At 36.3% G+C, this 71,903-nt stretch overlaps 4 protein-coding genes across 8 annotated transcripts; 2 read left to right on the top strand and 2 right to left on the bottom strand.

Moving 5' to 3' along the window:
• Positions 1-4,076: 4,076 nt before the first annotated feature.
• On the bottom strand, positions 4,077-12,007 carry LOC104883737 (3-oxoacyl-[acyl-carrier-protein] synthase I, chloroplastic). Of its 3 annotated transcripts, XM_010668292.4 has the most exons (8): positions 11,378-12,003; positions 9,178-9,609; positions 7,748-7,921; positions 7,166-7,279; positions 6,948-7,049; positions 5,601-5,667; positions 4,470-4,584; positions 4,077-4,241 (listed from the first exon to the last, which is right to left on the bottom strand). In XM_010668292.4, the coding sequence occupies exons 1-7, from the start codon at positions 11,837-11,839 to the stop codon at positions 4,517-4,519; spliced, it is 1,419 nt and encodes a 472-aa protein (XP_010666594.1). In that variant the 5' UTR covers positions 11,840-12,003; the 3' UTR covers positions 4,077-4,241; positions 4,470-4,516. The 3 variants fall into 3 exon arrangements, with proteins under 3 accessions (XP_010666594.1, XP_010666593.1, XP_048493816.1); XM_010668291.4 differs by having other exon boundaries at positions 4,077-4,584; positions 11,378-12,002; XM_048637859.2 differs by lacking the exons at positions 4,077-4,241; positions 4,470-4,584 and adding an exon at positions 4,596-5,027 and having other exon boundaries at positions 11,378-12,007.
• A 13,663-nt stretch (positions 12,008-25,670) lies between these two features.
• LOC104883736 (high mobility group B protein 14) lies at positions 25,671-33,057 on the top strand. 3 transcript variants are annotated; one of them, XM_048637858.2, is made up of 6 exons: positions 25,671-25,898; positions 26,002-26,166; positions 30,770-30,827; positions 30,933-30,977; positions 32,538-32,618; positions 32,728-33,057. In XM_048637858.2, exons 1-6 carry the CDS (start codon positions 25,813-25,815, stop codon positions 32,779-32,781), a joined length of 489 nt encoding a protein of 162 aa, XP_048493815.1. In that variant the 5' UTR covers positions 25,671-25,812; the 3' UTR covers positions 32,782-33,057. The 3 variants fall into 3 exon arrangements, with proteins under 3 accessions (XP_048493815.1, XP_010666592.1, XP_010666591.1); XM_010668289.4 differs by having other exon boundaries at positions 25,677-25,898; positions 25,993-26,166; XM_010668290.4 differs by lacking the exon at positions 26,002-26,166 and having other exon boundaries at positions 25,672-25,898.
• Positions 33,058-34,402: 1,345 nt separating this feature from the next.
• On the bottom strand, positions 34,403-37,238 carry LOC104883735 (hypothetical protein). The gene is made up of 9 exons (XM_010668288.4): positions 36,895-37,238; positions 36,574-36,639; positions 36,407-36,481; positions 36,075-36,137; positions 35,746-35,805; positions 35,550-35,639; positions 35,190-35,297; positions 34,953-35,075; positions 34,403-34,807 (listed from the first exon to the last, which is right to left on the bottom strand). Exons 1-9 carry the CDS (start codon positions 37,111-37,113, stop codon positions 34,673-34,675), a joined length of 939 nt encoding a protein of 312 aa, XP_010666590.2. The 5' UTR covers positions 37,114-37,238; the 3' UTR covers positions 34,403-34,672.
• Positions 37,239-52,620: 15,382 nt separating this feature from the next.
• Positions 52,621-57,936, top strand: LOC130589863 (cation/H(+) antiporter 15-like). Its single transcript, XM_057391480.1, has 3 exons — positions 52,621-52,827; positions 55,382-56,404; positions 56,677-57,936. The coding sequence occupies exons 1-3, from the start codon at positions 52,621-52,623 to the stop codon at positions 57,934-57,936; spliced, it is 2,490 nt and encodes an 829-aa protein (XP_057247463.1).
• The last annotated feature ends 13,967 nt before the right edge of the window (positions 57,937-71,903 follow it).

Genomic DNA, 71,903 nt, shown 5'->3' with positions numbered 1-71,903 from the left:
ACTAGCATGTTGTCAGACCCACATTATGTAAATCAGCACATGAATGAGTTTATTTCTCCTGCTTCGTCTCCCCACATACCATCCACATTCCATCTTGACACTCTACATCAAAATGATGTTGATTTTTTGGGAAACGAGGAGGAGCATGTGGATTCTGATAGGGATGAGGATGATGATGCAAGAGAATTAGCTGACAAGGCAATAAAGGCTGGTGTTCCTTCACAAGATTGGCTTAGAGTTGACGAAGTTGATCAAAGGTTAATAGATTCATGGATGACTTGGAATGTCACTGGTTCATTAACTGTGGCTTCTGAATTTGAGATAGGACAAGAGTTCGCCTCATTGCAGCAATTAAAGAATTTTGTGAAAGCATGGTCGATCTCTAGAAACCAGATGTTTCGGGTGTTAGAGTCAGAGCCCACAAAGTATGTCATTGAATGTGCTAGAAAGGAAGTGTGTCACTGTCCATGGAGGTTGCGTGCAATCATGACTAAGTCGTTCTCATTCAAAATTGTACGATATGTTGGTCCACATGCAAGCAATTGTTTAGGAGACATAACATGTGGAGACCATCCTCTCATTTCATCAGATTCCGGTATATATATTTTTTTCTTATTAGGTCGATGGCGCAGTCCATCTTTCCCGGCCCCACTGATCGCAGCGTTCTCACCCTCCAGGACCAGCATCGGAGTGAGGATGTCTGGAGGGGAGTAGCGGACACGGTACTATCGTGTCGGTTGCATCATCACAGTCTCTATCTTGACTGGGAGTTCACGATAGGGTTCTTCGGTATGTGGAGCGGGCTGGTTTTCTCGGCATACATCGTTTGGTAGGGGGAGGTTTGGAGATTGATAGACCACTTCTGACGGCATTAGTGGAGCGATGGAGGCAGGAGACCCATACATTTCATTTGACTGTTGGGGAGGCGACGATTACTTTGGAGGATGTCGCTGTTATCCTTGGACTTAGAGTGCACGGGGCACCTGTTACTGGTCGAAGCGAGGGTAACTGGGCTGCATTAGTTTTGAGTTGTTAGGGATTTGGCCCAACACACCGGAGAACGAGCCCAAAGTTCTCCAGGGTTCGTCTTTGAGATTGACATGGCTTCGGCAACATTTTTTCAGTTGCCGAATGATGCTGATGAGGTGACTGTACAGCGATTTGCCCGGGCTTACATTCTTGCATTGATGGGGTCCATTCTTTTTGCCGACAAGAGTGGAGATGCAGTCCAGGTTCTTTATCTCCCACTTTTAGCTGATCTCGACGTAGCAGGGACATATAGTTGGGGTAGTGCGACCCTTGCATACCTGTATCGGCAGCTATGTCGAGCATCACATAGGGGTGCGAGGGAGTTAGGTGGCCCTGTGTTGTTGTTACAGATTTGGGCATGGGAGCACATACACATTGGCAGACCTCGGATTTCGAGGGTACGGGACCCACCTCCACAGTTTGACGAGGCCGTTCCTATTTTAGGCTCCCAGCATGTTTCGGGGATTGACCCCTTAGCTGTCAGGTAATATTCAATGTCTCACATTTGTTAACATTCTTTAGTTTCATTTTTCTCATGGATAATAACGTATATTTCTTTTCAGTTGGCTTCGAGTACACATCAGTAGGTCCCACACAGCAGGTGGGCTTCCTTACTACAGGGATGCACTTGACCATCAGACGGACGAGCAGGTACATAGGCTCGTACTTGCCTAACTTATATACATTGGTAGACTCTTCTTTTGCCTAATATTTGTAAGATTCTATTTTTTGTAGATGACTTGGCAGCCATATACTGATGCGAGACTGGCGTTGTTACCTGCTATATGTCGAGCTGATCGACATGTATGGCGCACAATGGCCCCACTTATCTGTTTCGACAATTGTAGAGTTCCATTTCCCTGGTCGAGTTATGCGCCAGTTTGGATTCGAGCAGACGATTCCCGCACCTTCTGATACGAGCACAACCCTTCATGCCATAGATCGGAGGTCGAAGAACAAGAACTATCCGCTCAGACATCGACCTTACATTGCACATTGGGATGAGCGCGAGGGACACATAGTTCAGGGCACTCCTTTTAGTGGTCGTACTCATGCCTTTGACGAGTATATGATATGGTTTCGTCGCATCACGAGGTTACGCCTGACGAATCCATCGAGGCGACCACCTTCTACACATTATCAGCCTGCGTCTGCAGATATAGTACTGGTAAGTTCACTGATTTTTAGTTGCACTTTTATTTATTTATACAACTATATAATATGTATTTTTTCTTTCTATTCAGGCACATACTTTATCTGATATTGCTCATAGGTGCGGTACTGTGCTAGAGGCTTCTGAGTCATTGCCTCCAGATATGGTGCGTGAGTTGTATGCGCAGACATTGCAGACTATGAGGGGACTGTGTGTTGATGCTGTTGGCCGAGCTGGACATGGCCACATCGTACAGGGCGTGCCTACTTCTGCTGGATATACATCGACTTCTACATCTTCTACGTCTGCTGCCCATATATCTACCACGTCAGCTTTGCTTTCACCTCCAGTCACTCAGAGGGCCTATCGACGACGTTCTGACACTACTCCCCCTTCTCTTGATGCCATTGCAGAGACTCATGAAAGCACACCTAGCTCATCTACACCTTCACAAAAGAAGAAGAGAGGGTTTTAGAAGTTTCATTTATTGTTTATGTAGTTAGTTAACATTATTTTCTCACTCTAACTTGTAACTAAAATTTTTTTACATACATTTGAATGTGTATGAACTTGGTGATGAGTGATCAATGTGTGGCTTATATTTGGTGTTGTTGAATGGAATTTGGTGCTGGAATTGCAGGTTGGATAATGTTGAAATTGGAGGTTGGATAATTGTTTGGAATTGCTGGAATTAAAGGTTGGATAATGTTGAAATTGGAGGTTGGATAATTGTTTGGAATTGCTGGAATTGCAGGTTGGATAATGTTGAAATTGGAGGTTGGATAATTGTTTGGAATTGCTGGAATCGCAGGTTGGATGTTTGTTTGGGATTGCTGGAATTTTTTTGGCTTTCTGGCAGTTGGCCAGTTATGTGGAAACAATGCAGTGAGGTGTGTAGTGGGTACAAAATCGCTACTCCGAGTAGCGGTTTTAATGAATGAACCGCTACCTGGAGTAGCGGTTTACCCGAGGGAGGAAACCGCTACTCAGAGTAGCGGTTCACTCATTAAAACCGCTACTGTGAGTAGCGGTTTATGTGAATGAACCGCTACTCGGAGTAGCGGTTTTGTTTGAAGTAAACCGCTACTCCGAGTAGCGGTTTACCTCCGTTAAAACAAAAAAAAAACTTTTTTTCGCGTGCCGTCCTACGTGGACGGTACGCAGGGAAATAAAATTTTTTGTGGCACATTTTGGGAATTAATCCCCTTTTTGGCATTATTGAAGGAAAAAATTTAATTCAAGAAAACAAAAAGAAAAGAGAAGAAAGAAAAAAAAAGATACTTCAAGAAGGTTGATTCTATGACTTATCTTTGATTCCTCTTTCTGTTCCAAAGAGTCGGAATGATGGTAATTCTGCCATCACTTTAAAGAGCAATTTTAACCATGTTGGATGGCATCATGACAACAATCTCAGAGTTGAGACTTTGATTTTAGGACACTTTGATGAGTTTGATCATTCTCTATTTTGCTTATAACAAATATTTGTTGCACTTAGTAACTCATTCCTATTTTCTTTCTTGGAAAAAGTTTCTTTATTGGGCAAAAATTAGATTCTATAGCCTCCATGGTTCTTGCTTAAGATAATGATAGATATGTGATTTTAGATAGGCTGGGTTGTGATAAATTTGAAATTTTAAGTGTTAAACGCCAAGTGTTGTAGAGAAATTTTATATTCTATTTTTTATTAGAATTCAGCTCAAGTTTCCAGGAAACTGACCAAACTTTAAAAATGGTAAGGAAGGCGTGGAGTGAGTATAACCAAATATTCTAATAATGCGCAACTTATGGCTAGTTTTGTCAAAAAAAGAAAATAAGGTTGTGAAGATTAAATGAGCTAAATCCTCAAGATGGTTACTACAAAAGTCAGAAACAAGTAATTTTCAAACACAAATCAAAGAGTAAACTAGCCTTTCTATCAAAACTAGACATTCAAATTTCAAATATAATCATCTAATCTACCGATGAACAAATGACTCGTAATCATACAACCAATTCGTCCAGTACAGACTAGAGGACATATGATGACATTACCACACTCTTCTGCTAGCCACAAAATCCTCTGCACAACATATAACCGAATAAAGCCGCTGATCACTACACTAGCTTAAAAGTTGAAAGAAATAAGACCAAAAGTGAAAGAGTTACTAGTTTTCTATGCTACGATTTCAACTGACTGTTATTTTTTGGGAAATTGCGATTGCGTCTGCAACCCCTGCTTCCTTTTGACTCATTTAATGGGTAAAGAAGAATGGGAAGAATACAATTATTCAAAAGTTACAAAGCATACATTGTAAGAAACTCCTTGCTGTCCATGAAACCTCATTAAGCCGATAATCAAGGCTTGAAGGCAGAGAAAACCACAACTGAATTGTGACCACCAAACCCGAAAGAATTTGAAATAGCTGCAAGACATGACATGAGTTAATTAGCCTTAATATGTAATAGTAACCGAGCAGGAGAGATGATCACTTGTCAGAAAAAAAGCTAAAAATTAGTTTTAAGCTCCGTTTGTCCAGAAATTATAGTGTGACTTTGCTTAGAAACAGCGTTACCTAAAAGATAGTACTCCCTCAGTCAAACTATTAGTTCCACTTTGACCATGATGTTATTATGTAAAAGTCATTGGCTTTTAATGTTGATTTTCAAAATATTAACATTTTATAAACTTTTCGCATAGATAGCTAAATATATTAATGGTATAATCTGTGCATTGACGATCTTAAAAGTCAAAGTGAGGCAACTTAAAAATAAGAGGGAATAACATCATAATAATTAAGTTTTCCAATATGCCTTCCCCAATCAAGCATCAAAATATCTGGCTGGAAAACTTGGCTGGTCCAGAATTCTGTTGTCCATGTACATGAAAAGCGATAAAGGTAAGAGTAGACAAAGGTTAGTACCACCTCCGTTTTTCAATAGTTGCATCATATTGACTTTGACACTATTCACATACTCTACTTTGACTCTTTTATCATGTATCCATAAAGAAAAACATAGTCACGTGGATCTTGTTACATTAGTCTCAAAATGTATCTTCGTAAAATCAGCTAGTTACAATTTTGACATTAGAGATCTTAATTCTCAAAGTTTTTGAGCATTTCCGAATGTGTCAAGTCCTTAAAAGAGTACAACTATTAAAATACGAAGGAAGTATGTGATATGCAATTTTATCTTGCAGTCGTCAATTCAATTGTCTAGTACATGATATCAAAAATAAACTAAACTTTGTAAAGCAGGGCAAGACTCCCGTCAATATACCACCTCACTTTGATTTCACATTGGCTGGGGTAATATAACTCATAAAGTTATACATCCACAACCATATTAAAATCTTAATGTTGAGGCCTTAAGGGGAAGGGACAATGTGCCTACAGTTTCCAGAAACAAGGAATATTCAAGAAAAAGCCGAAAATCTTACCAACATTCACTTCGTGTTGTTGCTTTTTATTTGGAACTGTATTAAACTCAACTGATGGCTCCGGATCCTGCAGTAATATGTTTAAGATAGTTATAGATTGCTTTATTGGCAACATATATAGGCACTAGAAAGGGAAACAAGAAATATGTTTGGTCAATAATGATGACTAGATCTAGTCTCTTTCCTTTACTATGAAGTATGAACAAAGACATAAAATAATAGTGTATTTAGTCAATAAATTTTATATATGTGCAGTGAACTGATATAAGGGGGAAGGGTATTTTAGGACTAGCTTTACAAGTTAGTTATTAGTAGCTTAATAGAGATAGGCATTTAGCATTTAGTTAGGGAAGAAATGACAGAGAGAGAAAATTCGAGAGAAGGAAATCATGTTGGATATTGGTGAAAGTTTCTTTAAGTTTTAATAGATTTGATGGGAGAGATTCAAGCCCCCCTTTAATGTTTGCAAACCATCTTCAGTTTATGTAATTTCCAATCTTTGAATTGAAGTCCATTTAATGTGTCCAAGCTATGACAGCTCATAGCAATATGCCAATACGACAAATTCTTACAATCAAAAGTTTCAAATTACCTCTTCTTTTTCGATTGCCCAAATTACCTTTGTAGTGTTAGAAAAGATTATGGAAAGAATCCTTAGTCTGAACATAATAAGCTAAGATCTAAGTCCTTGCACCAAAGGCAAATTGTGAACGCAATACGTGAATGGTAATTGATGAGAATTCAGTAATTCCTTGTTAAGAAGTGGGCATAAGCATGATAACAACAAGACATTATGGAAGCTGGCCTCTAGGTTAGTTATTGAATACTTAAGATCCAGTAGCATACAGTCATTATAGTTTGCAAAGGACAAGCCAAAAACACATAGCATGGAGCACAGACATATATATAGGGTTGTGAGCCTGTAAAGAGTGTCAGTGACAAATCCACGTACGAACAAATATCTAAAGAAAGCCTCATCCAAATCAAGCTTTGTATTCCACTATGAATTTGGGGGGATCACACAGTGTACACCAAGGTCATCTGCTCAGCCTTTGAGCCAAACAAGCTAGTAAGCACACTATAACCTCGTCGAGTCTAAAAGAAGAAAGACTTAGATAAATACTACTTTTAAGACCACTAAAAATCTGCTCAAAACCCTTTCCACATGTCTGCCTTTACCAACAGCAAATGAGATCGGGTGATCCTACTATATCTCACCCTTCCACATAGGTCACCTTTGCTTTGTGACTAAATTTTTGCTCATCTTTGAGTTGCTTCAGGGTAACGTTACTAGTGACTAAAGATTCAAAAGGTCCTTCATAAGAAAGCAATAACTACAGAACTTACAAATTGATTTATGGTTGGATGCAGCCACCCTGTTGTACAAGCTTTAACTGAGGCAATAGCTTCCATACCCCCAGCAGCACCAAGACAATGCCCTATCATCGACTGCAGGCATATAAATATACAGGATTTTTAATACTTTACATGAGAAAGAAAAGCATCCAAACATTATGTTAAAAATAAAAAGCCACAATCAATGTAGAAAGAGATGACAATATTACCTTAGTTGCATTTATCTTGATTTCAGACGTGTTTTTAAAAACTTTCTTTATGGCATTCACCTCAGCCAAGTCACCAACAATAGTGGAGGTAGCATGAGCATTTATATAGTTGACCTGAATAATGTTTGATGGAAGAATAGATGGGTCAAGTTTAGCACAGTTAGCTTCTGAAGTTCAATAACTATCATGTTACGACTCCTTTTCTAAGCACTTTTTCCATCTGCAAAGTCTCATTACCACAGACCACCAACATCTTATTGACATGACCTGACACTTGGCAGTGAATTAATTGCACAAAAAGCATTTTATTCTTGCAGAAAGACATAGATACAGCATCACTTGGGAAGAAAGTGCATATATACAATAGGTTGCTTCCAGAACACTTACTATCAAAGATAAAGACAGTATAATACATTAGCTACATATAGTAAGCAGACAACAAGATGACTTCATATAACAGTGAAACAAGATGTAGTTTAAAGGATCTAAAGTTCTGTACCCTATCAATTTCATAGAAGAATATTCAAACACCAATACACCATGAGATAATGCTGCCATTACCATCAATAAAAGAAAGCTTACCTCTTCAGGAGACACACCAGCATCTTCCAGACTCCTTTCAATGCATGAAGAAACACCAAGTCCATCAGCTCTTGGATCAGTCATGTGATACGCATCACAATTGACTGCACCTCCCAAGTACTCAGCAATTATTGGTGCACCTCTTTTCATTGCATGTTCCAAGCTCTCCATTACCTTAATGTTTCAAGTAGTGTGATTATCTAACAATTCTTTTACCATAAAGGGAAAACGTGTATCCTTCAACTCATGTAAGTAAGGAAAAAGACAGGACATGGTAAAGTTATTTAGTAAAAACAGAAGTACGTCAGCAATCCAGAATACAAACAAAATTTAACTTACTGCAAAAACAAGACTACATAAAAACCCTTTTGTATCCATTTAATCAGCTTTGCACTCAACTAAGAGCATTAAGGCAATATGTCACCTAAACAGACAAGGATATAGATGATGAATAACTAAGATTGTAAGAAGAGGTCTCAGTCATAAAGTTATTTTTTGTACTATATAGTTGGTACCCCAAGTTGGAGTATGTAAAAGAGCACATGACAATCCTTTAGAAACTAAGTCCAATAAATTAAATATAACCCTTTATGCCACAAAGAACTGCTGTTTCTGAAGCCTATGTATGGCCAATGCTTCCGCAGTTCCACTAAAGGGCCTATGCACCTTCCCAACCCAACATGAAGAAAAGGAAATCAGGATATTTTCCCACCTATGTCAATGAACAATTGGACCAGGTTTTTATTGGATACTAAAAATCATAAAACATGGAATATCATTCGGCAACTAGACGGTGAAGCAGAATGATCAATGTCATGGTCTTTTCCTTCATCACATATATAAAAGTAACGAGAGCACAAAAAGATGCAGGCCCAAAAGTGGAAAAGGCTAAAAAAATAAAATTTCTGCTTAACAAGGAATCATAACCCAAAAAATTGCAATTCTGACATGAAAGATAGAGAAGACCAATCTACAAGAGTATGAAGAAAAGCTGGAGCAGAAAGGTAATAATTTACATTGAATCTACACGATCAGAATTGATCCAAAAATTCAATGATTTCAAAAATCCTATACTAACCTGATCAATAACTTAATCACTGTTCAAAGCATAAACTGCAAAAATTCTGGTGAATTCAAGCAACATATAGCTGCATAGTGCTCTATCTATTTCAAAAAAAAAAAGAAAAAGAACACTGATTTTGAATAATCCTACTAGCGAAAGAATCACCGGATAAATCAAGAGATGAAACACTTTCCAATATCACATCTCACATACAGAGATATATAGGTGACAACAAAGCAACACCTGATTTCCACATAAGCAGCTTATATCACTTCAAAACACATGCTATAGGCAGTATCATATTATCACTGACTAATGCATATATAGTTTCAAAATTACCAGCCAAAAGAGACGGCGCTAGTCTTACCAGTACACCAGATCCTTCACCCATCACAAAGCCATCCCTGGCTTTGTCCCATGGCCTTGAAGCTGTCTGGGGATCATCATTTCTCTGTGACAAAGCCCTACAAGCCACAAAACCTCCCAAGCCAATAGGAAGAATTGCAGCTTCAGTTCCACCCGCAACCATCAAGTCAGCTTCACCCCGACGGATATGGTTGGCAGCAGCATAAAAGCAATAATTTGAGGTGGCACAGGCAGTTGAGATGGAATAGTTAGGTCCCATCAAACCGAGGTCAATGGCAAGCAATGCAGAAGCCATGTTAGTTATGGCATAAGGAATGAAAAATGGAGTTATTCTCCTGTGACCTTTCTCTATCAAAGCCTGAACACCATCAGAGAAAACTGTGAGGCCACCCATCCCAGTTCCTACAAGCACACCTGCTCGTACTTTGTCGATCTGCAAGCAAATGTTGAATTAATATATCAGCAATGATGAATCAAATCAGCTTATGAAGGTCCAGGGTGAGAAGGAAAAGGCATCCATGAAGCCAAGGTATTGTTACACACATAACATAAAAGCTGAAGATATATAGCTGGAGTTATCAAACTAAGTTGCACAAGGTTGCAAAATCCAACCAAATCTCATACAAAGAGCTGTCAAACAAATATATTGATCTTTCTACAGAGCATAGCCCAAATATTTGCAACAAAAGCTAGCATCAGGATTCAGAGCACAGAAATCCAAGTTCTATGAGACAACATCTGAATTTCAGATATAAGCAAAGATGCAAAGTTTATATGTTTTTCTAAAATTTGAAATCCTTTTCAACAGCACTATGCCATAGATGTTTACTCAATTGGTAAAGAGGATGCTCTAAATCCTTCACCTTTCATGCAATATCCTGCGCTGATATAGCTCAATATGTGCTTGATAATAGAATGATTGTCATGCAGATGCAGACTTAAAGTACCACACTCCCAATGCTTTGCTTCACTAAAGATATCTCACATCAGTCTACAGAGACATGAAGATTCTATACGGATATTGATTAATGTAACATGTATGCTGAAAATTCACCATGACATGACTGCCTAATTCTTACGAATTACAGTGATACGGAAATGAGCCTTTTTAAAAGATTTATCGAAGATTTTAAATATGAGAAAGTTTGTCGAACCCACACTTGCGGTTTAGGCAAAGAAAAGAGAGAAATTCTGCTACATCCTAGTTACCAAGATAGAAAACTTTTAAAGTTTTAATCAACCAACAAAGTTATTAAAATACCAACAAATAAAGTTCACAGTGACAAGTTAATGGCAACTTCAAAACCAATCACAAGCGCGAAATTTTAAAACACTGGAATCCATCCAAAACCATCCTGAAAGAGACAAAACAAACATATAATAAAAATGAAGTAAATAAACCTAACAACAACCATTCCTGTAAAAAACGCTAAATCACTTCATCAAGCTGAAAACTGAAAAGGACACAAATATCACAAATTCAAGCTAAATAATGATTGGATAAATGTTTCCCACATTCATATTACATCAATCAAACTATTATAAATTCAAAAATTACCCACTAAAATTTTCACAAAAGAAATCAGAAAAAGAATAAACCCAACAAGAAGGATGGCTAAAAAGAAACAGTTAGTCACTTCATCAAACACTTGTATGCATTACGGTGATGCTGAAAAGGACATAAATACACCAGAAAATGCAAGCTAAATTATGATTATAAAACGTTTCCCACATTCATGTTACATCAATCAAACTATAAAATACTTTAGGCTATGCATTATGGTATGTAAAAAAGTATAAAATAAGCACTAGAATTTCACATAAAAAATTAGAAAAAGAATAAACCCAGCAACAACAATTGTAAACTTCACCAAACACTTGGTATGCATTATGGTGAAGCTAAAAAAGGACATAAAAAAATCAGAAAATTGAAACTAATTTCAAAATCTACATACTACCACTAATTACTCCTACTACAACCAAAATCACAAAAATCGAACTTTTTACAAAAATTCAGAAACAAAAAAAAAAACCCCAACAACAACAATTGCTAGAAATACAGTTAGTTACTTCATCAAACACTTGGCATGCATTATGGTGAAACTGAAAAGGACATAAAAATCAAGCAAAATTCAAAATTAAAACACTACCAACTAATTCTACTACTACCAAAATGACAAAAATAAAAAAAATTGAAAAACCTTGGAGAGTTTATCAGCAGCAAGATCAGCAGATTCAAGAGCTTTTTTACCAGCAACAATGCAATAACGAAGACAATCATCAAGACGCCTGTCATTCTTGCCATCAATGTAACCTTCAGAACTAAAATTATGGATCTGCCCCGCAAAGCGAGTTGGGAATTTGGATGCATCAAAACGATCAATGGGTCCAATCCCACTAACTCCATCTAGAAGCTTCTCGTAGAAAACATCTGGGTCATTTCCGAAAACAGAAACAAGACCCATTCCAGTAATAACCACTCTCTTTTTGGGGTCAGTTTCTCTTTTAGGGGCAACGGCAACTTGAGAGGAAGCGCGAGGAGTGAAGAAGAAGGCTTTGTTTGGGGGTTTGCATTTTGGGGAATTGGAGGAGAGAGAATTGGGTTTTGTGTGGAGTGGAGAGAGAGATGAAGGGCGGAGTGTGGGGGAGAGAAGAGCTTGCATTGTCGAGAGAAATGGAGGAGAGAGAGAGAGAGAGGCGGAGAAGTAGAGGGGAGAATGAGAGAAAGAGAGAGAGAAGATGACGATGTGGTCGAGGGAGATGAGAAGATGATCGGATTTTTGGAAGGAAAGACGGGGAGAAAAAGGGAGTGTTCGTGTGTGACTGTGTATGTGTGAGGGGCCGGGGCCCGGGGCCCGGGGCCCGAGGGTGTGTTTGTCACTTGCAGTTGAGCTGCCTGCCAGTTGGTTTAATTTGGTTAGAAAATTCAATATGGGTTCACCTAGGAAACAACTCTTTTGCCAATTGCCACATCTTCTTAGCTTATGCTTACTTCATCTTATTTTTACTCATTTTAAATTAGAAAAAATAAATTCAAATTAGATCAAATTATATCTGATCATTTCAGATTTGATCTGATCATATTTATATTTAATAACTTATTATTATTATTATTGGTATCATGATTATTATGATTATTGATAAAAGAAATGCTACTACTACTACTAATGATTATTACAGTATGATTTTTGTTGTTGTTGTTGTTAAAAGTTGTACATAATAACAAAATGATAGTAATATTAATACTAGTAATGAAATACAAAGTTATAATTTGTTCTATAAAAGATAAGTTTAGACTAGATCAGGAAAAAATAAGTTCAATCAGATTCGATCATAAAAAATGAGTTTAAATCAAATCTGATAAGTAAAAATAAGGTGAACTAAACATAGCCTTAGGCTATGTTCAGTTCACCTTATTTTTGTTTATTTCAGATCTAATCAGATCAGATCAGATCAAAAAAAATAAGTTCAGATCAGATCAGATCAAATGAGATCAGACTAGATCAGATCATGCTTATATTTAAAAACTCAGTATTACTATTAAATATCTTTCATTACATATTAGTAAAAATTATAATAATTGAATATTAATAAAGTACTCATTGAGACGAATCAAACAAGACCCCACATGACTATATTTTTTCTTATATATTGAGAAAAATCTAAAAGATTCTCTCTAATTGTAAATAGTGTCAAGATTCTAAGTGAGAAAGATAAAAAATACAAAGGGAGTATTATTATTTACTATTACATTTGTTCAAAAGGATTATTATTGTTGTTGTTGTACTTATTATTATTATATTAGTTATTAATATTGGTAATTTTATTAATCTTGTTGTTACATTATAAATGTCATTGTATTATTATTTTAAGTTATTTTGTTGTTATTAAATAATAAAAATTAAAAGCCACGTGTTAAGAACATAAGATTGACGCAAAAATAAGAAATATATAAATATGATAGCTCAAATTCATGACAACGAAACTACTAAGTTCGGAGAGATACAAATTATAAATTTAGATTCGGTATACCTCTTCCTACCGAATTCCAAATCTCTCTAGCTATTTGAAGTTGCACGCTATTTATTTCTTTTTGCGCAAGTCATAGTTGTTTGTATATCTTATTTTATTTTATATGAAAAAAAAGAGTTGAGTCTGCCGACTTCTCAAGTGTGAAACATTTTTTTTAAGGGAAAGTGTGAAACATTGTATAAGTGCTCTTATAAATTAATGACTTGGTTATATAATTATTTTTAGTAATATATTATTATGTTATGATATATTATTGTGTTGTTTTATAATAATGATAATAATAATTATTATTATTAATAATAAAAGTTGTGTAAAAGTTGTAATAGAATTAAAAAGATAATAATAGTAATACTATAAATAAGATCTTATAATGTATTGCATAATAATGAATTACAAAGTAATAATACAATAGTAATAATAAATTATATAAAAGATAATGAATTGCATAATATGTCCGTCCCCCATTGAGCGAAAGGGGTTGGGTTGAGGATTGGTTGCATATCATTTGTCGGCTGGTTGATCACTGGTGCGAAACTTTGGCACTTGTCGCATTTTTTTATGTAGTTCTGTGCGTCTGTCAGCATAGTTGGCCAGTAGAAGCCGGCTCGCAACGATTTCAGTGTCAGTGTCTTTCCGCCGATATGGTTCCTGCAAACTCCCTCGTGCATTTCTTCTATTATTTTGTAGCTTCGCCGGTCGTTACGCACCTTATGAGAGGGAGTGAGAAACCCTTTTCATACAACTGACCCTGGAAGATGCAATACCAGGGTGAGTCTCTCTTAAGCTTCTTGGCCGTCATCTTATCTTCGGGGAGAGTTCCTGCCAGCTTATAGGCTAGTATGTCGTCGTACCATTCTGTGCTCTGGCTGATGGTGTTGATGGTGGGTAGGGGGTTGTCGATGCTCCTCTCCGTCGGTGTTTCTACCATCACGCGCCGCTTCTTGTCGCTGGTACTAGAACTTGCCAGCTTAGATAGGGCATCTGCTGCCATGTTTTCCGTTCTCGACACCAGCTGGATTTCGAAGCTCTGCAACCCGGCCGTCATGCTTTTGACCTTACTCAGATATTTTTGCATGACGGGCTCGCGGGCTTCATATGTGCCCTCGATCTGACTGGATATCAACCGGGGTCCGTGATCATCAGAATCTTTTTGGCACCATCTGCAATGCTCAGACTTAGTTCGCTCAGGGCTGCTTCGTATTCAGCCTCATTATTGGACGCTTTGAAACCGAACCGGACGGCATATTCAAATAATTCCCCTTCTGAGGATGTCATCACCACTCCGGCCCCTGCTCCGCTTTGAGCAGCTAAGTCGTCAACTGCTATGTGCCAGATGCCGACTATTTCTGATGATTCCGTGTAGGTGGTTTCGATGATGAAGTCCGCCAGTACCTGGGCCTTAATGGTTGTGCGAGGCCGGTACTCAATGTCGAACTCTGATAGTTCGATTGCCCATTTTAGCAGCCTACCGATCTTGTCGAGTTTGTGAAGGGCCTTTTCTAGAGGCTGATTAGTGAGGACCTGGATAGTATGTGAGTCGAAGTATGGTCTCAGCTTTCTTGTTGCGATAAGTACGACATATGCCATCTTCTCCAACAATTTGTATCGTTGCTCTGCCCCTGCTAGGACATGGCTTATAAAATATATCGGGCTTTGCTGTCCTTGCCTCTCTACCAATAATACGGCTGCTATCGTCCTCTCGGACACAGAGACGTATAACTGCAATTTGTCCCTGAGTTCCGGCTGGGTTATTGTCGGCAGCTTCTTGAAGTGCTCCTTAACCCCCTTAAATGCTTGTCTTTGCTCATCTCCTCATTCAAACTTTTTATTACCTCGAAGGATCTTGAAGAACGACAGTGCTTTGTCGGCCGACTTTGAGACGAACCTAGTGAGTGACGCCATCCTTCCTGTTAGCTTCTGGATGTCCCGGATGCTCTTAGGCTCCGGGAGGTCGCTGATGGCCTTAACCTTGTCGGGGTTGGCGTCTATTCCCTGTTCGCTTACCATAAAGCCAAGGAACTTTCCGGACCTGATCCGAATACACACTTCTTGGGGTTTAGCTTCATCTGGTGTTGCCGGAGTGTAGCGAAAGTTTCCCCTAGATCAGCGATATGCCCTTCTTCTGTGAGACTCTTCACAATGCTGTCGTCGACGTACACTTCTATATTGCAGCCTTTCTGATGCTCGAAGATTTTATCTACTAGCTTTTGATATGTAGCACCGACATTCTTGAGTCCGAAAGGCATTGCCTTGTAGGCATACACTCCTGCATTCGTGATGAATGATGCTTTGTCTCTGTCAGATTCTAGCAAGCTGATATGATGATATCCAGAGAAAGCATCCATAAAACTTAGCAAAGCGTGGCCGCTAGTGGAGTCGACTAGCTGGTCAATTATGGGCAAGGGGTAGCAGTCTTTAAGGTAGGCTTTGTTGAGATCGGTAAAGTCCACGCACATTCGCCATGACCCATTGGCCTTTTTGACCATTACCACATTGGCCAGCCATTCTGGGTAGTCGCATGGTTCGATGAAATCCGCCGCTAGCAGTTTATCGACTTCTTCCTTGATGGCTGCATTTTTCTCGCAAGAGAAATTCTTCTTCTTTTGTTTTACCAGTCTGACATCTTCGTTAACGTTCAGCCGATGGACCATGAATGTTGGATCAATTACCGGCATCTCATCTGCCGAGAAGGCGAAGATGTCTGCATGATCTCGCAAGAGTGTGATCAGGTTGATCTTGACCTTTGCCGCCAAGTCTGCTCCAATCTTCACCGTCTTTCTGGCCTTTCCAACTCTAGGCTCATTTCCTCCGTCTCACCTTCCGGGCTAGTCGCGGCTGATCTGCCGGCCTTCCCTCAACGTTCTCCATTGACAGATCTTTCTTAGCATTGTTTTCTGTACTGCGTCGTTTTCGTTCTGATGGCGGCATTTCTGCCAGGCATTTGTGGTCAGAGTGCTTGAGGGCTGTCAGGTAACAGGCTCTAGCAGACTCTTGGTTCCCCCTGATTTTCTCTAGTTTACCATCATTGGAGGTGTAGATCATTGTTAAATGGTAGGTGGAGACCACTGCTTGGGCGTCATGGATCAATGGCCGCCCGCTGATGGCGTTGTAAGTTGCCGGAACGTCAACAACCACTAGTAAAATAATTGCTTATTGTTGCGGTGATATTGCTGCGGTTTTACCCATACGCAGCAATATATCACATAAAAATAAATATAAAATATGTAATAAAGATATTGCTGTAGTTTCTTCTTAAAATCGCAACAATATGGTGTCAACAGAAAAAATTTTAAAAACAAGTTGACTAAACATATTGCTGCGGTTTTGGTCAAGAACCGCAACAATATATTAAAATAATATTAAAAAATAATATTTTACTATATTGATGCGGTTCTTGGTAAAAACCGCAACAATATTATTAAAAAAAAATAATTAAAAACGCGTGTTAGGGTTTTTTCCTTCTCATTCTGTTTATCCTCACAACCAGTCGTTTCCCTTCCATTCTCTCAACCCCCTCTCTCTCTCAACCTCTCTTCTCTCTCTCACCGTCTCTTTTCTGTTTTCTCTCAACCTCTATTCTCTCTTAACCTCTCTTCTCTCTCATCTCTCTTCTCTCTCTCAACGTCTCGTTTATCTCATCTCTCTCAACTTTCACCGGCGTTTCCACTGGACTCCACTGCTCCCTTCGAACGGAGCGACACGTTCTCCCTCAACCTTCACCGGCGTTTCCACCGAACTCCACTGCTCTCGTCAACCTCGAACGGAGCGACGCGATCTTCGTCGTCCACCAGCTTCGACGCGACGCGAGCACGCGAGCCAGCAGCTCGCACCCGCACCGCAGCGACCCAGTCGGCCTCGACCAGAGTGTTCAGTGATGATAAGCGATTTTTTTTTTTTCATTTTTTGGTTATTAGTATACCAGATTTGAATTTGTTCGTTTTTTTTTTCATTTTTTTTCCTTTCCTTAGATATGTTTGTTTAGGATTTTTTTGATTTTTAATTTCTTATTTTTTTAATATACTTTTTGTAATTAAACGAGGCTATCTACTGGGTCAACAAGGCTGGTAGATGTTTTTTATTTAAATGTTAGGATTTTTATTTTTTGGAATGAATTTTATGTTAGAGTTCATGAATTTGTAATTTTGATTTTGATGTGAATGTGGTGAATGAATTTGTTTAGCATGCAGTAGGTTGTTGTAGCTATGTTTATATTATAATGTACTATATAACTATATAAAAATTTTACACTTTGAGTAATGAATTTTTTTTTTTTTTTACCCTGTTAGGCATCTATTGCTGCGGTTTTGGTAAGAAATCGCAGCAATAGACCTATATATTTAATATTAAAAAAAGAATCTATTGCTGCGGTTTTACATAGAAACCACAGCAATATATTTATTACCTATTGCTGCCCCCTTAATTGCTGCGCGGCCAAAACCGCCGCAATAGGCCACTTTATGACCGCAACAATAAGCATTTATTCTACTAGTGAACGAGAAATTCCACCATCATGTCTCTGGAATTAGATCCTTCTCCCAGCTTTACTGCAAGTTTGACGGTTCCTTCTGGGACGACAAATGCCCTTGTAAAACCGATTACTGGGTAGGAAATCGGCTTCAGACATGCAGCTTCGAGGCCCATTTTTTCGAATGATTCTTTGTATAGGATGTTGGCGGAACTTCCACCATCCACCAGTACGCGATGGACCATTACCGTTGAAAATTGCAGAGATACTACCAGGGGATCATCATGAGGGTAGATTAGAGGGGATCATTTTGGCCCGGTCCGACCCGTTTTTGGGCCGGGTTTTGTGCAGAATTTTCGGCCCGCGGGGCGGTCTCGGCCCGGCTTGGTCTGGTCGTATTTTTTTTTGGCTTTGGGCAAGCTAAAAACGACTTTTTAGTCTATTTTTTGGCCTGCAAAATCCCGCTAATTTAGGCCCGAAATACCGGGCTTTGGACACAAAAATTCGGCTCGAATTTAGGCCCGGTCCGGTCAATGGGCAATTTTTTTAGCCCTGGCCCGACCCATGATCACCTCTAGGGTAGATGATTCCCTTAGCGTCCTCTGATGTAAAAGCTACGGACGGCAATCTTTCGGGTTAGTCTTGCCGTCATATGTACATGTCGGCATCTTGATCTTCTCCATTGGCTCCTGAAGGATAGCAGTGGAGAAGGGAGAGTTTTGTAAGGATACCGGTGCTCTTCGTCTGTACTCACTTCCCTTTCTGGGATGGGAAGACAGCTGGACCTCCATTACCTGAGCCTCTTCTTCCTCCCCTTCCCCAACCTGCTCCGTGGGGGTCTTGGAGTTGGCCACATGATCCTGGTCATTCCGGCCTCGCTCCCCCTGGAGGCCCGTCCCCAGTGAGTGCAGTTTTCTCACTAGGTTGTGGGCTCTGCTCAGAGGTCGCTTGACAGGTGGACCTGTCGATGGGGATGTGGCTGGCCATGGCCTGAAAAACTTCCGCTGCACTCCTGAGCTGCTTCGGAGTGAACATATGCTGGAGAGTATGGAATATACTCTCTTGAGGAGTCTCAGGAGTTTTCCTTCCCTTATCAGTTGGTGGCCGAGTCAGTCATGTGGTCGATATCGGTGTCGAGAACCCTGGTGGTGTTTTCTCAATAGGAACATTATTTTCATTAGTTTTCGGCGTCCCAAAGTGTTGATTAGGATCCATGAGGGTTGTTTTGTTGGCAGGAAATGGCTTAGACTTAAAGGTATAGTTCCCCCCTTCTTCTAGCGCCAATTGTTTCGATATGGAGTTAATATTAGGGTGTAAACCGGTATGTCCCTAGTAAGTAAGCCGGTTCGATTTCCTGCAAGAGAGAACATGTAAACTAGCCTCGGGGGTTGATCCGAGGAACGCCCCTCCTATGCCTAAGTCAATAATGGGTAAACCGGTAGCTCTCAAGTAGAGTATGATTGTGATATGTCAACGTACCTCATGACTCAGATCAACGGGGTATTTATAGGAGCAGACAAGAGTTCTTGTTCAAGTAGGACTCTGCGCCTATTGGTTGGACGCAGGTATATTCCTTTAGGATATACTTTTATCCTCTATTGAAGTTTTATCCTTAGACCCGTAGGCGCATGTAGATAGAAATTGGATCAAGCCCAGGTCCATGAGTAATGGCCTAGTGAGGGATACCGTCTGGGTATCTTAGTGGAACCGGTATTGACGAAGTCAACGGTTCTGTAGTAAGCATGGTGATCATGGCGATACTTATCGGTCTAAGTAGATCGGTATGGAACTTAGTCAGCCCCCATACAACAAGTTATCGAACACGTGACCTTTGAAATGAATAGTAAGAGCTTAACCATCAATACATTATGAATTTGTTGTCTAAAGTTACAAATAAAATATAATAAAGTCTTCTAATAATTATAATTAACTAAAAAGACTTAAACAAGTATATACATCTCCAACACTCTTATTACGTAACTTACAAGAGAATATTTATATCATATTCTCTTACCACAATTCCTTTTAAGGTATTGTTTTCAAACTCAAACCTTTCATTTTTTTTTACTTGTCACGTCGTAATGTGAATTTTTCAATTTCTTAATGGATAACAAAAGTAGCAAAATAAATTATGAAATTTTAAAATAATAACATATTTGTTTATTGTAACTGACCCGATGCATCATCCGGGCAAACAAAACTAGTTTACTTCTTAATACACGTACAACATCAAACAGTAACTTCCATATGCTGTCTGCAAACATGTTTTACCCAAAAAAAGAAGATGAACTAGAAGTCTAAAAGAAGACAATGGTGTTGAGTCTAACAGAAGATATTTTACCCAAAAAAATACTTCCTCCGATTTTTTTACATGACTCGTTTTGACTTTTGACACTATTCATGTGGGATTTGTGATTTGTACTTAAGGAAAAATATAGTCATGTGAGATCTTGTTAGATTCGTCTCAATGTATATTTTCATAATATCAACATTTTGTAATTTTTGCTTATTAATAATGAGATATAAAGGCCTAAAATAGTTCATTGGCATGTGTGCCTAAAGGAAACGGGTCAACTAAAAAAACAGAGGTAGTAAATAAAGAGTTATAGCCTAGAAGACCAGTAATAACATTTTTCGCAAAAAAAATTAAGTTGATTGATATAGATTAAAAGCTTGGGTAAAATAGTTACATTAATGTCTCAATATATGGGTAAAGTTGCTTAGGAAGTTTAACACTATCACATTAATGCTAGGAGAGAGAAAGAACAGTAATATTTTTCTTAATTGTGCAGGACAGTGGAGCATTTAAAAATTTGTGCATTTTCATATTCGGACCTTTATCAATAAAATACTTTTCACTTGTAAAATAACATTTTGACTTTGGGCCCCTTCAAAGTCTGAGCCCTGAGCGGTTGCCCCTCTTGTCAATCCTAAGACCGGACATGACTCAAACCCTAACAGAGGCTAGAGAGAGACTCTTAAGGGAGAGGATACTTCTAGTCATCCATCATTTTTATTTTTGGGAAATTCTACATGGTAGCCCAAGGTTTTTAAGTTTGTACATGGTAACACTTTTCAAATGCAATTACATGTAGTAGACCCAAGGTTCTTAATTATCCTACCATTTAGTCTTATTAGTTGATTAAGGATTAAATCGGGTTATTTTAGTTTTTAATTGAGCTAGCATTATGTAATTACTACCCTACCCCTTTTAAATTTTCCTTCCATTTCAGTTTCCCTCCTCCCAAACCATAACCCATTTCCCTCCTTTTTCTCCAATAGTCCTATAAATCCATTTCTCTTCTCTTCTCTGTCCACACACCATGAACTCATCATCTTTAACAAACTTTCCACACCATGTTAGATCCTACTGTTGTGTCATGGATGAAAGCTTCAGGTTGATGAAAATAATGAGTTGTAGCAAGTGCTTCCCTTCAAGGTTGCTGGAAATTCGTATGTCTAGCAGTGAGCAAAATCCACGGAGGTTGTATTGTAAGTGCAGATTTTGTAGCACTAGTACAGAAAAGGCAATTTGCGTCGGATGTGAGGCGCCTATTTGCGTCGGACCCTGATACGACGCCAAAGCCCTCGACGCAAATGACTAAGAAACGATCTGCGTCGTATGTGAAAACGACGCAGAAAAGTAGTTATTTGCGTCGCACGTTATATACGGTGCGAGGCAGATGAGTCTTCCCAGCCAACATAGAGCTGTAATGTGCGTCGCACATCTCCTAGGGTGCGACGCAGATGAGTGATTTGCGTCGCACCTCGGGATACGTGCGACGCAAATTGGTATTTTTTTTAAAAAAAGTTAATTTTATGAACACTGCGCAAATGGCAGATTATACAATAAAAAAACAAAACAAATGAACAAGAGTTATAGTTCTATGAACACTGCGCAAATGGCAGATTATAGAAAATAAAATGGAATTAACGTAATTCTTTATTCTCTACAAGAGTTCTACAATAATTCTGCAATCAGAAAATCTAAAATGATAAACTATACAAATGGTACAAAATAAATGGAATTAAACAACTTAAACAACGAAAATCTACATCCTAAATCAGTAGTTTCTTCTCTTCCTCCATCAGTCCTCCACCAGATCTGCAAACCAAATAAATTTCATTTAAAAGTTAAAAAAATGAAAACATACAAGAAATTCATTTTTTGATAGTTTTTTTTATTTCAAAAATAAACATAACTATGGCAAAAACAAATAAAATGTGAATTAAAAATACCTGAAAATAGTGAATGACAAGATGAACCAAAAACTTCTGAATTCGTCTCTCCTCTTTGAGTTCGTGCTTGTCGACGGCGATTTTTTGAGAAGATGAACCCGAGAACCACTCGCCGGCGAGATCCAAAAACCAGATCGTAGCACTCGTCGGCGAGATCCGAAAACACCCAAAAAAAATGGCGAAAATAGCCAGAAAATGCAGAGATTTTTTGAGATTCAAACTTCAGAGGAAAGAGAAAATACCCAGAAAAAATGGCGAAAAAAATGAAATATATTGCGACAAACCTCGATGATGACGAACCATCAGAAAATTCTTTTTCAAGCCGGCGAACGTGATAATTGAATTTTTTGATTTGGGTTTTTGTTAATTTTTGAAGATATTTTGTGGTTATGATGTTTTTAAGTGATGAGGGTTTCACTGATGATGAAATTTGTAGTTTTTGGTTGTTGTTTGAGAGTGAGAGAGAATGAGGCGAGAGAAAATGAGGCGAGAGAAAATGAGGTGAGGTGAGAATGAGTGAGGTGAGAGAGAATGAGGCGCCTGGATGTAATATGAAGTTAGGGTTTTGGAAGATAGATCTGTGGACTGGATTAAAATTAATGGGTCATCTGCGTCGCGTGTCATGGGCCATGCGACGCACATGACTTATTAGGCCTCCAAGCATTTAAATAGTTGTAAGTGGGCTGTGGCTAATTTGCGTCGGATGGGTCAAGTCATCCGACACAAATCATCCTTTTGCAACGCATCCTCAATACATGCGACGCAGATAGGGTTTCATTTTTTTCACCAGGATGCAGCAATGTGCGTCACACCCTCATGATGTGCGACGCATATGGTCCATATGCGTCGCACATATGGAGGGTGCGACGCAAATAGCTTGTACCTGGTGCTAGTGCGTTGTTGTTTTGCGTCGTACTCTGGCACGCATGAGACGCAAATTGGGTTTTTGCGTCGTTTCCGTGTCTGTGCGACGCACTTGAGGGGACGCAAATCGTCCTTTTTCTACTAGTGTAGGGAATATGCTTAGGTGGAAGAAGAGGATGTAATCAAGGGTGGTCTTGAAATTGGGCTTAAACCATTTGACTTAGCCCGGATCTAAATCTCAGCTTAGGTCAAGTCATTAACCTTGGTTTAGTAATTAAAAACAAAAAAAACTCAATTTAACCTTTAATTAGCTAATAAGGCTAAATGGTAGGATAATTAAGAACCTTAGGTCTACCACATGTAATTGCATTTGAAAAGTGCTATCATGTAGAAACTTAAAAACCTTGGGGCTACCATGTAGAATTTCCGTTTGTTTTTTTTATTAGGAAAGATAATTTGGCCGAATGCCAACCCCCTGCTAGACTTCTAGCATGCAGGGTAATTCATTATTGATTTCAATTGTTTTGATACTCTTAAGTATTTTTATTTTTGGGATTTGTTTTGAACTCTAGAGTTGATTGTTGGTTTGTTTGGGTTGACTATTGGTTTTTTTTGGGTTGACTTAGTTGTTGACTTATATTTATAGACTTAGTCTTGTGTGGTGGGCCATGTTTGTTTCTAATATGTAAGACTTTTGGCTTGACTTTTATTTATTTGGTTTCAAATGTATCATTTTTCATTGCAAAATTCTGATTAAGCCGAAACGTTTTCGCACGTGAAGGTAATACTTTAGTAATTCTCTATTATTTATTGGTATAGTATTTTTAAAATCAAAAAATAATTATTGGGGTGTTACATCATTTAACATTTCTGATAACACATCTATATAATAAATCTATTTAAAGGCGTTTCCAAACAAGGAACAGTGCCACGTGGCACTCTACCTAAGGGAGTTTAGTTCATGTATTCCATGTAAAATAAAAAAAATTAGAAATTGCATAGTATAGGTTTTGATCCCGTGACATCAAGTTTATATATACTAAAGTTTTAACCACAAAACTAATTCATATTAGTGTTATCATTTTAAAGTACAATATTAATAAATAAAATTTTTCCTTACCCGGAGCATAGTCTAGGCCTAATAACTAGTTATAATTCCTAAAATATCGTTGTGAAATTACTGATAAATGATTAGGCTTTGTTATGCTCAGGTTATATTTGCGAAACATAACTTATTTTTTGCTGAACTTATTTTTACTAGACATAACTTATTTTTGCTAAACAAAATTTATTTTTATTAAAACTTAACTTATTCTCTTTATTCATTGCGAATTATAAACTTATTTTTACTAAATTTAATTTGCTAAAAATAAATTATTTTTGCTAAAATCTATTAAGCTAACTCTTGTTAAGCTAAACTTTTTCTCCCTAATGTTATTTAGTTTTATTTTTAGAGGTTGTTACATTTAGTGTCTAGTGGATTGAACATTTAATTTGCACCTATTTTGCGGTCCAGGTGTCCAACTAAATATATGTACATCCTTCGTTTGATAGTTCAAGACTCACAAGCTTAATCATCAATACACTATAGTTTAATTGTTTAATGTTTCAAATAAAATATGAAATAAAATATGATAAAGTCTTATAATAATTGTACTTAACTAAAAAGACTTCAACAAGTATATACATCCCAAAGCTCTTATTATATAACTAACAAGAGACTGTCGATGTCACATTCTCTTACCACAATTTCTTTTAAGCTATTATTATCAAACTCAAACCTTTCATATTTCTTACTTATCAAGTCATGACGTGATTTTTTTTATATCTTAATGGACAAAAAATAAGAAAAGTAGCAAAATAAATTATGAAATTTAAGAATAATAATAATGTAGTTGATTATTGTTAGTTTGTAAGAGCATCCTTATCAATGATTAAGAAATAAGATCAAACATGTAATCTTTAAATAAATCTCCTTAACAATGAATGAAAATAAGATCATGAGTTGATTGGGATGAAAATTTTGCATGGGGTGAGTGAAATGATGAATGAGATTGTGGGATGAGTATGCCAAATGTCACATTCTGACTGGATTTTAGAATATAATAATTGTTATAAAATTTCCACCGATTTTATTTTAAAAAATACAAAGTGAAAAAAAATAAAAAAGTACGGATAACTCTATTTTTTCGAGCTCTATAAATAGAGACCCATTTTGCTATATTTTCGATAAAAAAAATTTCAGCTATTTATCGATTTTCTCTAATTTTCTTATTTTATATGAAATAGTTTTTCATTTTTACACTTCAAAAAAATAAAAAGTAAAGAGTAAGAGAGAGAAAAGTAGTTGGGTGGGGTCAAAAAGTAAGAGAGAAAGAGGAAAAATTAGTTGGGATGATTTTTTGTTGTCGTTCATACTTAAGAGGATATGTGGAAACATATTGTGTAATGTTATTTTTTAGAGAGAGAAAGTTAAAAAGAGGCTGGAATGATCTTTGTTTAGAGCAACTCCAGTGGTAAAGCAAAATGGAAATTGACTTAGAGTGTCACATAGATTTTTCTAGCTAACTCAACTTTAAGCCAAAACTCCCATAATGGTCAGCCAATATACTTGTTGTGTGAGTAGGTCCCACTTGAAGTAAGATAGTTTTTTTTTAACAGAAATATATAGAAATTGTTCACCAAAATTCCCACATGGGCCCACAACTTTAGCTCAAGCAAATTGCCTTAGTTAAGCTACATTGGCTAACAAATGAAATTTCAGCTACTCACTCTAATGGTTCGGCTAATTGCTTTACTTTTTATTGATTTACTAGCCACTTCTTAATGCTTACTATTAGAGTTGCTCTTAAGATCATGAATAATGATGCTCTAAGTAATCCGAGGTATCACTCGAACCAAAATACTAGTTTTAAGATTTGACTTCTGTAAACTTTGAGCGGTTTATACATCCAACTCATTTTTGTTAGCTGCCCAGCACGAATCACTCATTTTGATACTTGCAAAGTAACAATCTTTTTCACCACCTGAGGAAACATGGGAAAGAGAGCTTCAGATTCTGGTACGGCAGCAACAACTTCTACTTCACTCGCCATTGACATCCCTCCTACAACGCCCAACAGGTTTATTGTTCTTCATTCTTCATATTACCCTCAATCTTTCCATTTTAGCAAAAATATCATTCATGTTGATATGGGTTTTGTCTACTTTTCGAAGGCAACTCAGATTGAGGATAAAACCAGTGCAAAATTCCACTAGTAAGGTCAGGGATGACGAACTAATTGAAAAAGAAGCAAGAAACAAATCAGCAAAGAGGTCAAAAACATCTTTAAAGAAGAAAATTGATCCCAATAAACCCAAGAAACCACCCACTGCATTCTTCTACTTCTTGTACTCCCTCTCTCTCTCTTTTCATTTCTGCTTGTTTTCAATTGTAGTACACACACACACACACACACACACACACACACACACACACACACACATATATATATATATATATATATATATATATATATTATATATATAATATATATATATATATATACTTCTCTGGGTGCATATATTTTTAGGGCTTTCTTTTCTTTTCCTTTTTGCTTGTGTTTATGTGTGATGTTTTGCTTCTCTTTTCTGGGTGTATGTGTTTTTATTATTTAATCCTGTGGGTTTATGTGGCCAAATTGTGGTAAAACTGACATGTATTATGTTCAAGAAAATAAAATTTATTCTTGCACAAGGGAGAAGTGCAAGCATATTGTTGGTGGATAGAGTTGGGGATATTGGTTTTCATCGGCAGACATTAAGAGCAGACAGGGGTACTAATTAGATACCAATGTCTTTGAGGTTATAGACTCTATTGTTAGTCATACGAACCGATATACTCCATAGAGCATGTGATGTGTGATCATTTTGAAAGCTCCAATGATTTACTATTTTTTGCCTTTTGGAATTTACTGGACCGATATTTCATGCTTAGTAAGAAGTAGTGGATGACTGTCGCTTATTGGATTAAGTGTGAATTATTGACAACCAATATGAGAGGAGTAAGATTGTTTAACTCTGAACTCCTTGACTGAAGCTTCTTTAGAGGCATTGGGGAAATGTTGATGTTGGTAGCTGAGCATGCGACATGAAAGAGATAAAGCAAATAGTGAAGCATTTTGAAGCTTAAAGCCTAAAGGTAGCTGAATCTAGTTTTAGATGGTAGCTTGATTAGCTGTTATGAAGTAATCATGTAATAGTTGTTCCACATAGGAGAAAAGGAGAGAAAAGAACCACCTTAGAAGCTTATACCAATTGGTTTTGGGATGGAACTTCCTTTAGCTTTTAAGAGGTTTGAAGTAACCTAGGGCTATTTTCATATAATTTCTGACATTCTCATATGCTCCAAAAACGTTAAACAGTTGGCTTGAAAGTTGGAAGGTATGAGTTGGTATAATATCTTTGTGTCGGATAGATGGATTCTGAAACTGATTTGGGTTTTGAAAGAGATCATTAGTTTATTCTGGTGTAATTCATGACATATCACTTACAAAACAGCAATGTGGTGATCCAGGATCAATGCAATTTGAAAGAGGGAATGTCTGCATTAACATAGGGATATTTTGGTCAGATGTCATTCAAAATCTAGTGTTTGATTGCCTTAGTTGGTACTTGATGGCTGATAGATGGAGGCTGAAGATGACTATATTACTGATTTAGGCAAATTGCTATGAGAATATGAGACAGTAAGCAGGTTCTCATGCTATAAAATCAATGATAGTTATCCATGCAACATTGGATCTCACTGTCAGCCTAAGCAGTACAGAGATCACTGTGCTTTTGTCCATTCATTGAAATAGGAACCTAGAACATGAATCGATGATATACAAAATCAATGACAGTAAGCAGGTTCTCATGCTATAAAATCAATGATAGTTATCCATGCAACATTGGATCTCACTGTCAGCCTAAGCAGTACAGAGATCACTGTGCTTTTGTCCATTCATTGAAATAGGAACCTAGAACATGAATCGATGATATACAAAAAATATTAATGTAATAAATGGCCCATTTCGCTCCCTGCATCTCATTTCCACTTGGCGTTTCAACCCTTTTGGAGGTACTTAAATCATAAGATGTGTCAGCCCTCATGGACCATTCGATATAAAGGGTAGTGCCTAGTGGCGACCCTTACACTGGCCATCCTCCGGATACCTCTTGCTCTCATCTTATCCATCCTTTTTCGAGCGAGCAATCGCCTTTTCTCTCTTCTCTTGCTTTATATCTTCTTAGAGGTTGTTTGATTATTAATATATATGGGAAGTGGAACTTCCTAGGAAGTAGAATAAGGTAAGGTTGTTTGGTTAGCAAAAATGTAAGAAGTTGTACTTCATGGGAAGTTCTATCTTTCACAAGATGGAGGAAGTTACTTTACTAGGGGGATTAGGAAGTTACTGCAAGTAGAACTTCCCATAAAAAGTTTTTCTTTCCATGATCACCCAAACAACTTTTGCCACTTCTAGGAAATGAAGCTTCAAGGGAAAACCGAATTCCTAGGAAATACTACGTCCTACATCCAACCAAACAAGCACTTAGTTCCCTTGAATCTCTTGATCTCAGTCTCTTCTTTCTAACGTTGGCTTTGTGAAAAAATAACTTATGATTCTGCTGGCATGAAAAACCATACAAAGGGTGAAACTTTTCGTGTGTGTTAAGAATTAAAAACTCAAAGAATAAAGATGAAGAAATTAAGAGTAAAGAGTAAATCTGGCATTTATTGGCTTCTGGTTTTCAGAGGTGTTCCAAATAGTGGCTGTAGTATAGTTAGGCACTAGTTTTCTTTGGTGATGCTGTGTATGCAAGCAAGTGGTTGTTCAGGACCTGGAACTGAGCTTGCTCAGTCAAATTGTTTGAGATTTGATGTCTGAGTCCTGGATGGAGCTTCTTTCTGAAACCTAACCTAGTGGGGTTGCATGGCTTCAACAGATATAAATTATATAATTGCATATGGGTGTATTTTTATGTGCTTAGAGTAGCTTAAGTACCATTAAATTTCTTCCCGCAGCTTTAGTCATTGTTCTTTCCTCATTATTTTCAAGATCAGTATTACATTGATGGTGGATGTTTCTGTTCCAAGTTGAGATGCAATATTTTTGAGACGATTGATCTATTACAGAAGTATGCAGTGTATGATGGAGTTTGGCAGGCTAAGGATTGCTGTTTTTCCTTTCTGAGTTGGGCTGTTTCTTTTTCTCCTTTTTTCTTTTTCCCCTTAATCTCTAAACAGTCAAAATGCAGAAGTAAGAGACTTGGATTATACGACAGCCTTCTGACTTGCTCTCTCTCTCTAGTTTGAAAACAAAAACAGGAAATTAAGCTCAAATAAGACCTATAAAAGCTCAGTTCGCAACTAAAATAAGCTATGAAAAAAATTCAGATATATCGTGGTAAGTTCAGACAAGTTTCTTTAAGTTCATGGAAGCTTATGCAAGTTGTTTTCAGATGAAAAAAATAATGCCATAAGAGTCTACATCTTTTGTGAAATTGAGTTTAACATCTTTCATTATTATGGATAACTGGTTGGTCTTTTCTGCTGGTTTAATGGTGCATGAAACGTGCTGTACTTTTGACTACTGTTAATGTCATATGTCTTTTGCTCATTTATGTGAAGTAAGACTTTCAATCTTTTAATTAGCTGTCCTTTGCTCAGAAAATTTATTTCACTTGCTTTCTTCTGTTTTCCTGTGCTTGTTTTGCTGTCACGTACACTTTGTTCTTTCACCTTAAAAGACAAGTTCAAATTAGTTCCAATTAGCTCAAATGAGTACCAATAAGTACCAACAATTTCCAATAAGTTCAGAGAAGTATTGGTTAAGGGATACCCAAGTTCAATCCACAACTAAACTAGTTGAGATAAGTTCCAATGAGCCCGTAAGGTCACGTTGTTTCCAAAAGTTAGATAAGGGATTTTCAGGTGAAAGAACAAAGCCTTACTGATGTTTCTGATTTCTTCATCTTTGGTTAATAAAAGATTTTCTGGCAGTTTATCAGAGGTTTTGTATCAGTTAACGTTCATGTTAGGAATATTACTGATAATAAAGATATGATACTATCTTTATGATATACTATTATCTGATGGAAATATTATCTTAGGAATATGTGTTTGATTATTATTAGTATTAAGATATCTCTTAGTTCCCTAGTAGGAGTCCATTTATACTCCTATATATATTGTACTCTAGTTCATTTACGAAAAATACTAATCAAACACATATTCCTAAGATAATATTTCCATAAGATAATAGTATATCATAAAGATATCATCATGTCTTTATTATCAGTAATATTCCTAACAATTTAGGACGTAGTGGGTGGCTGGGTGCAGACACTATGTTTTTAAAATTAGGTGACATGTGAAATGGCCTAGCAGGTATTGACATATTGTTTTTTTTCATTTACGAAAAATAGTTATAATCGGAAAGCGAGGCGATATGGATTGTGTTGATTCAAAAATTAAATTGTTTTAATCAAGGGTTCATGCTGCAAGACTTGTTTGATTTTATCAATTATTTAGTATTAGATCACTTTTATCGAAAAAATCATTCATTTTTTTAAGCCAAGATGAAAGATCTCATCAAAAACTTACAGCAGCTTGCGAAACAAAGGCTAAGAGAAAAAAGAATAGAGGTATGACTGGCACAAAATCTACGATTGGACTCAAAAAAGCATAGGCCTCAGGGTACGCTATAGGCTCATGATTGTAACTGTCTTCTGGGCTTGGAACTTAGGGATACTACATGGCGTATGTAATTGCCTGGCTGTCATTAATGTATGGTGTTGGGATGTTTAAGGCAATCTCGTCGCTGTGCATTTCTCACATTAGCATACTGAGATTATTTACCTGACTGTCCTAAATGCAACCATCCCCTTCTAAGTTCTAATAAGTTCCGTGTAAGGAAAAAGAGGTGATTTAATTAGGATACTAATCTTACTTTTCACTTACTGTCTAAAGGGAGGACTTTCGAAGAGGATATCAGGAAGAGAATCCGAAGGTCAAGACCATGCGTGATGTATGTAGCTGATAAATTTTTATATTAGACTCTGTTTTCAGCTCCCATGATGCTTTTACTTTTTGTCAAATTCTGTCTGTCACATTGAAATGATTTTATCAACAGATAGGAAAGGCTTGTGGAGAGAAGTGGAAGATCATGACTTATGAGGTATTTCAAGATTGATTATTTTTGTCATAATATAGCTATAGCATTTACATTACTGTCATTTGGCATGCTGAATTCCTGTATAATTTTTTTTGGCACTTGTTAGTTTAAGTTCCCCCAAGCTTCTCATTCTTATGCTGTAAAGGACTTTTTACACATGTTTACAAATTTCTGATGTTGTAGTTCATGCCAGGAAAAGCTTTTTACCGCTTCTTATTGGTAAATTAAGATTTAATGTAACAAAAAAGTGCGTATCTCAGTGGTCCGACCTAGCACCTAAGGTGTGGTTTCGAGTGCCTAGTGCATGCAATCTGGTTCCCAACATGCAAAGAGACCTTTAATAGCAACAAGAATACATGTAGTTAAAATAAAAGTTAGAAATATATAGGATGAGTTTCATTGATATATAAAATGAACTTCAAGGAAACTTAAGGTCGGTCACGTGCAAGATGGCTTAAAAATTAACATTGGATGCAATTAACTAAGATGAGCTTGAAAATAATTGTTATTGGTTAATTGCGGCTTAGAAGTTCCTGGTGACCACTAACCATTTGTAGTTCGCATATGATTTTGAAATACTTAAACATATGAGCGCCATATTGTTATTCTGGTGTTTTTGTTCCTGATATAATCTCCTGGAATATTTCTGTTGTGTTCTATTTATGTTTGCATGATTTGCATTGTATTGCTTATCTATTTGATATTTGAATTTTTTGAACTGCATTTTTGCTGGTTTCACAGTGATGACTTGTTGCTATAAAGTGAAAGGATAGTCTCATGGCCTTGGAACGGCATCTTTACAATTTATATGGTCTAGTGTTTTGTGAAAAGGGGGAGAGCTAAGCCCTGCTTTTCTTATTAGCTACGTAATTACTGTAGTTGATTACTATCTTAAAGTGCTGAAAAAGAGGGAATTCCAACCTCTGGAAGAAAATATGAATAATCTATACCTATGTTCTGCATCATCTCTCTCACTTGCTCACTGTGGGTATATGCAGATCATTTGCCCTGCATTGACAGAATTTATGTCATGACTCATGATTATTGCATTCTTGCAGTAGCAACCAGAACTTTACTGTCACATTTTGACCATTAGGGGTACTTTTGGTGCATTTAAGCCTTTCCAGAAAGTCCCCATATGCAGGACTCATATCGCATGGTGATTGGTGTGAAAAGGTCACCTGCTCTGATATGATGATATGTTGTTCTTCTACATTATTTTTCTTTTGGCTTTCATACTTGCTAATGCTTTCAGTCTTAAGTCAAATGGGGGAGGGGATAAGCCCGATGAGATCTCATATAAACTATTCCTCAAAAAGTAAAAAATGTGAGTTGGAAAACAAGCCTTAATTTCTTGGGCTATCTCATGGTGATGCCTAATGAAGGTTGTGTTTTCACTGTGGCACATATTCAGGGTGAACTGGTTAAGTTGTTTCTTTTTTGCCTAGAATTTATAATTTTCTTAAATCGAGTTGATTCAATCCTTGCTTTTCATCACTTACTGTGAGCCGTCCTCTTGGTTTTGAATGCATGAAATATTTATTGGTCTGTTGGTTTTATCAGGAGAAAGTGAAGTACTATGACATCGCAACTGAAAAAAGGGCTGAGTTTGACAGGGCAATGGCAGAATACATCAGAAGAAAGGTAAACACTTGCTCAGAAGTCAGATATAACCTTTTCTGCTCTGCAAATTTTCGAGTTTTGGGAAATTCTGGTATATTTATGTCTTATTTTGGTCTCATTTTTCCCACAGGAGAGTGGTGAAGATGCACAATCTGAAGATTCAGATTTAGATTTTGATTACTGAATATACAATCATTGGAAGGTAAATTCAGATGATAGGCACAGAACCAGTAAGGGCTATACTGAATCTATCAGAATGCAGGTGAGGTTGGTAAAATAGAAAGAGAAAAATTGTATATTGACTGATTAGTGGCTAGTGAAGGTGTGTGTATTAGAATTGTACATCATTTCTGTGCAGATTACTTAATTTCATCTTCAATCAGAACACAACCCAATTACGTTGGCGTCCGATTTGAGGTTGGGACGTTAGTTAATTCATTGTGAGACAGTTCTTTAATTACTCGTTTGTGTGATTGAGAGTCTTAAACCATGTTATAGAGTTGGTAGTGAAGACTCGAACATGTGGTCCAATTATTAATGGTGGAGTCTTCAAAGAATTGCTTCTCCAATACATGCCCTGAGATTTGGTTCACCATGTTTTGGGCCAAATCTGGTTTCTATGATCAATTTTTTTATCAAATATGAGTATATAACCCTTCTCTAATTACTAATCCTATCATAATTTAAAGTATGGAAGATATCTACAAGAGCACAGTTAAGAATGATTCTTATAGATGTTAAAAGAAATTAAATTAATGATTATGATCTAAGGGCTTGTTCTCTTCGGCATAAAACAACTGAATTGAACTGAATTGAATTGAACTGAACTGAAATGAATAGTGATATGTGAAAGTAAAAGTATTGTCCAGATCTGAGCTGAACTGAACTGAACTAAATTGAATTAGACTGAACTGAATTGAAAATAAGCTGGGAGAACATGTCCTAAGTAAGATAGTTTTGAATACACAAGTCAAAGTAGCATAATCTAATATGGAAGTCATAAGATTTGGTGACAGAAGTTGATCTATTATGAGGTATCTCAAATTGACAACTGCCGTTCTTTGTGTTCATATGGAGTACTGAAGTAGCACACGATATCATGTGGTTAATTACTTACAAGCTAATTAAAGCAAACTGCTAAAATCATTTTGGCAAATATGAGGGTGATACTATCTTAAAATAACTTGTAATATAATTGGCTGATTTTTTCTATTTTGGAGGTGATTTTTTTGGGAGATAACTTATGATGTCTGACATCAAAGTACTGTCTCACTATTTTTTTTCTTTTTTTTTTATCGTCATTAGTTTTATTGACTTGTTCATTTTGTAAACTTAATGAACATGCCAACACAAGAGAGTTAAATTATAAATTATGAATTACTATTGTGGTGAAAAGTAATCAACTTTGCTAATTAAATTATCAAAATCATATTCAATAAACATTTCTCTTTTCATATTTATAAGAAATATTTGCATAGCGTCTTCATTGATACTTCAGTAGATGATAATGATGTATTTGCTATAAATTATGATGTCTATATTACATTAGTAGATGATAATCACAACTTCACGTATTCATAAAATCCCTACATTGCATTCTAATTATAAAAGGTCGACAATATTTGCTGTCCGAAAATGTTAACAATTATGTGAATATATTCGCAGGACCATAAGTTATTGTCCTTATATATTGATAATATAATCTGAATTTGAGTACACCTGAATAACATTTCTTAATTTGCTACACTGACTCTGGTGCATTCAATCTTAATCTTGCTAAGCCTCATGCGTATTACATAGGGAGCTTGATTTTAATCGTCTTCGCATTGATAAAAAACCTGAGTCTACAGAAACACTTTTATTCATACACCCTCTTTTATCACCTGGACTAATAGTGAAAACCATTTCTAACAGTTCTGGTCTCTTGGAGCATGAAATGTGAGTTATGGTTTTTCTCTGATCTCTAGTACATGCATAAGTTTGAACGTTTCTACATATGACCAGAGTTGCTAGGCTATGTCTCTTTTTTGGCCTCGCTTTTAGTCTCTATCACGCTGATGATATGGCAATGCTAATTACAGCCACCTAAGAGTTTTCTCTTGATCCATATTGGCTTGTTTTTGAGAAATGGCGAGCGCATCAGCAAGGCTTCGGACCTCAGCAATCATTGCCACTACATCATTAAGCTTGTTAACTGCAGAGCCAACACCCTGTTTTTTCAAGAGCAAAATGGAACCAACATTTAAAGATATGTTATGATAGAAGTAGTTTCGGTGATATGATTAAATGAGACATAAACTCAACCCGTATTAGAAAAAGTGAAGATCCATGATGAAATGGTGAAGAACGACTTACAACACCAGCAGCCCCTGCTGTGATAGCCATTGGAGCTGTAACAGCACTTAAACCTGAAGAGCACATAACTGGGATTGTAACTGCTCGGGAAATTGAATATGCCGCTGCTAACGTGGGTGCTGCCTGTAAATATACGGTTTGAGCAATTTACATGTATTATTGGTGATGAAAATGATGGTTTCTTCCTTTTCAGTCATTCATTTTGTTTCACTGTAAGTTTAATATGATAGTTTCTACCTTCTCAATCAAACCCAGAACTCCAGGCTTTGAAGGGGTTGAACATTTCCCTCCTTCAGTTTGGATAACATCGACACCTTCGCGTTGCAGGAGCTCTGCTAGCCTGCCCTGTTCATCATCAACATCACAAGAAACGATTGCATTTGAATATAAGAGGATTGGATTAAAAATGTTATTTTCTGAATGCATATTGAGTGAAGATTTTTCTCAGATAAAAATATTCTAATGTGAAAATCATCTCATACTTGCATAAACTTTGTGGAACAAATAACAAACTTATTTTATTCGAGTATCTTGAAAAATAAACTATTAGAGTATTTTGAGAGAACTAAACACATAAAATAGTTGTGGATTACCAACCTGCTCGGGGAGGCTTAGGGTGTGAGGCACAGTGACTGACAGTGTAATATCTGGGAGGATCTGTTTTGTTTCCCTTGTCAGCTTCAAAATCTGCATTTATATGATCAGACATCACAGTAAAATTTCTGACATTTATTAGAAAGTTGAGAAAATAATGCTAAATTTTCTTAAAGATACAAGAAAGTTATTTTGATACCTCTTCTGCTGAGAAAAATCTTCCCATCTCATAGAACGAGTCATAATTTCCGATTTCCACCTGCAACAATCATCAGGATTTGCTTGTTCAGTACAGAAAATCTATAAGAACTTCCTCAAAAGGTTGAAGGGTGCCCGTCGTTGAGGTAAAAGAAGTCATTTTGCCTTTCGCGTTTACTTGTGACAGTTATTCCCCAGAATTGACTCATTGAACAGCATAAATCAATGAATTTCTCCAGGGAACGTATATCACTATTCTGATTGTTCACTGGCAAAGAGTAGAAACAGTAAATCAGCTGAGATTTTGCATGGATAATAATGTAAACTAACCATAGTTGCACCAGCTTGTACGGCAGCTAAGAATGCTGAGGGATCCACAGATGAAACACACACCTGCATAAATGCAGCTACCAATTTATCAATACGCAAATTTCTGTATCAGACAGTGTTATCGTAAACAATGTGAGGCAACATACATAAAAAGTTACCAGGTGTTAGAAAGAGGTAATGATTTACATATTATGCTCAACTTTAAATGATGTTCATGTAACTCATACTAGGTTTGAAGTTTGAACATTAGACCGTTCGATACAAGATCTTTGATTGTTAATATCAGCTTAAAGAACATAGATGTTTTTGCGATTAGGCGGGCTATGAATTACCGGAAGGGATGTCAAGCTAATAGCAAGCTTCACCAACTCAGGATCACAGGCGATATCAACATGAGTTGCTCCTCCCTGCATGTATTAACAAGTTACTTAAAGTTGGTTCTACAAACTGGTTCAATATGATGGATAATTGTACTAATTAACAGACTTTATTCATTTACCTTGTCCGCAGCAGTTACAACAGAAGCCACATTGTTCCTGTCCAAATTCTGCAAACCCGAAATAATCTGCACACACAAAAAAAACAATATGCATAATTTTCTAGGCCGAGTCATTATAATTAGCACGTATCCCCTAACATGTTTAAGACAACTCTATTGCTTTAACCTTTAACAAAAGAATCTGAAATACATATGGTATAAGCAAATGCACGTCTGAATTTCATTTTCTGTTTCTTCATACACACATGTACATATATATTTTGGTACAACTGAAAAAAGCTAGTTAACGTTATGTAGAAACGAGACGATAATGAGGTGCACCTTGAGAGCTCGTTGGTGGCGAAAATCCTTCAAGACGGCTTCTTTGGTAGAGGAGAGAAGTGCTCTAGTAGTAGTAGTAGTACTAGAGCACTTCTTTGGTAGAGGAGAATTGAGAGGCTTTGTGGCAGAAGCAGTGTAGAGTGGATTGTGAGCAGGTTTCAAGAGGAGGTGGTTTTGAGAAGGAGAAGAAAGGAGGGACATTGTCATTGTCATTGTCATCTCTTTGGTCTTGGGTTTCGGGTTTCTAGGATAGAGAAAGAGGTGGTTGAAGAAGAGGGGTAAGAGATAAGGAAATGTTTTGGCTGCTTTCAATTGCTTTAATAAGTGCTACTAATACTCTAATAGTATGAAATATCTACCTTGGGTTGATACTTGATAAAAGTTGAAAATATAATACCTTTCCTTCTCTTTCAAAGACCTTGTCCGGCCATTTACGAATTATGTACATCTCTATTATCTATTATATCTATTATATAAGGGAAGGGGGGAGCTATGGTGTCCTCTTTTGAACTGACTATTTTGTCCCCCTTCCCTTTCTAAATTACTAAATGAATCTCAAAATTAAAACCGGGGCTTAAAAAAAATATCAAAAATTAATTTACAATACTCACTCACAAATCACTTAAAAGAAGAAACTTTACAAATCACTCATACAATTAAGAAAATCATGTTACAAAAATCACGCAAATCACTTAAATAATCAGGAAACTTTATTAAAACTTAAAATTAACATAGAAAGTAAAATTAATAACCTATAACGTCAATACATACAAAAATATTTACTACAAAAATTTACTTACAAATCAATGTTCTCAAGAACCATTCACAATTAATGGTGGGTCATGATAAAAGATAGAGGTGTATTTGTAGTGAAATCAGAATTTAGAAGTTAGACAAGGAAAAAAATTATATTTACTTTTTAATAGTGTTTCCTATATATAATGAAACTTTTACATATATTTGGACCTATATTTTTCAATTATATAATAGCGATTAATTATCAAGTTAAAAAGGTTTATGTAAAATATCATTCAAGAATTAAAGTACAACATATCCCTTATTATATAAGGAAAGGGGGAGCTGTGGTGTCCCAGAATGAAGAGACTATATATGTTACCCCTTTCCCATTCTAAATTACACATTCACTTACAAATCAAAGGGGGCTTCAAACAAAAATACCAAAAATATAATTATAACAATCACTCACAAGTCAACTAAAATCATAAAATTACATAATTTACGTTATACAAATCACTAAAATGAGGAAACTTTACAAAACCTTAAAAATTCACTTACAAACTACAATTTATGTAGTACTGTACTTAATTCAAAAATCAACTAAAAAGTTATAATATTAGAAATCATAAATAAATTCAATAAAATTTCTATTTCGTTCATAGAATTTAACTTTGAAAAGTAAAAAAAAAAAAAAAAGAATGGTGAGAGACTTAAGTGATAGAAACTAAACCAGTCAAATTTTGCAACTAAAAAAAGTTATACTTCGTATGTCTAATATTCAAATTTAGACTCTTATGCCGAAAAAAATCGAGTTTCTATTTCGAAAAAAATTCAAGCACGCATCGCGTGCAAAAAATTCTAGTATAAATATAAGACAAGGGAGAGCTATGGTGTCCCCTAATAATAATGTCTTTTTTGTCCTTATCTAAATATATAATTAATTAAATATTCAGATTTTGTACAATCATATCCTTTTCTAACTTAAAGATGGGTCAAAATTTTCAATAATAAAGTAAATAAGCATTAACAAATTAACTTGACATAATGAAAAAAAATGGTTACTCAATAAAAAAAAATTACAAATTTAATTTGACTACAAAACTTTACATCTAAATGTTTATCTTAATTTCTAAACACTTTATAAATTACAGTAGTTTGTATAATAATAATTATAAATCACACTTCTATAATTATATTTTGAAGAAATTTATTAAGAATAGATCCAAACAATCGATGCACGCATCGCGTGCATAGAACACTAGTAAGTATATATTGTAAGCCTGATTTTATTTCGCCTATGTGGTGTGAGTGCGTATTTGACTAACTCATTATTAAGGTTTTACTAAAATGTTTTGAAGACGCCAACAAGTCTTTAGAGAAATACTCATACACCTAATTGGATATTTGAAAAAATATAGGGACATTTTAGAGACTTGTCTAATATAAATTTCCCCGTCATAACTTCATTAACGGTCATGAACCAAAAAGTTAGTTCGGGGGTGAGGGTACAAACACGGTCAGGAACCACGTTCGCCCATCGCTGGCCTCTACTTAATAAGCTTTATAACAAGTTTTATGCAGAAGAATAACCACATAATGTTTTAAAACACATAAAAAATTACTTTTTTTGGTGGTATGTTATTAAACAATCAATAATACTACCAGATTTCTACCAGGTTGTCCATGTTATCTGATTAGTGTGAGAACATTTTTTAGTTCTTGATTAACAATACTACACAAGGTGAAAAATATTGCAATCAAACATAAAAAATAATATTCATGAATAAGAAAAGAAAATATTGCAGGGAGTTAGTATAATATACAATACTTAGACTGGCAGAGAAATGTTAACAATGTACATCATTAATAGAACGTTAGTAACTTCAAGAAAATAATAAAAATAAATAAAGAAAGCAAATAAAGGTTTTAAATTTAGTTAAAACTCGGAAATTATACCTCCGTTTGGGTCGTTGATTTGTCGGATCTTGGATTAAATATTGAACGAGCCTTTAAAAGAACGGTTTGTTGTTTGCGTTGTATATTGTGTCAAACCAAATAAATATGTTCGTAATTGGTTTGCTTCTTGTAGCGAAGGGTGCTGAAAGCGGTGCAGCTAGGTTCAGACTCAAGTCTATGTCGGGATCTAGAAAGAGAATGCTCCTTAAAAAGTAAGAAGTTTAGGTATTCTAAGGAGTTGTAATGTGGTATTCTGGGTCTTCAAGGAAAAGACTTAAGTGGAAGGGAGTTTAGGGTATAAGGGGTTGGGTTTGTCAGTTAATGTGTGGATTTAACGAAGGTTCATTCTCTGTCTTGGTTAGCATTGACATTGTTTGTCATCGCTCTCAAAATTTTTTATCCTAACACTACTCCTCATTTTATGGGGGGTTCATAGCATGCTTCCTGAGTCACTTGTAGTGACTCTTATGGCTTGTGCAACAATCATAAGCCTGTTGTCAGTATATCGGCTTGAGTCTTTACTACACTTTCAGTTCTTTCCTTGGTTTCTAGATCCCCTAGGTTCTCGAGAGTTTATCCATCCAACTGGAGCTCAATCTCCTATATTACAATCATTATTGATGGTTTCGGCAAGTTTGATCAACCACATTATCTCAACAATCAAGGATCCATTGGAGAAGCGCTTGTTACTATGTTAGTTTCCTGTAATATGTTTTTAGTGTGTTTTATCAGTGATGTAAGGGTCTTTAATAATCCTAGTGGTAGTATATAAACTCTGATTATTTATGCAGATTTTCACAATGTCAAAAGAAAAATTACTTCAAACACTTATCATAGCATGTAATTTTTTAAGGAGATTAGTTGTTGAGTGACTTTCAATTTTTTTTATATAAAAGTTAAATCTTACAAGAGTTGGTGGCCAGAATTATCTATACAAATATATTAAAAGGCGTGCATAAACAAGAAACTGTGCCACGTGGTGCTCTCCCTAGGGAGTTTTAGTTCATGTAATCCATGTCAATAAATTTTTTTAGAAATTGTGTAATATAGGGTTTGATCCCGAGACCTCAAGTACATATACTAAAGTATTAACCACAAGGCTAAGTTGTATTTAGTGTTATTATCATAAAGTATTATATTAATAAATGAGATTTTTTCTTACCCGAGGCATATCCCGGGCCTAATAACTAGTTTTTAATTGAAAGGAGAGTATGGTGAGATAAAGAGAGATGGAGAGAAGTATTAAAGTATTAGTGGAATCATTCCTCAAATCGATGAGTTCAAATATTTTGGGAACATAAGAAAAAGAAAAGGTGTACAAATTAATTAATTTGGAACAAAAGTAATGATTAACTTAACGAGTAAAATCAGATTGCCCAAAATAATAATAGCATACATAATTGAAAAATTATAGGAAAAAATTGTCAAGAATAAGCCAACATTTGGATGGTCTCCTCAAAATAAGCCAGATTTTAGATTAACCCTTGTTACCACCATTTTTAGATGTACGATAGCATTTATTATGGGTACATTGTATTAGACTTCAAAAAGTTTAATTGTGCCTTAATATCAAGGCCTAACTAGAGCATAAAGCCCATTGGACGAAGTTAACATGAGTCAAAGTCAATAGAATAAGGCCGTCAGGAGATGAAAATCAAGAATAGTAAAAGTACAGGTGGGTAAAGGACAATCATGAGACGTATCCACATAAGGAAGAACGTGCAAGACTACATTTATTCAGTGTTAGAAGACGGTTGAGATTCGAATCAAAGATGATTCAAATGTTTTTCCTACAAGAAAGCATGGAAGTTACATAACATGTGATTCTATAAATAGAGGAACGATCATCAAGCAAAAGACAACGAACAAACAACACGCAACAACTTGCATTTACTGTCTTCATTGTGTAGCCTAGCCTTAGTCTAGCCAACCCCCTTCCGGGGTTATAGTTTAGTCCCTTAGACTTAGAACATGTTATGATGCCAAGTTTTGTAATTCTCCGATTGAAGCTAGAGACCATGGAGGTAACAACCTTCATGCCTTCCCTTTAATTGTCCAGCCTGACTTATCATCTTATGTGTTGTAAAATCATTCTTAAAGTTTGTGGTATGTATGAGAATGTTTTGCCTTACTTAAAAGATTTAATTATTGCTTGTTCTATTTATTGCGTTTCGCCTGAATTTACTAGGCGTTGTGGTTTAATCATTAATCAAATTGTAACAAAGTACCTTAGCAAGGTTTTATCTAATTGAAACCGGTAAGGGAGTAAGCCTCCCGTGGCATTTAGTATCAAACTATTGGACGTGCATTGACTTGTTTGCAAGGTCAACAAACTGATTTTGCACCAATAATTTTTTTGACCACCACAGTGGGAGGAGAAGATTTATAATCAAATTGTAAAATTTCTTCTTCATACTTTTTACAATTCAGCTGTAAAAAACAGTTATTGTCGTTTTCATTAAAAATGCTGGGAACACGTTCTAGAAAGAACAAAGAAGTTGCTCAAGGTGAATCAAGTTTCTAAAACATGGAAACTAGTTTTTCAATCCCTCTCGAGACTAGGGTACAAGGTAACAATGGTGAACCAATTCACCATGGTCATGAAGAGTCAAGTGGAAAAACCCCACAAAGGGAAGGCTCATCTCCATTAGTACTGGTCGTGGACTTATACATCGAATGTATGGAAAGTTCATAGAGATAGTAAATTATTAACTGTTAGAAGCCAGAGAGAGTCAGAGACAACAATTTGATTCTAACTACGAAACTCTATCCCATGAGTCTGTCAGAGTCTTCACAGACATCCGCAAAAGGATAAGTGAGGAGAATATATAGAGAAATTAACTCTAGGCAAATTGATAGAATACTCGTAGATATCAACAATACTATGAGTGCAACTTTCACGGCAATGTCTAAGTCTCTCGCCACTGAAGTAGTTACTAGCTTAGAACCACTAGTCGAAAAACACTATCAGTTAAACGAGAAATTATTAGTTAAGGCCTTGGAAGTGGTCCTGCTAAATAGAGCAATGGGAAGTTATGGCATAGTGCCCGATTTTCCTCCAATAGGCTACCTTCCAAGGGTACATATTTCCCATCCTGAAACTAGAGATCCACAAACTTTCTCCCATGAGCACCCAACAAGAGCAATACCCTTGAGCCTTGGAGAGGGTAATCGTGGAAACCTTAGGAGAAGTGATGGAATGACAGTGGGCGTGGAGCCAAGTTGGCACCAGGCGTCAGGACATCATCAACCTTCGTTTTTTCATGCATCACAAGGAGGACAGAGGCAAGGTACTTTTGTTTGCAAACAACAATAGCTCAAAGCATGCATATGTGCCTCTTAACTAACCAAATATGGTTCATATTCCTTCTTCACCCTATGCTTATATGCCTATGCAACTAACTATGGCTGGTATGCCTCATTATGGGAATATTTCGAGGTATGGTCAGCCCCAAGCTTTATTTGCCCAAGCAACTAGTGCTTATCATCATGGGATGCCCACAAATAGACATACATTCCAACCGCAAATGGCACAAGGAGCAGCCAATCCTAATTTTATGCAACAGGAGATCCTTATGGGAGGATATCAAAATCAACCTTTCAATCCTAACCCTAATCCTGCATATGATCAAGCAGGAGGCGCGAGAAATTGGAATATGGGATACCCAAGAAGGCATCAGGATCCATTGGCGGCACAAGTTGAGGCATTAATCCAAAGACTAGTAGGGGATAATTCTAGGAGAAATCATAGGCAAATAGGTCAAAAACCTTACCCTAAATGGATTAAATAAGCCAATCCATTTCCTCGAACTTTTGAGATACTTGACTTTTCCTTGTTTTCAGGCAATGACAGAGTTTCCGCCGAGGAACATTTAGTTATGTTCAATTGTGAGTGTAGGAAAGCAGCTGACAATAACTTCTTAAAACTTAGAATGTTTTCCCTGTCTCTAACTGAGACGACTTTTTGGCGGTATACCAATTTACCGCTAAATTCTATCCACTCCTGGAAGGACATGCAAGTGCAATTTATAAATCATTTTGCACGCATTGAACACGGAGTGACCTTAAGTGATCTGGCCAAAATTCAACAAAAGCTAGGAGAGTCTGTAGAAGAATACCTATCTAGATTCAAAATGGCTAAGATTAGGTATCATTTTAGCATTCCTGAAAGAGAGTTTGTACAAATGGCTCAAGAGGGAATGTTAATTCAGTTTCGAAAAAGGTTTGATGGACATGCCTTTGGCGATTTTGTTGAATTAGCAGAATTAGCCGTAAGATATGAGAGAAACCTACAAGCTGAAAGTACAGCAAGACACCAAAGTTTCTTCGCTCCGAATGAGGAGCCTTTCCACTTTGAAACTGCACAAGAAGTGGACATGACAAAAATCATTCACAAAGTACCTTGTAAGTGTTCTCCTTTAGAGAAGAAAGACTTTATGCCGCTAAAGGATTTGAAATCTGGGCAAAAGATGACATATACCTTTGATGCTAAGAAATCCAATGCTATATTTGACTGGTTATTATCTGACAAAAAAAATAAAACTGGTAGGAAGGTATAAAGTAAGAACGGCTGAGGAAGTTAAGGCTAAAAAATAATATTAATGGCATGATGCAGTAACTCATGACACTTCTGTATGCAGCGTTTTTAGAAATAAAATCCTGGATGAAATTGATAAGAAAAATATCATGTTTCCTGATGATGAAGATGTTAATGTAGTTGGAATGGGCGAACCATTTGAATTATTTTATGGTATGGTAGAGATTAATAATGTTTTTACTATTACTTCACAAGCATAGTTGGAATGGGCGAACCATTTGAATTATTTTATGGTATGGTAGAGATTAATAATGTTTTTACTATTACTTCACAAGCATATCAAGTTACTGAAATAGGTAACCTACTCTTCAACAGATTGCTTGATGAAGGAATCTTGGTTATGCCAAAGATAGCCAATGAAGAAGGATTGGAAGATATGTGCAAATGACATATGAATGGATCACATACAATAGACCAGAGCCAAGTATTCATAGGATTCCTAACTAGCCAACTAAATCTCAAAAGACTAGTTGTCTTAGAAGTGGAACAACATGCCATGGAGCTAGAAGCCTAAAAGGCCAACTCAGCCAAAGCTAAGGCGCCTGTTAGTTCCAACCCAACTCCAAGCCTGACGATGCTTGAGGAAAGAGCTAAGACTTATAAAGAGGCTGCTCAAACATTCTCATTGTAGACCAGGGCAATAGAAGGGTTGAAGGCTCTAAGAAATGGAATGTACTCGTAATGTGCATATAGGCTAACCTTTGAAATGGTTAGAACTCATATCATTTCAAATGATCCTTCCTATGTACCTGCTTATCAACGTCCATTCCAGATAAGGTTCAGAAGTCAAGGACCAAGAAAAAGCAATGGCCCCTGGTCACACCCTTCCTCAAAAGGAAAAGAAAGGGAGCCAAGTCAAAACTCTTGTGCCCAAAATCAGTAGTGAGGACAGTGCCACTACAAGATATCCAAAACTTACCTAAAAGTATGACATTAAACATGAAAGAGCGAGGGGATTAGATTAGCACTCAAATGTGCAGGAGTCCCTTATCGCAAACATAAGAATTGATGAAGGGGCTCTACAAGCCGGTATCACTAAATTGCTGCCTTTGGAAGAGGAATAATGTGGTGCATCATTTACAAATAATGATGGCCAACAACCTCGTGGAGGTGATTCCCTTATGAAAGAGACGTTAGGGAATGACTTTAATGAGGACTATGATTCAGAGTTTGGATTTGAGGATTTGGACTTATTCGTGTTAGACATTGACTTAGCTTCGGATGGAGACCCATTCATGAATGAGCCTCAGACAGAAATGGAAAGAGCCAAAATATGTAGTGCAATGTGATCATGCTACCAACAGAGTTTAAAAAGTCAGAAGACCAACCAGGATTCCAGACCAATACTACATCATGATCGAGCAGACGAAGCTGATAAGGAAGAGAGGGCAGGTAAATTTAAAATTACTTATTCTCGAAACTTGTCATCTTATTTGAATGCACCTCAGAAGAAAGTGCCTAATATGGCATCTATAAAGGCTAACTTAGAGAAATTAATTATAGATAAAATCTTTAGGTCAGTTGATGCTGATTATAAGCACACTAAAGCTCTATTCCTAAATATTGATTTTGATGGAGTTAGTTCAGGCAAACTATTAGTGGACACTGGAGCCACTGTTAATATTATGCCACTCTATGTGTTTAGAAAACTTGGAAACACTAGAAAAGATTTGCATAACATACAAATCAACATAACTGATTTTTCTGATTTGTCAGAAAAAGTGAAAGGAATGGCTATCTTTAAGATAAGGGTAGGAACTAAAACTACTTATTCTAGTTTCGTTATAGTCGAAAGTGGTAATAATTATAATGCCATACTAGGAAAAGATTGGTTACATCATAATTATGCTATTCAATCAAAATATGAATATATTCAACAAGCGTCAGACTACGATCAACCACTAGCTCTTGTTAGCTTATAAAGTTAGAATGTCCTTTTCTTATAAAAGTTTATTATGTCTATAAACCAAGAAGAATGCTATAATGGGTTTAACCCTATTGTTGATCAAATTATAAAAGATTTAGTTTTTAGAAAATACCAAGAGGATTTTCTTATAAACTCTAATGCATGTTGTTTAACTTTACACGAAACTGAATCTTTACAAGAAGAGGATGAGAAAGTATGCGCAAAAAGTGAGGATATTAAACAGGAAGTTCATGATCCACCAGAGGAAGGAAATTTAGGGGATAATGAAAATTCACGCGTTACTTACATAAATAAGCTCCTCACCAACCAAGAAAAATAGGAAATAATAGAAATTCGAAAATATTTTAAGGATTGTTTTGCTTGGGAATATTATGAAATGCCTAGTATTGATAGGAAAATCACTAGTGGAAAAAAGCCTATCCGATGCGGTCAAAATCGGACTTACTAATCCGGTTTTGTTCCGCATCGGATAGGCTCGCAGCAGATCCAATATATTTACCGATGAGGTCCCAAACCGCATTAGTAAATCATTTACTGATGCAGTTTTATCTAAGAACCGCATCAGTATGTAGAATTTGAGTTAAAAAAAAAGTTGCAGACCTGCAGCTGCAGGTCTGCACATTTATCATTCCTCAAGTAGTTTTGGCGCACTATGTATGTAATTCATCTGGGCTATGGCAATAATTTGCTCACTGTATTAGTCTAAAAATATACCAAACCAAACATATATGTACAACAATAATACATTATACAGAAACAAAAATTATACAAAATACATATAAATAAGAATTTATATATAGAAACTAAACTAAACATAATATCATAGAAATAACATTTTAATATAAATAAAGAAAATTACACAAATACAAAAAAATAAGAATTTAACATATATACTGAAAATTACAAACCTAAAAATTGAGACTATACAAAAATTAAGAACTAAATCCCAAAATAATCGACAATAATGAGAATTTATACATAAGAACGAAACAAAAATTAGCTCTAGAAAATAAATTATACGAAAATGGCAATATACGAAAATTGAAATATACTAATTATACGAAAATTGGAATATACAAAACGAAAGAAAAATTAGATTTAAAAACTAATCATACGAAAAAACTAATTATCCACTAACTAAGTATAAGAAAATTGCAATATATACGAAAAAAACAAAAATTAAAAAACGGAGGAACTAAAAACACTACCCAGATAAAACAAAAATTAAGATTTCGAACAAAAAAACAAACGAAAATGGAAGCCTAAAAAAAAGGAAACGAAAATGGAAGCTCAAAAAAACGAAATAAAAACCTAAACTAAAATCAGATCTAAAAACAAAATCCCAAAATAAATGAAAAAAAACACCTAAAACTAGATCCAAAAACTAAATCCTATAAAAACTCAAATGAACCAATTTCTTGTGTATCTTTGATTCTTCGTTCTTTGTTTTGCTCTTCATTTTGTTCTTCATTTTCGATCATCAATTTTCGCTCTTCATTTTGTGAGGTAGGAGTAGAGATGGGAGAGAGAGGTGAGTGAGAATTTGGGCTGTGAGGGAAGAGTAGAGAGGAGGGAATTAGGATTTGAGGAGACTGGTTGGGACGAAGAGAGGAGAGAGGGAAGAGAATGGGGGCTGCATGTAAGGGAGGAGTAGAGAGGAGGGAGTTAGGGTTTAAGGAGAGTGACTGGAATGAAATGAATAGAGGAGAAAGGGAAGAGAATGGGGTCGTGCATATGGGATTAGGAGGGTTAGAAATGAGGTGGGATTTGGGCCCATATTTAGGTTTAAGTGTGGGGGATTTGGGTCGTGCATGTTGTTTCGTGGGATGTTTCTTGATTTTCTGATCGATGCGGTCCAACGAACCACATCAGATTTTTTAAAAACCGCAACGGTTTTTCTAATCTGATGCGGTTTTTTGAGTACAACATCATATTTTTTTGCCAAATTTCCCTCCCGTTTTTTGGTTGCTTTTCGGATGCGGTTTTACAAAACCCCATATGTTACTAATTGACATATACTGTTTTTTCCACTAGTGAATAGTAGAACATAAACTACCTATCAATGAAGGATTTAAGCATGTGGCACAAATTCCTAGAAGACTAGCACCTGAACTAACAAAGCCTATACAAGAGGAAATAGATAAACTCCTGAAGGCAAAGTTCATAAGGCCCGTTTAATATGCTGACTGGATTTCAATATAGTCCCAGTAGTTAAGAAAGATGGCAAGATACGAATATGCATTGAGTTTAGGGATCTAAATAAAGGAACACCTAAGGATCAATGACCCATGCCTATAACTGATCTCCTAATAGATGCAACATCAAGATATGAATACATATCTTCTATGGACGGTTATTCAGGATATCACCAGTTAAGGATTGCACATGAAGATTGTAATAAAACAACCTTAAGATGTCCAAAATCATTAGGCTTGTTTGAATATGTGCATTCAGAGTTAAAACTAGTGACTTCTTAGGATTTCTCATTCATGAAAATGGAATGGAAATTGATCAAAACAAGGCAAAGATAGTATTGGCAGCCAAGCCGCCTTCTAATAGTAAGTCCTTGTTGGTTATCACCAAATAATCCTACAAGTTCGCATCTTGAAGAAACCTTCTTAATAAATTTCATAATGTCTAGAAAGAAAGGTGAAGGAATACATGAAAGGTTATTCTTCTCAACCAAATTCAGTCATCCTAAAGAAAGGTTCATTAACCACCTTAGAACAATGGAGGAAGTCACATTCAGAATACTACTGGATGATATGGGCTACAACCATTGAAAATCCTCTACTCAAAATTTGTGGGTGCTGAGTACATCACTCCACAAATCATAGGGTAATATGGTACCACCATTTTAGATGTACGGTAGCATTTATTATTGTACATTGTATTAGACATCAAAAGGTTTTATTGCGCCTTAATATGAAGGCCTAACTAGAGCATAAAGCCCATTTGGTGAAGTCAACAGAAGAAGGTCGTCAAAACCATCAGGAGATGAAAGTCAAGAATAGTAAAAGTTGTGGGTAAAGGACAATCATGTGACGGATCCACATAAGGAAGAATGTGCAAGGTTATAGTTATTGAACGTCAGAAGACGGCTGAGATTCAAATCGAAGATGATTCAAATGTTTTCCCTCCAAGAAAGCATGAAAGTTACATAACATGTGTTTCTATAAATAGAGGAATGATCATCAAGCAAAAGACAACGAACAAATAACACGCAACAACTTGCATTTACTCTCTTCTTAGCGTAGCCTAGCCTTAGTCTAGCCAACCCCCTTCTAGGGTTATTGTTTAGTCCCTTAGACTTAAAACATGTTATAGCCTCAAGTTCTGTAATTCTCCGATTGAAGCAAGAGACCGTGAAGGTAACATCCTTCATGCTTTCCCTTTAGTTGTCCAGCCTACTTATCCTCTTATGTGTTATAAAATCCTTCTTAAAGTTTGTGGTATGTATCATAATGTTTTACCTTAATTAAAAGATCAATTATTGTTTGTTTTATTTATTGCATTTCACCTGAATTTAATAGGCGTTCAGGTCTAGTCATTAATTAAATTGCAACAAAGTACGTTAACAAGATTTTACACTAGGGGAAAAAAAGGAAGGGCTGCGCTGGAAGGGCTGCGGATTCTTCATTACGCAACCCTTCTTTACAGTAGGGCTACGGTTTTAAATAAAACGCAGCCCTTCGTTACAGTAGGGATGCATTTTTAAAGAAAAGCGCAGCCCTTCACAAGGAAGGGCTGCACTTTTCTAAAAAACGCAGCCCTACTGTAAAGAGAAAGGCTGCGTTTTTTAGACAAGCGCAGCCCTTTATGGTCTTTTTTTGAAAAATGATTTTGAAAAGAATTAAGCGCGGGTTTACCATATTAAGCGGGCTCATTATCCTCTTCCTCATTCTCTCCCTCTCTCACGTCCTTCCTTCTCCCTTCTCTCTCACGCCTATTTTTTCTCTCTCTCTCTCTCTCCTCTTCTCTTCAAATTCTAACCTAAAAAAGCTCCGTCCTTTACTTGGCTATGGCTTATGTGGATCTTCACGGATCTTCGTCTTTTATCTCTCTCTTAAACAAACAAAAACCTCCGTTCGTCGTTCGTTCCTTCTCCGTTCGTCGTTCTCAAAGTTTCACGCTCCGTTTGCCATTCGTCGTTGACCTGCGCTGCGCCGTTCCTCGTCCATCGTTTCTTTGTTCATTGGTCGAACTCCTCATAAGCAACGACAGCAACAACGTCGTTTCTTCCGACATGATTGTCTTTTGTTCGTTGGTCGAACTCCGTCGTTCGTTTGTTGACAACAACTTTAGATCTATAATTTTAGGGTTTTTTTTTTCATTTTCGTTTATTTTTTCATTTTTTTTGTTCATTTTCAGATTTGTTTATTTTTTTAGGGTTTTTTTTTCCATTTTCGTTATTGTTCAGATTTGTTCATTTTCAGATCTATAATTTTAGGGTTATTTTTTTCATTTTTTGTTCATTTTCGTTTATTTTTTTGATTCTTTGTTCATTTTCAGATTAGTTTATTTTTTAGGGTTATTTTTTTCATTTTCGTTATTGTTCAGGTTTGTTCCTTTATTTTCAGATTAGTTCATTTTCATATCTATAATTTTAGGGTTATTTTTTTCATTTTTTGTTTATAATTCAGATTAGTTTTCATTATTCTTCCAGTTGTAATCTTTGTTTGTGCAAGATTAGCAAATATTATTGTATCATGAAACTCTAAAACTCATAATGTTCTTCCTGGATTGCAAGATTTGAGATTGAGTTATAATGATTTTTTTGGTACAATTGATGTGGTTTCTGGTATGAATGCGTTGAGGGGATGAGAATACTAATAAAAATTATATGTATCCAAAGATGTATATGCTGTTTAGTAAAAAAATGTCAAAATTTTTTTTTTTTTTAAAAGTTTTTAATGGGTCAAAAGGGCTGTGTTTTTGTGCCAAAAACGCAGCCCTTTGTACAAAGATGGGATGCGTTTGAAAAGCTAGCGCAGCCCTACTTAAAAAGTGAAGGGCTACTATGGAAAGGGCTGCTGTCAAAATACGCAGCCCTAAGGGCCTTTTTTAGCGCAACCCTTCCTTATTTTTCCACTAGTGTTATCTAATTAAAACCGGTAACCCCCAGGGACTAAGCCTCCCGTGGCATTCATTATCAAACTATTGGATGTGCATTGACTTGTTTGCAAGGTCAACAAACTGATTTTGCACCAACAACCCTGAATAAGTAAAGCTTATAAGGGTACAATATTACTTATAACTTCTCTTCAATACTTGTGTCCAAAAGAAATATAGAGTCTATTTGGAGACGAAGGGAGTATCAGTTAAAAGTTTAATAGCGTATAATCAGATTAAGAGTAATGGAAGGACTCGAACTTTGATATAATTCATCACTAATGACCTCAACTTTCAAAAGCTATCATTAAGGACCTATGGTTAAGTTCTTGAGTTAATACTGCTAAAAATAAAAGGAAAATAAAAATATTATTTTCTATCAATAAAAAAAACCATTGCTAAATTATTGTAGTAAAGACCAGGGTCGGACCGGACATTAATTTGAATTTCGGTCCGATCCTCGATCTACAAAAAATACCAAATTCGGGTTTTCGGTCAGGCCCAAACCTTGAAATGGAATGTCAAGAAATTAATTCAGAGATAAATAACTTGAAGAAATAGTACTCCTTGATTTGCATAGATTGACAACAGTTAATGATATACACAAGACATTCGTAATCCTAGGCTACAATTAAAGAACACAGTTGTATAGTTACTATATTCAAATAATAATCAATATTTTATTAACTTATAGGAAATATATACAATACATATATTCTGTCACAAATGCACTAGTGTTTTGAAATATTCAATGTCTCCTTACACCTTACTACCATTATTTAGCAATGGTTTTTTCGTTTTAAAGAAAAAACAATTTTATTTTTCTTTTATTTTTAGTATTATTAACTCAAGAACTTAATTATAAGTCGTTTATGATAACTTTTGAAAATTCATATCCTTATTGATAACTTATATTAAAAGTTCGAGTCCTTCCATCACTCTTAACTCTGTATAATCATGTCCCTTTCTCTTTGTCAATTTGGTAAGATTAATCTATTTTTTTTATATAAAAAAAGATATATATTACGAATATAAAGAACCACATTTTTTTTCTATTCTAATAATGTGATGTGTTTTCCAAATATGGTGACTTATCTTGAATCTCATCGAGTTGTAATCCATAATATAAGTTAACATGACCTTAATATTAGATAATACCACATTGTTTAAAACTAATTATGGCACATTCACAAAATGCTAAGAAGTGTAATTACCATTCAAGTTTCTGCATCAAAACAAAGAGAAAAACATAAATTACCTATTAAGTTAATGGAACAAGTTTACAAAATGATTCCAATTAGATCAATAATCTCCTATTCTCTAATCATCTTTCTCTATAATTTTGATTCCATATTTTCACACTTAATACAATTATATTGCCATAAATTTGGGGAAAATGAGTCATAATTTCACTCATAAACAAAATGAAATATGTTATGCACAGGTAGTTAATCCCTCCCATCTTTGGGGAATAAATGTTTCCCCTCTTAAAGATCCTGTTCCACAACTAATATTACAAATGGCTTTAGCCATAGGCGTCCATCATGGCCTCCTCCTTGTGTTTCAACGTTTTGGTCAACCTCGATTTGTGTCGGATATCATGGTAACGGACTTTCTCTTTTTTATTCACGATAATGTATGAGAAACTATCTTTTGAATGTAAATATTTGTGTAACAAAATCATCTTATGAAAGAGAATTTGGCACTAAATTATCTTTTGTAAGTTTTATTTTTGCCAAATAAAACTTGTCGCTAGATTCCCGCCATTGACTTTTATTTTTAAGGCGTTGACTTGCACACATATCTCACGTGATCCAATCCTAATTTCTTTCCTTTTCTTCCCAGATATTCGAGATTAAGAGGTTTACGAATGCGAAAGAGACGAGAGAGAATGAAAATGGAGAGTGATAAGTGATATGGGAGGAAAAGATAGAAATTTGGGAGTTAAAGGTTGGTCACATGATATGTGCACGCGAGCCAATGCCTGGAAATGAAAATCCGTGGACAGAACCCAATCACAAGTTTGATCAGAAAAGAAAATATAAAAGGTAATTTCATGCCAAGTAGCTTGTTTCCCAAAAAAAAAAAATGACATAAATATGGTTTCCAATAACAAAATCGTCTTTTACTTATAAGAAACTTCTACACACTGATTTATTGGAAAAGGTAATTTGAAATCACCCTGCTATTAAATTGAGATACACTAATCGATCTTTTTATCTATAATAACTAGTTATTAGACTCGGGCTATGCTCCGGGAAAGAAAAAAATTCATTTATTAATATTGTACTTTGATATGATCACAAAATACAACTTGGTCTAGTCGTTAAAACTTTAGTTTATGAACTTAAGGTCACGTACGCTTAAGGAGAGCACCACGTGGCCAGTGGCGGATGCAGTATATAACACCATGGTGCACATGCACCACCATTTAAAAAAAAAAAGAGAGCATAAGAACAATGGCCACCATTAATGTGGCTCTTGATTTCTCCATTGTTTTGTCAATATCTCTCTTCAATCATATTGTAAAATTGCAGAATTTACAGAAGAAAGAAGATGGTGAGAGAAGAAACACGTCAATTTGATGAAGAAGAGGAGAGAGAATGAGAGATCAGATAGAGAGAGTGAGTGGGGTGGGGGTGATTTTGGGTTTAGAGAGAAAGAGAGTGGGGTGGGGGGTTGATTTGGGTTAGGGATAGAAATGGGCCACGTACTTATTGTTGGTATTTGTATTGTTATAGCCTTATAGGGTTGGGTTTTTATTTTATTTTTAATTTAGTGGATCCAAATTCTTTTTACTCTTTGAGGAGAATGCCTAAATTTGGTACTCATGAATCATGATTGAAATTTTAAAGTAAATTGGATAGTAAAGATTTGGCCTAGTGGGTGATAGACTAGTGAGTAGTGAAATGATATATATTATATAAAGGAAGGGGAGAGTTATGGTGTCCCCTTATAAATTTATTTAATTACTCATTAGTAAATCAACTACAACAAAAAAAAAAAATTCAAACTCAAATATAGCAAAACATTTCTTTTGATTGTGTCACAATCATGATTTAACTAATATAACATAATAAATTCTAAATAAATGTACTTAATATTCTTTTATGATTCATCAAGTTTAATTATAAAAATCTAAAAGAAATAATAAGTAAAAATATTAATAAAACGAGCTATAAGTTAAATAATAGGGTTTTATCCTTTGAAATTTGCCTAAAAAAATGTCTAATTGTCAAAATTTTAATTACCCTTATCGATGTCTAAAAAGGCTATAATTTATGCTTGAAAAATAAAAAGAACCAGGCACACATCTGAAATAAGATGATTGTGTTTCTAAATTGAGATTGATTGTGTTACACAATATTTTTTCCAGATTTTTAAGATGATTCGTTTTGATTTTTGACATTATTTATATACATGACTTTGGTTATCTCTTGTGATTTGTACTTGATGATAAATATAGTTATGTGAGATCTTATTAGATTATATTTGATGGTAACTAGTAAAAGTTGTTTGTTAGGACAAAAAGTCTTTTCCCTAAAATGTTGAACACTAAAATTTGCGGGTAAATATTACTTTCTCTGTTTCAAAATATAAGACATTCACGCTTTACGAAAATTTGCTTTGACCATAAATATTTCTCAAATACGAGAAATAAAATTATAAAAATTATACCGTTGGATTCGTCTTAAAAATACTATAATAATATTATTTTTTAAAGTTTTCTATTAATATAAATTGAGAGTAATTAATGGTCAAAGTTCGACCTCGAACATTGTGCGTGTCTCATATTGTGAAACGTGAAACGGAGGGAGTAGTAAATAGAGTGAGTAAAATTATGAGAAGATTGTAAGATTGGAGAGAGGAAGCAAAATAAAATTTACATCTTTTGACACTTTATAACTACCAGTTCTTGTGTACTTCAATTATATGGTAAAGACGGATTAGTAATTTTCGAGAATTCAACTTCCCACATAAACATGCTTCTAATTTACCACCATAGAGGACATGTTTATTATTTATATCTAGGTGCAAAATTTGTGCAAGTATTACAGTCCAACAATTCATGAACTTTAATTTACTCTATAATTTCATTCAAGCATAATGCATGGTACTCTCACTAATTGTGTTTCTCTTGATTCTTTTTGTGACAGACAGCCTTGGTACTTAGTCCATCACTTTGGAGTAATATCCATTATAATCTCAAAGAAATGCTACTACCAGCAAAATCTTTGACGATCCTTGAGACAATAGCAAACTTGGGGCTTCTTTATGCCATATTTATTCAAGCTTTACAAGCAGAACCTACTCCAATTTCTCATACTAGAGCTAAGATGTTATTCCTATCTTTCCTTGTATTCGTCTTACCTTTATTTCTTGGATGTGCCTTATACATAGCATTCGAACGATTCATTATGGAAGAGGCAACAAAATCTGATAATCCTATTGGAATTATAAGCATCTATTGGGGGACTACCATAACAGCCACCGGATTCGCAACCTTAGCTCCTATCTTAGCCAAGCTTAAGCTATTATGCACGCAAGTTGGACAAGAAGCATTGTTTGTAGGCTTGTTCAATAGCTTCTGCACATGGGGTCTTATCAATATTACCTTAGCCATCTCTACCTCTCCCAATGATCATAACAGAATAAACTTTGCAGCAACAAGTTATGTCCTACTTTTTATGGTCCTTTACATGGCTCTATGCTGTACAGTGATTAAAACTACCATGTCAAAGATTGCGACGAATGTGCCTGAAGGTCAAATGTATAGCAATTTCATGGTGCAAATGATCTTATTTTTGGTCTTGGCGTGTGGAGTTCTTACAGATTATGTTGGTTCTCATTTCATCTTTGGCGCGTATATACTAGGGAGGAGTATCCCCCCAGGAATTCTGGCGAAAACAATAATAGAAAAGATGGAAGATTGTGTTGATAGTGTTCTAATGCCACTGTATTTTATGGTGATAGGAATTAAAGTAGATATCATGAGTCTCGTACTAAACTTCAAATACATATGGGTGATCGTATTGGCTGTTGCAACTAAGGTTTTATGCACTCTTCTAGTTGGAGTCTTCTGCAAAGTACCTCTTCGTGACGGCTTGCCTTTAGGAGTTCTCTTAAGTTCCAAGGGGATTCTACCATTGGTACTCCTTAATATTGGACGTGAACGAGGGGTAATTATATGTAGATTTTTATTGCATATTAACAATATTTATGCTTTTTTTCAGCGTCTATAGTACATCCGAGTGTATGTTCACACAGGTATAGCATGTGTTGTACACATGCCATAAGTTATCGCATGTGTGATATGCACGTCGTGCATGGCACACACACGCACCACCACATGAATTTTTGAGCTGCTGAGTGTGCCTTCCTGTTTACTTACTGCTTACACAAGGGGTATGTACAACACACGCTAATGATAAACTTTGCTTCTTTTTTCCAGGTTCTAACGGGAGAATTATTTACCATGTTGTTCTTTGTAATATTCTTGTCCACAATTTTAGTTGGACCTATAATGAGCATCAGTTATATACAAATAAAGAAGCCTACTCAATCATATGACGAGAGGAGTATAGAAAGTTCAAAGTTTTCAGAAAAGCTTCGATTAATCACTTGCATCCATAGCTCAATGAATGTTCCTAGCATCATAAATCTTTTAGAAATATCAAACATTACAAACCAACACCCAGCATTAGTTCACATTACCCACCTTGTTGAGCTCATAGGTCATGCCTCAGCCATGCTTGTTGAACACAAATCTCAAGATTCTTTCTTAGGCAACCTTTGTTCCAAGTTATTCTTTGATCGAGCGAGAGCCCAATCTGAGCATGTAATAAAGGCATTCGATGTGTACAAGGATCAACAACATGATATGGCTAATACCACATTTAAATTTCTTACAATAGTGTCTCCAGTCCATACTATGCACGGCGATATATGCAGTCTCGCCGAGGATAAGGAGATATCCCTTATAGTTCTTCCCTTCCATAAGCAACAAGGAGTAGACGGAGAGTTAGAGGACACAAACGTCGAATTTGGAGGTGTGAACCAAAATGTGTTGGATATGGCTCCTTGTTCTGTCGCCTTGCTCGTGGATCGAGGATTAAGGATGTTATCTTTATCTTCAACATCCGAACATTCTCTTGGTGATAGTGGACGAAGTTGTGAAGATGTTCACATAGCTATGGTCTATCTAGGTGGCCCTGATGACCGCGAAGCGTTGAGTTATGCTTGGAGGATGGTTGGCCATTCATATGTCAATCTTACAGTCATTCGATTTCTCGAAGGCAATCATGTTATGGACGTTGTTATTGATTTCCCAATTGACTATGAAAAAGAGAAGCAAATGGATGATGAGTTCTTGCTCAACTTTCAAGAAGAGACTTGTTATGATGCATCAATATCCTACCTTGAGAATGTGGTTAATAATGGAGAAGAAATTATTGAATTATTAAGGGATATGAATCTTGATATTAATTTATACATAGTTGGAAGAGGTAAATCAAGGTTTTCTTTGCTAACAATAGGTCTAGTTCAATGGAATGAATGTAAAGAGTTAGGGCCAATAGGAAATATTTTAGTAACATCTGACTTTACCTCTAATGCATCAGTGCTTGTCATACAACAATATGTTGGTGAAATGAATCAAAAAGATAGCGAGAATAAGTCTAGTGAAGACGAAAATGAGTTTGTTAGTTCTTAGCAACAATCATGTTTTAATTGGCTTGTTGAAATTATTTAAATATGTTTACTATGATCAATATTTGCTCTTGGTTCGAGTTGTTTTGTAAACGTTTCTTTGTGGTACATGAACTTGATTTTACATGACTATTTTTTTTCTTGTGTTAACAAACAATCAGTGCTAGTTGATGAAAGGGTAAAACTTTTGAACTATATGTTATTTTAGATGTAAGAAAGTGAAAAAACAGAAAGTGCGGAAATTTGTGATTGTATGGAAAAAATAACTTTGAATTTTATCTATTACTTCTTTAGTCCTTCTAAGGTTGCTCCATTAGACTATCTTTACTTTTTTCCAAAAAAAAAAAAAAAATTAGGTGCAGTGAAAGAGAAAATTGATGGGAACAAAAGTAATGTAAGTGAGTAAAATAGTGGTATATCGTTGCCATCGATGGTATGGGCTAAACTTAAAAGGACAAACTAAAAAGAAATTGGGACAATGTTGAAAGAACAGATGAAGTACATATATATTAGTATATAAGTACTCCCTATCAGTTATATATAATTATTACTAAACATTGGACCTTAGGATATATTGGTCTACTTGGCTTATCTTGTATAAATAGAAAAAGGAAGTTAGTTGTTAGTTGATAGCTTCTCTCTCTATAACAAACTCTACTATTCTTCTCTTTCTTTTCTTCTCTCTAAATGAAATCATTCTTCATTTCTTCATCTTGATTGTTCATTATAGTATCGGAGCTGAATCTCATTTCAAGAGGTTTAGGTTACGTAGCTTAATTTCAATCACAGTGATTGGAATTGCGATTCTTTGATTGAATTTTTTTTTCTGATTTGAGTTTCGAAATTTCTAATTTCTTGAAACTGAAAGATAAACGAAATTGTATTATGCAATTTCTTGATTCTCTAAAATTCTTTAGGAATTATTGATTCATTGATATATCATTAATGGCGGAAACAAATGAAAATTCTACAAAAGTTATTGAGAACACTCAAAATATGATGAACGGAGGTAATCTTGATCCTCTGTTTATAGCAAATTTAGATAATCCTACATCTTCCTTAGTTTCTGTAGTTTTTAATGGGACAAATTTCATTAGATGGAGTAAAAATGTTAGAAGGTCTCTTATAGCTAAAAACAAGGAAGGCTTTATTACTGGATCATTACAAACACCTGAAATCACAAGTAAAGATCACTCTAGGTGGATTCGAGCTGATTATATGGTAATGAGTTGAATTTTAAGTTCTATATGTCAAAATATTGCGGATGAATTTGTATATGTTTCTACATCTGCTGAATTGTGGAGTGCATTGACTGAGAGATTTGGACAGTCTAATGGTCCACTCGTTTATCAGTTAAAGAAGGAGATAGATGGATCAAGACAAGAGAATTTGATAATTATTGCATTTTATGGAAAGATCAAGAAATTATGGGTTGAAGTCATTAAGACCATTTCCAATATGTAGTTGTGGTATGTTAAATCAATGCACATGTCAATTTCTGAAGAAACTTGCTGATCTTGAAGCTGAGGATAGATTAATGCAATTCTTGTTAGGGCTAAATAGTGATTTTGATAGTACAATCACTAACATCTTGTCCATGGTGTTGAGTTCCCTGTTTTGAGTTTTGAATGATGACAAACCACATTAACCTATTATATTGCATGCATGTTTCTGTTTACATGTGTAGGTGCCAAAGAACGAGTTCAATGGATAGAAAGACGAAGCTTGTGAAGCCAAGTCTTGAAGAATTGCATGAAGACCAAGATCATGTTGTAGCATTTAGGTCTTAGATGCAATGTAAGTGGTATAAAGGTGTTGATGCACTATAAAGGTTTGAAACAAGAGAGATGAGTTAGTTGTGGATGACAAGAAACCTCGGTTACTTGTCATACACAACTACAAGTAAACGTGATTGATTGGAACAGTCAGGGAATAGATCAGAACCAGTCCTCTAGGGTTTATTTCATGCATTCGTATTTTAGGAAAGTTTTCTTTCCGCGCAAAATTGATTTTCAAAATACACGGATGCATGATTTGTTGTGTGAGCAAGATTTCTTAAGTATGGTAATGTGTTATATGATATTATACTGATTTTATTTGTATCAAATAAAATCAGTGAGTATATTTTCCTTGGAATAATTTCCATACTTCCGAGGAAAATATACTCTCATAATATCATGTAACATTTACTTACCAAAACGCTTATTTAAGGAGTTCTGCTAGCACACAAACGGTGGGGCTTTTGCACGCATATTTTCATATACTCTAAGCAAAAGCTTTCTCTCTCTCAAGCTCTCAAACTTAGCATAAACCCTAATACCACATAGATCTTAAACTACTCTCATTCTAAGCGTGTAAGGCAGTTTGTTCTTGAGAGAAAACTTGTTGTAAGTGAGCAAATTGTGAGTTCAGTTTGCTGGGGAAGTTGATCGAGGATCAACTTCATTTGAACCATCATAGTTGGTGGTTGGGTCAAACTTCCATAGGTGGAAGTTGGGGAATCATCTTGTGCATAGGTGCATAATGATTGAGTGTAATTCTTTTGTTATTCTAAGTTGATTAATAAAAGAGTGAGTGAGTGGAGGACGTAGACTTATTAGAAGTCGAACCTCGTTAAATCCTTGTGTTGTTTATTCATTGCTTTTATTTCCGCTGCTAGAGAACTATTCCTTTACTGTTCTTACTATAATCGAAAAATTTACAACATTCGGACAAACACTCAATTCACCCCCCATCTTGATGTCACTTGTACTTACAATTTGTATCAGAGCCTAACTTCTTGAAAGGGTAACACCTAGAGAAGGAAGAAAATGACTACTCAAGAATGACCAGTGGACCCGGAGGATCAAGGTTGCCAAAGTTCAATGGAACCAACTATCCCTGGTGGAAAAATTGCATGAGAAATCTGATCATCGGCACAGACTCTGAGTGCTGGATGATCATCAAGAATGGACCAAAGAAGGTGGCTAACATTTCAGATGGAACAGAGAAGAAGGAGAGTGAGTACACTACTACAGATCTGAAGACTCTCGAGAAAAATGCAAAGGCCATGTCTTTACTTCAACAAGGTATTGTTGATAATGAGGTAAGCCTTATTTTAGCATGCTCTACTGCTAAAGAAATATGGGAAACCCTAGAATTAGCCTATGAAGGCACTAGTGAAGTCAGGAGATCTAAAGTTGATATGCTTATGTCTAAATATGAAACTTTTGATATGAACCGAGATGAAAATATAAGAGATATGTTTACTCGTTTCATGTCAATTATCAATGAACTTAAATCTCTTGGAAAGAACTTTACTAATGAAGATTTGGTGAGAAAGATATTTGAGAAGTTTGACAGGTAAATGGCTGCCCAAGTGACTGCTATTCAGGAGGCTAAGGATCTAACGACCTTGTCCATAGAATAACTTATTAGGTCATTAATAACTCATGAGATGTTGGTGGAGTCAAAGGAGGAAAGCACAACCAAAAGTCGTGGGTTAGCTTTGAAGGGTGAGGAGAATGATGAAGATCTTGATGATATTGGTCTCATGGCTAAGAGGTTTGAGAGGAGTCTCAGAACGCAGTTCAAGGGGAAGTCTTGGAAGAACAAGGGCAACTTGAAGAAGACCAGTTCCAGCACTGGTTGCTTCAAATGTGGAGAAACTGGACACATGATCAAGGATTGTCCAGCATGGAAGAATGATAAGGAGGACAAGAGAGAAAGAAAATGACTAAGAGGGCTATGCTAGCCGCCTGGGGTGATTCTGATTCAGGTGGTGAAAGCGAGGAAGATGAAGCCCTAATGTGTGTGACTGCTGATTGGAGACATAGACCAGAAGCAGACCAGTTTAGAAAAGAAAGGACACATGTGTCTCATGGCAGGAAGCAGCTCTTCCGACGAGGAACAGGTAACTATTTCTAATATGCAAGAACAAATGAGATATTGTGATAGAAATGATTACTGGTTTTATTGATTCTGCTATTGAACAAAATGTTAAAGGTAATGCTGCTTATAAAGCTAACAAAAAGAAGTTGAGAGAAGTAACTCGAAACTTAGACCTAAGTGAAAGCCGTTCTGCTGAACTTGAACTTATTTGTACAGAACTGAAAGAAAAAATTTCAGAGCTTGAAATAAGTTTGGATCAAAAGAACATTGAGCTTGAGATGCTAAGACCTCAATCAGGTTTTTCAAAAACTGATTTTTATCAAACAATTGATAGAGGATTTAGTAAACTCAAGGAGGCTGAAGTTGAAGGTATAAATTTCGAGTTACTCAAACAGAAAAGCTCTACTTTAGAACATTCTGATTTAATTTTGGCTCATAATATCTGATTGATGATGTGGAAGAATTGTTCAATGAGTATGTGATTTGAAAGCTTCTTTTGCTAGCACAAGTGGTCCTAGTGTTAATGTTGAAGACTTATGTTTGGAATATGAGGGTAAGATTGTGATCTTCAATCCAAATATACGAACTAAGAAAAGGCAAGAACATTGCGACCACTTCTGAAAAGATCCAGACTGGTTTCAAAACTTAAGGATGAGCTTCATAGGCAAAGTTGGATCTTGCCATTGCTGCAGAATTTAATGAAGCTCAACTTAAGAAACTTGAAACCAAGGAACAGGATTTGAGTGATTGCTTGAGACAGATGAACAGGTTGCTCGATGCTCAGAGTACTTAAACTTCTGACCTCACAACCTGGTAATCCTCAGAGGTTTGGATTAGGGTATTCTGGAACCAGTTCCCAACAGCCACCAAAGTTGGGAAGAGATGAGACTTGGATTTCTGAATTCAAGAGAGGTAAGTACGTGTTTGCAAAGGAATGCACGTGTTACCTACTGGTAAGAATGGTCATGTTATTAATACTTGTTGGACTAAGCAAAAACATGAAAAAGAAACCAGTCTCATGTTCACAATGTCATATCAGAAGGGTCATCACACACAATTGGTCTAACAATGGAAAACATGATAAAACAAGAAGACCAATGTAAAACAAATCTGGGTTAGAAAGGACAGAGTCAAACCAGTTTCCAAGGACAAGGAACCCAAGAAAATCTGGGTTCCTAAAACTAAACCTTGATTTGTTTGTGCAGGTTAGAGTGAGAGAAAAACCATACTGGTATTTGGACAGTGGTTGCTCAAGACACATGTCAGGAGATAAAAGTCACCTTTGGAGACAATAGCAAAGGTTTGATTAAAGGTATAGGTAAAGTTGGTAAGACACTTTCTCAAGCTATTAATGATGTTTACTTTGTAGAAGGTTTGAAACATAACCTCTTGAGCATTTCTCAACTATGTGACAAAGGAAACCATGTTGAATTTGAAACCAATCTTTGTCATATAGTCAACACTAAACAAGGGAACTGGTCTGCAAGGGATTTCGACATAACAATGTTTACATAACATTTTTAAGTCAGATTCCAAAGACCAGTGCCACTTGTCTTAGTGTTAAAAGGATGATCATTGGTGTGGCATAAGAGACTTGGACATGTAAGTTTTTCTTTACTCAATAAACTGAGATCTCAAGACTTGGTGACAGGTTTACCTAACATCAAGTTTGCTGCAGATCATATTTGTCATGAATGTGCTAAATGTAAACATGTCAAGTCCTCTTTTCAGCCAAAGAAGTTTGTAAGCACAACTAGACTTTCGAACTTGTACACATGGACTTGTGTGGGCCCATGCGTGTGCAAAGTCGAAATGGTCATAGTTATGTGTTTGTGTTAGTTGATGATTATTCTCGTTTCACTTGGACAATTTTTGAAGTTTAAAAATGAAACTTTTGAAGAATTTGAAATTCTGGTAAAACAAGTCCAAAACAAGATTAGTCATCAACTGGTCTCTATCCGGTCTGATCATGGTTCTGAATTTGACAATGTCAGCTTCGTAACCTACTGTAATGATCATGGTGTATCTCACAATTTTTCAGCTCCTAGAACTCCACAACAAAATGGAGTGGTTGAAAGGAAAAATCGCACTCTAGAAGAAATGGCAAGAACAATGCTTCTAGAGAGTGGTCTTCCTCGAAACTTCTGGGTTGAGGCTGTGAGTACTGCGCGTTATATTTTAAATAGGGTAATATTGATACCTTTACTAAGAAAACACCTTATGAGCTCCTTAGGGGAAGAAAACCAAACATATGTACATTTACGATTTTTGGGTGCAAATGTTTTGTACACAACAATGGTAAATCAAGTTTGGACAAGTTTGACCCTAGGAGTGATGAGGCTGTTTTCGTTGGATACTCTTCACACAGCAAGGCATACAAAGTTTTCAATAAAAGAACCTTGTGTGTTGAAGAAAGTATCCATGTCTTGTTTGATAGAGACTAACATGTTCAGCAAGCATGTGCAGGTTGAAGATGCTGATGATTCGAAATTGGTATGCTGAACTTTACAGGAGCTAAGGATGAAGAAGGTGCTGAACCAGGCTCACCACAAACTCTCATAGAGAGGAAGAGTCTGGTCCAGCACAGAATCAGGTAGCTCAAGAGGTAAGGGAAGGAGATAGTGACTCAGATGCTCATCCACATGAAGATGATGCAGATGAGACCACTATGGAAACTGGTTCACCTGCTCAAAACAACAATGAGACAGGGGGAACCAGTACAGGAACAGGTTCAACATTAGAAGGCACAAATGCAAACTTGATATGAACAAATCTTTTAAGTACAAGTCCTCTCACCCCACTGATCTAATCATTAGTGACATTAACAAGGGGGTGCAGACAAGGAATCTCTTTTGCAAAACTTTTGTGCATTCTATTCCTTCTTATCAAATGTTGAACCTACTGACTATAAGGTTGCTTTAACGGATCCAGATTGGGTTCTAGCCATGCAAGATGAACTCAATCAGTTTGAGAGAAATCAAGTATGGCATCTTGAACCCAGGACGGAGAACATGTCTGTTATTGGAACTAAATGGGTGTTCAGGAACAAATTGGACGATTCAGGAATTATAGTCAGAAACAAAGCTAGGCTAGTGGTTCAAGGGTTTAATCAACAGAAGGAATTGATTATGATGAAACCTTTGCTCCAGTAGCCAGGCTTGAAGCTATCAGGATATTAATTGCATTTGCTGCTCAAATGAATTTTAAACTCTTTCAAATGGACGTTAAGACACCTTTCTTAATGGTTATTTGAAAGAAGATGTTTATGTAAAGAGCCCCTGGTTTGAGGATAGTGATTTGCCAAATCATGTTTTTAAACTCGAAAAGCTCTCTTATGGTCTCAAACAAGCTCCAGAGCTTGGTATGAGAGACTTTCCAGTTTTCTTTTAGAAAATGGTTATAAGAGAGGATCAGTTGACAAGACACTATTCTTGAAAGAAAGGGGAACTGATCTGTTAGTGGTCCAAATATATGTTGATGATATTTTGTTTGGAGCTACTAATCCTGATTTGTGTAAGAGTTTGCAGATTTGATGAAGAGCGAATTTGAGATGAGTATGATGGGAGACTTGGATTCTTCCTTGGCTTCAAATCAAGCAAACCAAAGATGGAATCATGATCCATCAACAGAAATACCTCAAGGAGCTGCTGAAGAGGTATGGTCTGCAAGATAGCAAGTCCTATGAAACACCTATTCCAACTTCTACAAAATTGAGCCTTGATGAGAAGGGAAAGGATGTTGAGGGCAGCTATACAGAGGTATGATTGGCTCATTGCTTTACTTAACAGCCAGTAGGCCAGATATAGTGTTTTCAGTAGGGTTGTGTGCGAGATTTCAAAGCAACCCTAAAGAATCTCACCTAAAGGCTGTTAAAAGGATTCTTAGATATCTCAATGGTACTGATGATTTGTTTTGTGGTATCCAAAGGGCAGCAGCATGAGCCTCATTGGATACACAGATGCTGACTTTGCTGGTTTTATTGTGGACAGGAAAGTACTTCTGGAATGGCCCACTTCTTAGGTTCTTGTCTCATTTCATGGGGATCTAAGAAACAAAATTCTGTAGCATTATCCACAGCTGAGTCTGAGTACATTGCTGCTGCTTTGTGCTGTGCTCAACTCTTGTGGATAAAGTCACAACTAAAGGATTTTGGGGTCTGTTTCGGAAGTGTTCCATTTTATGTGATAACACAAGTGCAATCAATATTTCGAAAAATCCTGTCCAGCATTCTAAAACCAAGCATATTGAGATTAGGCATCATTTTCTAAGGGACAATGTTGAAAAAGGTAATGTTGAGTTGGAGTTTTGCAGGTCAGAAGATCAACTAGCTGACATATTTACAAAACCTTTGAGCAGAGAAGTGTTCATCAAGCTTCGTACCTTGTTGGGTATGATTAAGATTAGACAATGAGCTCTTAGGTCTTGACTTGTCCCTTTGGCTAGTCAAATGATGTCAATTTGTGTATATATTCTTTTTCTTTGTACATTTTTCTTTTGCTTTTTAGGGCTTACAAAGTTCTTATGCGATGCTGAACTGATCATCTTAGTACTTGGGTACTTAAGCATAAGTCTTAAAAAGGTAAGTTGGCACAGACCAGTTGCAGACCACTTGGGAACCAGATTCTTGAGGCGGTTATTCTCTGAATATTTGTATTTTTCAAATTTCAAATTAGGAAAATAAATGAAGTGACGGTTGCAATTAAGGAAACTGCAGTTTGCGAAGAACGTATATATCCGTTTGATTTTTCTTTCCTTACCATCTTATATATATTCTTGCATGTGATCATACTTTCCTTATTTTCTCTTATTCTCTTTGATCACATATTTTCCTTGATTTTTTCTTTAGTTGCTTATTTTCTCTCGATCAAACCCTAATTTCTTCTTCTACTCTTTCTTTCTCGAATTCTTGAAACACAAATTGTTCAAGTTTTTCTTTCTTTTCTCAAGTGCTCAAAACAGAGGAATTCAGTCTCATCATGTAAAAAGAAGGATACTAGGTTGGTCGAAAAGGAGGTTGAAGAATCTCCTGAAATTGAACTAAGAAAGCAAAGGAATGGCTGAACCAGTGGAGGATCCGATTGTGGAGGAAGAGGTTGAAGATGAGGAGAAGAACCTTTAATACGGAGGAATTCCAAAGAAGCCAGCAACCACAAAATCCACCACTAAAAAACAATCACCCAAAATCCACCACAAAATCTACCACCCCAAAAGCGGTTATTCCAAAATCAACCGCCAAAATCACCAAAACCGCCACTCCCAAAGTTACAAAAACCACCACTCCCAAAAAGCCTGTCACACCAAAATCAAAGGCTCCTCACCAAAACCGGTTGAGGAGTCTAAGCCAGAGGAGTCGGAGAAGATGAGGAGTCAATTGAAAAGGAGTCGGAGCCGGTGGGTGAGTCTGAACCGGAAAATCAGGAGTGGAGGAAGAAGAAGTTGAGAAGGAGGATGTTGTAGTTGAAAAGGCAAAGAAGGAAGTTGCGCCAAGAACGCCAAGAAACCGCCATCAAAAGCGGTTAAGTCTGTTGAGAAGACGGTTCCAAACCCATTCCCCAAAACGCAGTCAAAACCACCAAGCCAAAATCTCTACCCCTACAATCTCACCCAAACCAGTGGAGAAATTAAAGAAGAAGGAAGTGCTGATGTTGAGGGGGAAGTTTCTAAGAAGGAGGTGTTAAGGCTGTGCTAGCAAGGCACAAGGATAAAGACGGTTGCTAGGAAGGTGCTGAATCTTCCAAAGGCAAAGAGATTATGCAGGAACCAGAACCAGAACTGTTCCCAGCCGACAAAAAGAGGAAGTTGACTGCTATTGCTGCTGCAGAGGGTTCTAAACCCAAGAAAAGTAAGTCTATCACTCCCGAGCCTTTGTATGATTTGAGGGATAGGTCTATTCTGGTTGGTTTTTCTGTTGCAAAGAGTTGGGTTGGTCAAAAATTCTTGCATGAGGTTAAGGAAGCTTTAGAGTTTCAGAAATGGTCTGTGTTGTTTGCCAAAGAACTTGATGTGTTTATGCCTTTGGTTGAGGAATTTTATGAACACCTGCATACTAAGGACGATGGGTCCTACTTTGCTTTTGTTAAGGGCACTCCCATTAATTTATCTGAGAAGATTTTGGCTGAAATTCTCAAAGTCCCAAACAAGGGACTTGATGAGTACTCAAGGGAGAACTGGCCCACAGTTAAAGGCCTCACAGCAGAACAGATCCAGACCAGGTTGTTCACTGGTCCACCTGACCCTAAGCAGGGGTACACCATTGGCCACTTAAGGGAGCCCATCATGAGGATCTTTCATACCATAGCCTCAAAGATTGTTTTCCAGAGCACAAGGGCGCATGAGTGTTCGGTTGATGGATAGTGTTCTCATATACTGTCTCATGGAACATATTCCAGTCAACCTCCCTGCTATGATATTGGGTCACATGATCTGCTGTGTGGAGAAGGCTAAGCATGCACTGCCCTATGGAGGATGGCTGACCTTGTATTCACTCATTGGAAAATTCGTATGGTGGGAGACTATGGACCATGTCTCACCTTACGAATCAGATTATAGGTCAGAAGGGATGTCATATGCAGGTGGTGTTCTAAAATGAAAAGTGAAGCAAAGGGTGATGTTGGTGAAGGGACCAGTACGAATCAGTTCAGGCTACTTATGCCTTGGTGAAACAGTTGAGTGACCAGAACCAGATGATGCAGAATATGCTGAATAGTGTTACTCAACTTTGCACTGCTCTTCAAAATCCTACAGGAGAGTTGAGGTTCGCCTTGACAAAGCTGGTATTCAGGGTGAGAGGATTCTGAGGCAAAGGAGAGTCATCCCATGCTGCTGGTGATGAAGATGATGATGAATGGTTTCGAGGAGAAAGAAGAAGAGGAGGAGGAAGAGCAAGAAGAAGAGGAGGAGGAAGAAAACGAGAAATCTTTCAGAGGAGAGGAAGAAGATGATGGGACTGAAAATGACTCTGGAGCTGATTGATTTATTCCTTTTCTTCTTCTATCTTTTGCTGCTAACCTCTCTTTTCTTAAACTTTCTATCTGGTTACCCCTCTTTCCAAATTACAAAAACAATTGATCTTCTGTAAGTTGGTCTACTACTGGTCTGTAATAACTCTTATTAGGACAAATAGCTTTTGGTACTCTGCAGGAACTTTGGTAGCATCAGCATCCCTAGAATGCTGTTTGAGCTGCCTATTTGGTTGAATTAGTAGTTATCTACTGTTTTTTATGTTCCTTTGATTGTACCCTTGATTTATTTTGATGATGCCAAAAGGGGGAAGCAGGTGTGAAGTTCTGTATCTTTTCCACCTAATCTTAGGGGGAAGTAGATCTGGTGCTATAACTGTGTGTGTTGCAGCAACTAGAACAAGGCTGATGCCTTGTTAGAGGTGACGACCAGAAGTGGTCTGGAAGTGAGTGTATTCAAAGCACTTTACTTCTTTTCACCCTAATGACTTAGAAATAAGTCTGAACAACTACTGATGTTCTTCTTGCGAATGCATGTTTAAGTCTAAGAGCTCTGAGTCTAATTAGTATTTGCCTATGGTACTTAGAAACTCTTTCTTAAACTGCTGTCAGTTAGTTGTGAACTGGTGTACTTGTAAATGATGCTTAATCTGCAGGAACAGTACGAGACCAGTGCCTTGAGTTCTTATCTTAAGAATTCAATTGTTTGAAAAAGTTCTCAAAACTAATGATATTATTTGCAGGGGGAACTTCAGGGTTTGTCATCATCAAAAAGGGGGAATTTGTTGAGTTCCCTGTTTTGAGTTTTGATGATGACAAACCACATTGAACTATTATATTGCATGCATGTTTCTGTTTACATGTGTAGGTGCCAAAGTACGAGTTCAATGGATAGAAAGACGAAGCTAGTGAAGCCAAGTCTTGAAGAATTGCATGAAGACCAAGATCAAGTTGTAGCATTTAGGTCTTAGATGCAATGTAAGTGGTATAAAGGTTTAATGCACTATAAAGGTTTAAACTAGAGAGATGAGTAGTTGTGGATGACAAGAAACCTCGGTTACTTGTCATACACAACTACAAGTAAAACTTGGTTGATTGGAAAGTCTGGGAACAGATCTGAACCAGTCCTCTAGGTTTACTTCAAGCATTCGTATTTTAGGAAAGTTTTCTTTCCGCGCAAAATTGATTTTCAAAATACACGGATGCATGGTTTGTTGTGTGAGCAAGATTTCTTAAGTATGGTAAGTGTGTTATATGATATTATACTGATTTTATTTAATATCAAATAAAATCAGTGAGTATATTTTCCTTGGAATAATTTCCATACTTCCGAGGAAAATATACTCTCATAATATCATGTAACATTTACTTACCAAAGGCTTATTTAAGGAGTTCTGCTAGCACACAAACCATGGGGCTTTTGCACGCATATTTTCATATACTCTAAGCAAAAGCTTTCTTTCTCTCAAGCTCTCAAACCTAGCACAAACCCTAATACCACATTTATCTTAAATTACTCTCATTCTAAGCGTGTAAGGTTGTTTGTTCTTGAGAGAAAACTTGTTGTAAGTGAGCAAATTGTGAGTTCAGTTTGCTGGGGAAGTTGATCGGGGATCAACTTCATTTGAACCATGATAGTTGGTGGTTGGGTCGAACTTCCATAGGTAGAAGTTGGAGAATCATCTTATGCATAGGTGCATAAGTGATTGAGTGTAATTCTTTTGTTATTCTGAGTTGATTAATAAAAGAGTGAGTGAGTGGAGGATATTAGAAGTCGAACCTCGTTAAATCCTTGTGTTGTATATTCATTGCTTTTATATCCGCTGCTAGAGAACTGTTCCTTTACTGTTCTTACTATAATCAAAAAATTTACAACATTCGGACAAACACTCAATTCACCCCCCCTCTTGAGTGTCACTTGTACTTACACATGGAGTCTTTGCCAACAATCAATAGAGCATTTTCATTTACTCAACAAATTGAAAAACAAAAGGAGATTTCTGGTATTATGGACGACATAACTGAAAGTAGTGTTATGGCTGCTCAAAGATATTCTCAAGGTGGATCAGGGTATGCAATACAGAAATTTCAAGGCAAACGTGATTGGAAGAAAGAGAATCAAGACAAGAAATGTGATCACTGTAAAGCTAAAGGTCACACTGCTGATCAATGCTTTAAACTAATAGGGTATCCAAAGTGGTGAAATGCTGTCAAGTCAGCTAAACCTATTGGTAATAGTTATGGTACTGGCAGAAAACTTGCTGCAAATGTTTGTGTATCTCAAGAGAATGCACAACGTGAACCTGTTGTTGATTCTCCACTAGATTTCAATCATGACATGCATGATAAATCTGGAAATGCAAGATAGATGGTTGATCCAGAGATGCTGAATTCTATTTGTCAAGAAGTCATGAGAACAATGAAGGGCAATCCTAGTTCATTTGCTAACTTTGCAAGTAGCATTACATATGCATATTCTGTATTAAATCATGGTCTTAGTTGTCTATGGATTGTTGATTCTGGTGCATGTGATCATATGGTATATGATGAAAAGATACTGATATATAAAAGAAAATTAAAGAAGGAAATCAGAGTAGGATTACCCGATGGAACATTTACATGTGTGACTATGGTTGGTAGTGTTCAACTGGGATATAATATGGTTATTGATGATGTATTGCTTGTCCATGGGTTTAAGCACAATTTATTATCAGTTAGCAAACTAGTAGAGAAGTCTGGTATATTGGTGCAATTCACCAATGATGATTGTTGCTTTCAGGACCAATATAGTAGAGAAGTTCTTGGAGTTGGTAAGAAACAGGGTGGTTTATATTACTACTACTGTGATGGTATTCAAACTGATTCATCTGAAGATTCTGGTGTGATTTCAGCATGTCATACAGTAGATACTTCTACTTTGTTATCAAATAAAACTGCTGTTGGTAGGATTAATAAAGGAGAAAATGTTGGATAGTTGGAAATGTTACATAGAAGATTAGGACATCTATCATTGTCTAAGATGTAACATATTCCAGGGTGTGATTGTAAAGGTCTACATCAATATAATTGTGATGTATGTCTTCATTCCAAGCAACATAAACTGCCTTTCTCTATTAGTACAAGTAGAGCAGGTTCTTGCTTT

Source organism: Beta vulgaris, chromosome 8 (genome assembly GCF_026745355.1).
Source record: "Beta vulgaris subsp. vulgaris cultivar EL10 chromosome 8, EL10.2, whole genome shotgun sequence".
NCBI classification, from domain to species: domain Eukaryota; kingdom Viridiplantae; phylum Streptophyta; class Magnoliopsida; order Caryophyllales; family Amaranthaceae; genus Beta; species Beta vulgaris.
The sequence above is the reverse complement of the archived record's forward strand: the minus strand, read 5'-3'. Positions and strand labels throughout refer to the sequence as shown.

Coding starts and splice junctions, on each gene's coding strand:
- LOC104883737 (XM_048637859.2), bottom strand. CDS start 11,839: ATGCAAGCTCTTCTCTCCCCCACACTCCGCCCTTCATCTCTCTCTCCA. Junction 9,610..11,377: donor CTGCTGATAAACTCTCCAAG/GTTTTTCAATTT, acceptor ATTTGCTTGCAG/ATCGACAAAGTACGAGCAGG. Junction 5,668..6,947: donor ATCCAACCATAAATCAATTT/GTAAGTTCTGTA, acceptor ATATTACTGCAG/GATCCGGAGCCATCAGTTGA.
- LOC104883736 (XM_010668289.4), top strand. CDS start 25,813: ATGGGAAAGAGAGCTTCAGATTCTGGTACGGCAGCAACAACTTCTACT. Junction 26,167..30,769: donor ACTGCATTCTTCTACTTCTT/GTACTCCCTCTC, acceptor TACTGTCTAAAG/GGAGGACTTTCGAAGAGGAT. Junction 32,619..32,727: donor CAGAATACATCAGAAGAAAG/GTAAACACTTGC, acceptor TTTTTCCCACAG/GAGAGTGGTGAAGATGCACA.
- LOC104883735 (XM_010668288.4), bottom strand. CDS start 37,113: ATGACAATGACAATGACAATGTCCCTCCTTTCTTCTCCTTCTCAAAAC. Junction 36,138..36,406: donor TTAGCTTGACATCCCTTCCG/GTAATTCATAGC, acceptor GCATTTATGCAG/GTGTGTGTTTCATCTGTGGA. Junction 35,298..35,549: donor CCCTAAGCCTCCCCGAGCAG/GTTGGTAATCCA, acceptor GATGATGAACAG/GGCAGGCTAGCAGAGCTCCT.
- LOC130589863 (XM_057391480.1), top strand. CDS start 52,621: ATGAGTCATAATTTCACTCATAAACAAAATGAAATATGTTATGCACAG. Junction 52,828..55,381: donor GATTTGTGTCGGATATCATG/GTAACGGACTTT, acceptor TTTTTGTGACAG/ACAGCCTTGGTACTTAGTCC. Junction 56,405..56,676: donor ATATTGGACGTGAACGAGGG/GTAATTATATGT, acceptor TCTTTTTTCCAG/GTTCTAACGGGAGAATTATT.